Below are 72,089 nucleotides of genomic sequence, written 5' to 3'. Positions count from 1 at the left end.
CAATAGAGATACCAGTTTTATACCAAAAACATTGCTTCCTCCACTTGTGGGACTGAAGTTTGTCAAGCCAACTTTCATGGATAAAATTTTGCCTTAAGTGGAACTTTTAAAACTTCTTCTATCACCCCTTCTGCCATTTATATTGTTCTTTTGTTTAACTGTCTGAGATTTGTCTACTGTAAAAATAAATATGAGCCGATATCAGTGAATTAAACTACAAGAACATCATTGAGACAAGGAATAAGCTTGCAAAAAAACTTGAATCTCAATCCTCATATGCCATAAATAAATCAAAATAGTACAGACATCATATTCATGCTAACTATTTTCCACACCAGACATAGTCAAGGAAAGAACCATGATTGTTGACTGTTTATCAGATGACTTCACAACAATGATAATTGATAATTGCTATCTTGCAGCACAACACACCAAGCTTTAGAAAAAAAAGAAGAAAAGAAAAGAAAAAAAAAAAAAAGGAAAACAACACAGATGACTGCCTTAACCTACATCACCTCAAGAACCTTTTGAAGACATTATGTCTGAAAGTTGCAAATCATTTCTATTGCTTGCAATTGTCTTATCTCCAACCTAGCTGCATACGAATCATCTATATTTTACTCATTTCAACATTAGACCCCTTAAACTACCTATAAAAGATCACCCATTTCAACATTAGTGCTTCCTTGTGTTCTGTACACAGGCCTTAGACAGTTGTTTTTAAAACAATGGATTAAGCACATTTGCGCAATGCAAGTCATTAATCTGTTCAACGGGCCTTACAACTCATTTTTGCCAGCTCATGAGCAACCCGATTGCCATCACGTTTCACAAAAGAAAAGGAACAGACACGACACCTAGCAGCTAAATTCAGGATATTATTCACTACCAAACCAAACTAAGTAGGCTGCACATCTCTTTTATTCAAGGCATTGCACAGCTTCAAGCAGTCAGTATCTAAACACAGGCTGAAAAAACCCAGGTCCAAGGCAATCCCCAAGGCAAAAATCACCCAGAAATTCAACCCAAAAACCCCAGAAAATAAACACCAAAACCCCAAAAATTCTACCCAAAAACCCCCAGAAATTCGACCAAAAAAAATTTCCACAAATTCAACAACCAACCACAGGAATTCGAGCATTAATAAAACCCCCAATTCGAGCATTAATAATCCCCCAATTTCGAGCAAAACAACAAAATAAAACCCTAAGAAACCCCAGGAATTCGAGCATTAATTCGAGCAAATTCGATTATGGGAAAATTCAAGCAAATTCGAGCAAAAAATTGAGCAAATTCGATCATTAATTCGAGAAATTTCGAGCAGAAAAATTGAATCAAAACCCCAGGAATTCGTTAAGTAAATTCGACAAAATTAAGGGTAATTTGATTGAACTTACTGCAATAATTCGACTTAAATATTTACATACAAACAATCGATGAATTTATCCCAAAAACAAGAACTTTGAAGGTTTTCTCAATCACCTAAAATTCGAATTCAACGAATTTACTTCTATTTTCTCCATAATTCGAATGATTCATGCAATTATAGATTGACAATTATCAGAATCCAATTACTCTACCACAATAAAAATTCAAACCAAAAAAAAAAAAAATCGAGCCTACCTCAATTTACTGGTGGCTCAGCAGACATGTGCGGTATTGCAGACGTGGAACGGCGGTGGAGCGCCGGTGCAGTAAGCGGCTGATGAAAGATTTGCTATGGAGGTTTGATGAAGGTTTAATGAAGGTTTCACTTTTTTTTTACAGATGAATGAGAAAGAGAAAGTGATAATCGCTTCAATTTTCCCTTTAATATTTTGGGAAAAAAAATTTTACGGAAATTTGGTTTTTTTTTTTTTGAAAACATGAATAAATTATTATTGTGTATGTACGTATATAATTTCCTCCTAATTATAAATAATAATTAATTAATATAATACAAAACGGTTGTCAAGATGAACGTTCTATATCATCTATAATAAATAATTATTATTTTTAATTATTTGAGTAAATTGAAATACAGCACGGTTAACTATGCTAACCCTTCTATATGTAGTAACATATAGAACGCCTCATATATTAAAACGATCTATATTCTTCTGGAGAACGCCTACCTTTAATAACCGTTCTATATTTTGCGATCTCTAATCTAGTTTTTGGTGTAGTATACGTATACATTAACTAACATTCTTTCATGCATGTAGGAAGTCTATACTGTCTTATATACAAAATTACAACACAACGTACTTTGACATACATTACTGTGCAAAACTTGTGTCAGCTCTTTAATGAGAGCTTTAAAGAAACAACCTCGAATATGTTGTTGTACGCATGAAGTAGACATTATGATTTCACATTCTCTTACCCTCTGTAATACGGTATATTCCGGCAAAAATTATACACCCAAACATTATTTATTTATTTTTGGATAAAGGTTGTGTCTCACGTGATTTGCTTGAATGCTTTTATGTTCCAAATTGAAGGACCACTATATAAAATATAGTATGTGCATGATTTAATATAATGCACAATTAAATTGCTAGCTACCTCCCAGCAATTAATTATTAGCTTGTTTTATTTGATCAAATATAGTCAATTTGGCCTTTACGTGGAAAGAAACATTATGAGGTTAAATTTATTATTAATAGAATATTGTAGCACTAAAGTACAAAAGAGGTAAAGAGTGGAGTATGTCTTAAGCATGGTACCATTATCCTATCATTTTCAAATTTTTATTTGCGTTTGACAACAACATCAAAAAAAATTATAATAATTACAAAAAAAAAAATTTGATGTGGGATCTTATATACATCCAAAAAGAAAAAAAATATAAGATTAGTAACATCTATATTTTACAAATTTACAAGATAAAACTTCTTCTTCTTGAAAGATTCATTTGTTTATGGATGAAATTAATATCATATTCCAACAATGTCAATGTGAGTAATTACATGGAGTATTAGCCAATAAAATAAATCGTGCACATATGATACATATAAACTATAATAAAAGATTTTGATTTGGTAAGACGGATTGATCTTATGTGTTAATTTGTTTACAACCATCTTAATTAGCTAGGGTTATATGTATTTTTAAAGACTAATTTAATTTGTTATAAGTTGTATTGTTATGTATCTCACCTATCTATTTAAATAAAAAAATAAAAAAATAAAAAAAAATAAAAAAAAATAAAAAAGTTGATCATCACAATCAAAGTAATTAATATCAATTTTGGATAATTTTGTTTTAAAATTTGCAGGAAGATTTAATCAAATAAAACCTTGAAACTATATTCCATTTGGCCTTTATATGTTACATTTTAGGTCTAGTACACTCCCATCATTGCCAGCTAAAACATTACACTTAGAGTTCTTAAATAGATCAATAGATAAAAATAATGACCAAATCATAAAATACTAGTGCTGTCAAATTTTAAACCGAAACCGTTTAATTGCCCGAAACCGACCGACCCAAATGAGAACCGAACCGATTAAAAACCGATTTTTTTGAAACCGAAAACCGACCCGAACCGTATTTTAGTAAACCCGAAACCGAATCGACCCGAATAATGTTAAACTGTATAAGAACCGAACCCGTTTACAAACCGAACCGAATATAAACCGAACTGAAAGAAAACCGAACCGTATCTAACCCGAAACCGGTTCCAACCCGAAACCGTTTAAACTGGCAAAAAAACCGCTTACACCGAATCGTTAGCAAACTGCTACCCGTTTGCACCGAACCATTTAAAAACCGAACTGGTTATAAACCGAACCGTTTATGAACCAAATCGCTTCTAAATCGAACCGTTTACAAACTTTTTTATATAATTAAATGGATTTTTTTTTGACGGGGATATAATTAAATGGATTAAATATTAGAAATCTTAGAATATTTTTTTAAAAATAGCAAGGCAAATCATTCATTAAGGTCTTAAGGATAATCAGTGTTCACAAACAAGAGCAAAACAAGCAGGCTCAGGCCCTGCCTCAAACTATTAGCAACACTACTGCCTCTAGTCATGTATACATTTGAGGTGATGAAACCAAATGAACAAAAAGCTTGTAATATTAAGTACCAAGGCTTGGCTCAAGGCGTAATAAATAAAATTAATTCACAAAGACTATTAAGCATATGATTACATTGATTCTGTGAGTAATAATGAAATAAAGATGGGAGTATGCTAGTGACATGAATATACTATTAGGCTATGTTTTAATTCAGATTCAACTATAATTTAGTAAACTTGAAATGGAACCGATATGAATAACGTTAAAGTGGTTAAACAATCGAAGAACCGAACCAGTTATAAACTGAACCGAAAAAAAACCGAACAATATAAAACTGAACCGAAAAAACAACTGAACCAGTTATAAACTGAACCAAAAAATAACCGAACTGTTTCTAACCCGATCGTTTCCAACCCGAAACTGTTTGAACCGGGATAAAAACCGTTTACACCGCACCGTTAACAAACCGCAACCCGTCTGCACCGAACCGTTTACTACCCGGACTGTTTACAACTCGAACCGAATTAAAACCGCTTAAGAATAAACCGAAACCGAATCGAACCGATAACTATTTAAACCGAACCAAAACCGACCCGTGAAACAATTAAACCGATTCCAAACCGACCCGATTAAATACTGAACCGATTTCAAACCGAACCGAAACCGAACTCTCAAAGTGCTATAAAATACCCTTCAAAATTAAACAGTATTATTGTTAATAATCATGTAAACAACTCCAATAAGTATTTAAAAATTGCAAGTCACTTTAAACTTTAGCATAGATAGTAGGATACTTGTACAGTACAATATTAGGCTTCAAGTTACATAGTTGATGCATGGGGACGTTCGTCAATTAACATTAATTAGGTAATCAATACATAGAAAAATGATAATTTCATAATTTGTGCAATTATAATCATTGTTGACATTACTTCTCTATAATAACTTTGAGGAATAAGATACTCATACCTTGAAATTCTAATTTATAAACACAAGTTGTAGATACATACCAATATTAAAAACTTTGATTTCTTGTAGGTTGTGCTTCATAATTAAATGGTTTTTTCTTTGCTTCATAATTAGACATTGATGCATGTATGTATAGAGTATGTAATTATCATTTTGATTTTGATCTGGTTGGTAATCTAAATTCTAAAATCAACATACATTATGGAAATAAGTGATTAGCTTAGCTTTATCTATGGAAGGGAGAAATTGTACGAAGTATGTGAAAAGGATACAAGTCAAACTCTTGCATGCGTATAGAGATAGAGAAAATTGTTAAAAATATATTTAATGTTATTTTTTTGTATCTCTAAAGACTACATATAACATTACCCGTTGTTAGTTGAATAACCAATAAATAGTATTTGGGAAAGTAAATTTTTTATTTTTTTTCCTTTCAATCTACATCTCGCCAAATAAACAAACGAGTGCACATGCACATAATACATAAACCCTACATACGTAACTAACGTTACAATAAGACTTATTATCATTAATTTTGAGATTGTGGGATCAGATCAAATTCATTTAATATTTTTAGCTTCTTATTTTCAAGAGATTTAGGTTATCCTTTTCAGCTTCTGAGCACAGTATAGTAAAGTTGAGCAGATTTTATCATAGTAGGTGTTAACAGGTTATTAAAACTCAGCAGAGTGAGCATGCATGACATATTTTAATAGAGTAGAGCGAGTAGAGATCACAACAGCTCAAAAAGAACAGGGTCTTACCCCTAAGTAAGTTGAGTAAATTCTTGTATGATCTTATAACATACTCACTACTTCATATAGACTTCATATAGGACACTTTTATGTACCATACTAATTAAAAACTTTTTTTTTTTTAATATAATAATACTCTTTGTTCAATGATGATTGGATGGTGTGAAACCCAACACACATTGTTCAATGTTTCTATTAGTTAATGTGGTTTGTCGGATTAAAGAATAGAATTTGGTAAAATAGGTTGAAGGACAAGAAGCACCAAACTTAATAATAAGACAAGTTTTGGTTTTAGATGCCCAAGTCAGAAATAATACACCTAGACTTGGTAAGATTAAGGTAAATGGAACATATAGGTAATTGTAAAAAAGGGTTCATCAGTTTAGTTACCAACGACGTCAGAAATAAAACTTGAATAAGAAAATTAGTAATATTTGACGCCGTATATCAAACGTTGTTTTGTCTACTTATATGTGGGTTTTCATGAGAAGTCAATGTGTTGGAGATTCTAGGTGTACACACCACAGTCAATGGTAATGCATTTGGTCTTTTTCATTTTAATAAATTAACTCTCCTAATTTTATTTTTATTATTAGTTAACTAATACTCCGTATTATTAATGAAATTATGAAAGTATTTAACCCAAAGTTTAGATATGCATTGAAATCCATTATAGTACATTTATAAGTGTCCTACATCAGAGAAAGAGGAGATATTTCTATTTTATTATATAGAAGAGTTAGTTCTAATATCACCTACTAGTTTTAGCACAAAACACCTTTTGGCCTTATTTGTGGACCAAAACTGTCCTCTTCCTTGTTTGAATTGCCTAGATTCATTTCATATTATCTTAAAATTTAACAATACAAGTAGTTTGTTATAAGAAATCGTCGTAATAAGGTCTACCAAAGAAAGCATGACCTACACCATATACTTCGTATATGTTATTATGCTATAGTAAGTCACATACTAATATAACTAGATTAGGCTCGTGCGATGCACGATTTTTAACATTATTTTACAATTTTAATAATATTTTTTAGCTTATTTGTGTGTAATATGTATGTAGTACAAACAATTTAAGCAAATTAAATCTAATAAATTAAAAAATTAATAATAAATAGTGAAAACCCCAATCATATAATCTGTATAAAAAATATACGGAGTAGGAGAAAAAGATAATGTTTATAAAAAAATGAAATAGTTTGACCTTCCTTCAATTTCTCCAATAAAAATTACATAATTAATCAATTTTGTTATGATAATATCTAAATATGGATGACTATTATCCCATGTACAATCTAGAATATTCTAGAGTTGGGTATTTGGTCTTATCCACTGATGGAACCCTAGGAAATGTACATTATATATCTAGTACTACATGGTATATGAAATACAACGTAAAAATCTTCCCTCATCTCTCTTTATTTTCTCTTCCATATTTAACATGTTATCAGCACCATTGCTAGTCAACTGAGTAGGATTACCAAACATTTTTCTAGAATCCCATATTATTATTATTATTATGTAAGTATGATCATAGCCCATAACAATTATAATTTAACATTTATCTAATTTTGCATGCTTATTTATTGGAATATCAACATATATAACGAATACAGAGCATGATAAATAATTTAAGGTTCCATTCTTATTTTTCTCCATGCTAACGTTCTCATCTTCTATTTCGTTCTTATTTATGCATGACTTGTATCAGGAATATTTATGCATGATTATAACATTTAGTACATATTTTGGATACTATTTATATATACTTATCTTTTAATATTATTTTGTATAGTGAAAAATGTCGAACCTTGCCAAGCTCGAATTTGTGGCCCTTGATATTACCGGAAAGAATTATTTATCATGGGTGTTAGATGCTGAAATACACCTAGATGCTAAAGGGCTTGGTGAAACAATAAAAGAGGCTAATAAGGCAACACCTCAAGATAAGGCTAAAGCCATGATTTTTCTTCGCCATCACCTCCATGAAGGGCTCAAAAATGAATATTTAACTGTGAAAGACCCACAAATCCTTTGGAGTAATCTAAAGGATAGGTATGACCACCAAAAAACAGTGATACTCCCTAGAGCTCGTTATGAATGGTTGAATTTGAGATTGCAAGATTTTAAATCTGTTAGTAAATATAACTCAACTATGTTTAAAATAACTTCTCAATTGAAATTATGTGGAGAAAATATTACTGATGCAGAAATGCTTGAAAAGACATACTCCACTTTCCATGCTAATAATATTGTCCTGCAGACACAATATAGAGAAAAAGGTTTTAAAAAATATTCTGAATTAATATCTTGTCTTCTTGTGGTTGGGCAAAATAACGAGCTATTAATGAAAAATCATGAATCACGTCCTACTGGCTCTACTCCATTCCCTGAAGCGAATGTGACAACCCATAACGGGAAAGAAACTAAAAACAGAGACCATTCCAGCAGTAGTGGTAGAGGTAGAGGTCGTGGTCGTGGCCAATGGCGCGGCCGGGGTCGTGGACGTGGATATGGTAGAGGTCGTGGAGGTCATTTCACAAACTCACATTTCCACCAGAAGTGGGAACGTAGGGATGAAAAAGAGAAAAGTGATAACAATATATGTTACCGTTGTGGAGGAAAAGGTCATTGGTCTCGGGTTTGTAGAACTCCAAAGCATCTTATTGAACTTTACCAAGAATCATTGAAGAAAGGAAAGAAAGTTGAGGCAAACCTTGTTCTTGAAGATGGTGAAGGTGATTTTGATTTTGGCAATGCCAATCAATTTGATGTTGGTGATTTCCTTACTTCCCTGAAAGGGAATAATTTTGATTTTGGCAGTACAACTCATTTAGAAGTTGTCGATTTCTTCACTGCCCCAGAAGGGAATAATTAAAATTATATTGTTTTATGTTAGTTTTAAGTATTAGACTTATGTTTTCTTATTCTAGTGATTTTTTTAAGTTTATTTCTTTCGTTGTAATAAGGATTTTTGCTTTATAAATTTATGAACTATTTGAGTGTTTTTATTGATTTATTTGTTTTATCATCTTTATTTTTATGCTTAATATTTTGATATGTATTTTATTTCATGAAGAACATGGATATTACTCAAGTTCAATTTGCTATGAATGGTGAAGAATTATGTCTTGCTGACAGTGCAACTACACATACAATACTTAAAAATAAAAAATATTTCTCTCATTGGATGATGAAAAGGATTAATGTAAGTACCATATCGGGTAGTACAAATATCATTGAGGGCTCCGAAAGAGCCACTATAAAGTTGCCTTGGGGAATTGAAATTAAAATAATTGATGCTTTATACTCTCCATTGTCTCAAAGAAATTTATTAAGTTTTAAGGATATTCGCAACAATGGTTATCATACTGAGACAATCAATGAAGAAAATAACGAATTCCTTCAAATCACAAATATAACTCAAGGCTCAAAACATGTTTTGGAGAAACTACCTACATTCTCTAGTGGTTTGTACTACACAAAAATCAATGCTATTGAAGCTCATGCTATAGTAAACCAGAAGTTTACTGATGATTTTGTTGTTTGGCATGACCGGTTAGGCCATCCCGGTTCAATAATGATGCAAAAAATAATTACGAATTCATGTGGACATTCTTTGAAGAGCCAGCAGATTCTTCATAATAATTTTTCATGTGCTGCTTGCTCAGAAGGCAAGTTGATTATTCGCCCATCACCAGCTAAAATTAATTTTGAATCAATTAGTTTTCTGGAACGTATACAAGGAGATATTTGTGGGCCCATACATCCCTCATGTGGACCATTTAGATATTTTATGGTTTTAATTGATGCATCAACTAGATGGTCACATGTGTCTTTGTTATCAACTTGTAACCTGGCGTTTGCGAGATTACTTGCCCAATTGATTAAGTTACGAGCACATTTTCCAGATACTCCCATTAAGACTATTCGGCTTGACAATGCTGGTGAATTTACATCTCAAGCTTTTAATGATTATTGCATGTCCATTGGGATAAATGTTGAACATCCTGTAGCACATGTTCATACACAAAACGGTCTAGCAGAGTCATTAATAAAACGTATTCAGTTAATTGCTAGACCATTGCTTATGAAATCCAATCTCCCAATTTCTGCTTGGGGACATGCTATATTACATGCAACAACACTAATTCTCATTAGGCCAACAAGTTATCACAAGTTCTCCCCATTACAATTGGTTTATGGTCAGGAACCAAATATTTCCCATCTAAGAATTTTTGGATGTGCGGTTTATGTTCCAATAGCTCCACCACAACGCACTAAGATGGGTCCTCAAAGGAGGTTGGGGATATATGTTGGGTTTGAATCCCCGTCAATAATTAAATATATTGAGCCTACAACAGGGGATTTATTTACGGCTCGTTTTGCAGATTGTCATTTTAACGAGTCACTTTTCCCAACATTAGGGGGAGAAAAGAGAGAGATGGAAAATGAAATTAAATGGAATGAATTATCATTATCCTATCTTGATCCTCGAACTAAACAATGTGAACTAGAAGTTCAAAAGATAATTCATTTACAAAGTTTAGCAAATCAATTGCCAGACTCGTTTGCTGACCCAAAAAGAGTGACCAAGTCACATATTCCAGCTGTTAATGCTCCATTTAAAATAGATGTCCCTGAAGGACAAAATAAAATTGCTAATGAGTCTAAACCACGCCAGAAACGTGGAAGACCAATAGGTTCCAAAGATAAGAATCCTCGGAAAAGAAAAGGAGCATTGATTGATGATGGTCAAATTGAAGAAACAATTTCCAAAGGATCTCTAGAAGAGACTTTAGACATGATACAAGAAGAAATTCAGGTACCTGATAATGAAGAAATTTCAATAAATTATATCATGTCTGGAATTACATGGAACCGAAATCAAATCGACGTCGATGATGTTTTTGCATGCAATGTAGCATTAGATGTTATGGATAATAATGAGGATCATGAACCAAAATCCATTGAAGAATGTAGACAAAGAAATGATTGGCCAAAATGGAAAGAAGCAATTGAAGCAGAATTAAAATCTCTTGGAAAAAGAGAAGTATTTGGACCAGTAGTCCGTACACCTGAAGGTGTAAAGCCAGTGGGATATAAATGGGTCTTTGTGCGAAAGAGAAATGAAAAAGGTGAAGTTGTAAGATATAAGGCACGCTTAGTTGCACAAGGATTCTCACAAAGACCTAACATTGATTATGAGGAGACATATTCTCCTGTGGTGGATGCAACTACTTTTATATTTTTGATTAGTCTGGCAATAAGAGAAGGATTTGACTTACGTTTGATGGATGTTGTCACAGCTTATTTATATGGCCCACTGGATAATGACATTTACATGAATCTCCCAGAAGGATTCAAGCTGCCGGAAGCAGCAAAATCTAGTTCTCGAGAACATTTTTGTATTAAATTAAACAAATCTCTTTATGGATTGAAACAATCTGGGCGTATGTGGTATAACCATCTAAGTGAGTATTTGTTGAAAGAAGGTTATAAGAATGATCCTATCAGCCCATGTATTTTTATAAAGAAATTTGGATCAGGATTTGTTATAATTGCAGTGTATGTTGATGATTTAAATATCATTGGAACTCCTGAAGAGATTTCAGTGACTGTCAATTATTTAAAGAAAGAGTTTGAAATGAAATATCTAGGAAAGACAAAATTCTTCTTGGGGTTACAAATAGAGCACCTAGAGAATGGAATCCTTGTGCATCAATCAACATACATAGAAAAGGTTCTTAAAAGATTTTCTTTGGATACAGCACATCCATTGAGCAGCCCTATGGTTGTAAGATCACTTGAAGTAGAGAAAGATCAATTTCGACCTCGGGAAAATGATGAAGAAATTCTTGGTCCTGAAGTACCGTATCTTAGTGCAATTGGAGCACTAATGTACCTTGCAAGTCATACACGACCTGATATATCATTTTCAGTTAATTTATTAGCAAGGTTTAGTTCATGTCCAACCCGAAGGCATTGGAATGGGATTAAACATTTACTTCGTTACCTTCAAGGTACGAAGGATATGGGTTTATTTTTCCCAAAGTTGTCCAAAGAAAATTTGATTGGTTTTGTAATGTAGGTTATTTATCTGATCCTCATAATGGTCGGTCACAAACTGGATATGTGTTCACATATGGTGGTACTGCCATTTCTTGGCGTTCCATGAAACAAACCATTGCAGCTACTTCTTCCAATCATTCTGAGATTTTAGCAATTCACGAGGCTAGTCGTGAATGTGTATGGTTAAGGTCGGCAGTTCAACATATAAAAGAAGTTTGTGGTTTATCATCTGGGAAAGAGGCACCAACAACTTTATATGAGGATAACGCTGCTTGTATTGCTCAACTTAAGGAAGGATACATCAAAGGCGACAGAACAAAGCACATCTTACCCAAATTTTTCTTCACTCATGATCTTCAGAAGAATGGAGATATAAATGTATTGCAGATTCGTTCAAGTGAGAATTTAGCAGACTTATTTACTAAGGCTCTTCCGACAGCAACATTCAAAAAGTTAGCTTACAACATTGGATTGCGTCGTCTTAAAGATCTCAAGTGATGTAGTCATGAGGGGGAGTTAATGCGCGATGCACTCTTTTTTCCTTAACCATGGTTTTTTCCCACTAGGTTTTCTTGGTAAGGTTTTTAACGAGGCAGCATATTATGCGCATTATAGTGTATTATTTTGTACGGGTTTTGTAGTAAATGTTAGTTATTGTTTTATTCAATATATAGTCATCCAAGGGGGAGTGTTATGATAATATCTAAATATGGATGACTATTATCCCATGTACAATCTAGAATATTCTAGAGTTGGGTATTTGGTCTTATCCATTGATGGAACCCTAGGAAATGTAAATTATATATATCCAGTACTACATGGAATATGAAATACAACGTAAAAATCTTCCCTCATCTTTCTTTATTTTCTCTTCCATATTTAACAAATTTAAATATAAAATATTTTATATGTTATGAAAATTTATAATTAATTTACCATTTTCAAATTTTAATTTATGTTGAAAAAAAATAATGATGTCATTATTAGTTTTGGCGAAGAAATTGTTTATAAGTAGTCGACATGTGAAAAGTAATGACATCAGCGGTAATTACTTTAGTTATATTTATAGATTATGAAAGTATAAACTAATAGTATATACTTCCTTTAAAGATATTCTTCCTCTGTTTGTTTTACACTTTATCTGATAATTGGACTTTTATATTATTCATATATTCATTTTTTATCATTTAGTGTGATTTATACATAAGAAGAAAAAAAAACATATAGTCATGTGGGATCTTGTTTGAATTGTCTCAAAAATTGTCATAATATAGTATCAATTATTATATTTTTTACTTATTAAGAATTGAAATTATTGATGGTTAGATTATACTTGGCAAAGGTGATAAATGAAACAGATCAAATCAAAAGAATGAAGTTTGTTTGTTTGTTTGTTTGTTTGTTTGTTTTTGTGTAAGAGCAACTCCAATGGTTATAGCTAAGGACTTGCTTGCAATTACATTAATTCCCTAGCTATTAGCTTGACCATTGGAGCTAGAAAACTCAATTAGCTTGGCAAAAGCAAATTAGCTTTGCCAAGCTAATTTGCTTGGGAATTAAACTTTCCAAAATAAAAATGTTCATTGCACCAATTAAACTCTTTCTATATATTTTCTATCCACTACTACTACTAAGCTAATAGCTAGCCATTGGAGCAAAAAGTAGCTACAATGATAATTAGCCTAAAAGCTTATGTGGCATGACAAGCTAATTGCAAATTAGCTTGCCATTAAAGTTGCTCTAAAGAGAGTCACAAATAATGGTTATAGCTAGGGTCTTGCTTGAAATTTTTAAAAGTCTCTACCTACTAGCTTGACTATTGGAGCTAAAAAATTACAATTAGCTTGAACTAATTTGCTTGAGAAAAAAGTTTTCAAAATTTTTGGAGATTAATATATTAAAATACTTAAATTTATAAAGCTAATTGAGAGAGTCAAACTTTTTAATTAGCAAGCTACTAGCTAACCATTGAGGCACAAATTTATCAATTAACTTATCATTGACAATGCTCTAAAGATATATATTAGCGTCTATTAATTAATCACAATTTCTAAAAGTGTATAAGTTGAAGAATTTATGATAAAATAACTCTTCTGGTGTTATTATTGCTTAATAATTTTTAATCTTTTTAAATGTATCCTTAATGGCTACATACGTACATTAATTTTCATAAAATTAAGGATTTTATTTTTATTTTTACCACCGTAAAAAAACACGAATGTTTTTTATCACTAATGGGGCGTTTGCTTTATAGAGTAGTATGACTTTGGAATCAAGAATGAGATTAATGTGGTATTATGTGTTTGGTTCAATTCTAGAATAAAATATCTCACTATTCCCTCCTTTTATTTGATTACTAAGGGAATACGATGAGCCAAACCCATCTCCAATCCCCCCAAGGTTTCTAAACCCCATACCAAATGGGTTTGAGGTATTGTTAAAATTCATATTTTTGACTACCAAACATAGGTATGAGTTTTAGTCATTCTATACCTATACTTCATGCCTATATATCCTCGAACCAAATGCCCCATAAAATTTCTCAAAGTTTTATTTTACCACTAAAAAATTTCTAAAAATTACTTTTTTACCACATGTCATTAAGAACCGTTAAATATAACTATTTACAAAAATATCTTCGATTTCATGCCAAAAACATGCTCTTTAGAGGTTTTTGGGATCATTTTTAACCCTTTGGATATGATTTGAGGTCGAAATGGACAAAAAATATCGCAAGTGCCTCGTTTTGCGTATTTCATGCAAATCGAGGTATTTTTTAGAAGGAAAAATGAGACATTAGTCATGTGTTTTTGTCAGTTCTTACCTCAAATCGGACCCTAAAAACTAATATGACCCCCAAAACCAATAAAGAATATTTATTTTGTACAACAAAAATTGAAGAATTTTTAAAATTCTGACAGATTTAATGATTTTTTGACGTGCGGATTGTGAAAAATAATTTTTAGAATTTTTTTTGTGGTAATAAAAAATTTAAGAAGTTTTGATGGTAAAAAAAATTTAGTGTTTTTTTTTTTTTTTTTTTTTTTTTTTTTTTTTGAGATGTTAAAAGCCAAAAAAATCCTAAAGAAAATTAAACTTCAAATTTTCAAGATCTATTATTTTGTGTTAGAGCCTTTAGAAAATGTAGTTTAGTAGAATTTGGGTCTAACATAGAGTATTAGTAGCAAGGAAAGATACAAATACCCAAGCACTAGGCTTCCGAGGCACCTGACCGTTTTATGAGGAGGGAAAGGGTAGGGCTTTTCCGGGGAGGGGCAATGAGGAGTAGGGGAAGGGCGGTGGTGCGGTGATTAGGTTTTTAGGTGGTGTGGCCCTGTGGAATGGAAATACATAGGGGGTTCTGGGGTTTTGGGGAATCAACTTGGAAGGAATGGAGAGAGTAAAGTAAATGGGAAAAAGGTCTAATAAACAATAACAAAGGAAATTAGGGCAGTTGATTCCCATTTCCTTTGATGTATCCCCCCGTCAAATGGCCCCTTAATATATATTTCATGCACATACCTGAAATCTTAAAAGTTTATCGATTCATGACTCTTATTTTGTAAACCTACGAAGTATTCAATTCAGTTTAGATCAATCTATATACTAATTGTAAAACATAATGTAACTAGAGCTGTCAAAAGCTGACCCGACCCGAAATACCGACCCTAATCCGACCCTAACCCTAACCCGTCTGAACCCGAAAAAAATGGTAACCCGAACCCGACCTAACCCGACCTGAAACCAATCCTAGACCCGAGTTGACCCGAGTATTTGAGACCCGAACCCGACCATAACCCGGCCTAGAGAGGACCCGACCCGAATGTGACACATAAATTATTGACCTGAACGGAACCCGACTCGAACCCGAGAATGACCCAAACCCGATTTAACCCGTCAAAATCCGAATTCAACCCGACCTATTATTACTAACCCGACCCGAGGTCAACCCGACCCGTTCCTAACCCGACTCGAATTTAAACCCAACCTGTTACAAACCCGACCCGAAATCAACCCGAGTTGTTATTGATCCGACCCATATTCAACCCGACTTGTTATTGCCCCGACCCGAATTTAAACTCGACCTATTACTAACCTGAATTTAAACTCGACCTATTACTAACCCGAATTTAAACGTATTTGAGGCTATATGAGGTGAGTGAGGTGAATTGATGATAGTTATTTTGTCTAATTAAATCAGCCAAATGTTTTTTTTTTTTTTTTTTTTTTTTTTTTTTTTTTTTTTTTTTTTATCTTCAAAATAAACTTCCATATAACTACTTATAATCCTTTTATTGATCCGTTTTTTCAAATTTTAGTATTCACTTGTTTATTTTAATATTTTTAAAAATGTTTTAAATTATGCAATTTGATTTAGAGCTTTAAAAAAAATCAAAAAAAAAAATTTATTGACTTGAACCGAACCCGACTCGAACCCGAGAATGACCCGAGTAGGAAATGACCCGACGTGATTATAACCCGCAAATTATTGACTTGAACCGAACCCGATAATGACCCGACCTGATTATAACCCGCAAATAATTGACTTGAACCGAACCCGAACAGGACCCTAACTCGTTTAAACCCGTAAAAACTCGAATGTTACCCAACCTGTTTTTCACCCGACCCGAATGTAACCCGACCTTTTATTGACCCGATCTAAACCCGACCCAAACCCGATAAGATGTATGACCCATTGACCCGACGTGACCCGACTCAAGCATGACCCGACCCGACCCCGACCCGCATAGGTCCCGACATTAACCTGTACTGACCCGACCCGAGATGACCCGACCCACACTAACCCGACTCAAACCCGACCCATTTACCCGAATTGACAGCTCTAAATGTAACCCGAAATCCATAGGATAACTTTAATTTGTTTACTTCATTAAGCTATTCTACCATAGTGGAACCTCTTCTTTTTTTTTTTTTTTGAAAGGTAGTAGAACCTCTAATCTACTTACCACTAATTATGCTATGTTATACAAACTAATATTATAAAACCCATGTCTCATTTTTCACAAAGGAAAAAAAAAAGTGTATACTACTAATGAAAAAATAAAAAGTATTTTTTATTTAATAAAAAAAAAAGGTTAGCTATAACAATACTCCATATTACGTTAATTAAAAAGCTGAAATACTGGGTCAAAGCATAAAATCTAGCTCGGCATGCAAAAGAATAGCAACATAAATACTCCATTATCAACAATTAATCAAATCCAATTATACGTTACTTTTCCCAAAAAAAAAAAAAAAAAAAAAGCCAATTGTACGTTACTTACAATGTCTTTTTATACACTTTTTACTTATTTATTTAAGAAAATAAATTTCTAAAAATAAAATAAAATTCTACGACTAGTAGTATTCTACGGTGGGTAAGGGTAGGGTCGGGTTATCAGCACGAGAAAATCTCTTTCCCGCTCCTTCCTCCCTTCAAATCTCACTCATTCCTTCTCTCTCTCCTCCTTCACTTCACTTCTCCTTTACCATTTTTCACAACTATAATCCCCTCGCAATAACAATACAATTTATTTTTCGGGTTTTTCGTTTTTTGATACAAAAAATAATCCAAGTATACAAGAGGCTTTTGATTTTGGTTTTGATTTTATTTTTTGTATGTATGAGTTGCGAACATGGACACTCCTGAAAGGAATCAGATCGGAACACCCGTTTCTAAATTTGAGGTTATTTTTCTCAAATTTACTCCCTTTTTACCCTGTTTTGTTGTTAATTTTGTGATAAAGTTGGTTTTTTTGGGTTTGTAATGTCGTTGACTTGATTTTCGTTTCAATTTGCATGTCTCTGATTCAATTTTTTTAAGGGTTTGGTTTTTTTTTTTCCAATAGTTTTATGATTTTTTGAGGGTTTTCCTTGTTTTGATCGGTTTATTTTGTTGCAGTGTAAGGGTTTTTTTGGTTTTCCTCAAAACCCTGATTTCATATTGGGGTTTATGGTAAATCACATATTCCTGTTTTTTTGCTCTTATTTTGATACATTGTAGTCTTTGGATTATTTACATTTTTTTTTGGTTTGTTGAAATTATTATTTGGTTTATCGGAAAATTTTTGTAAAGTACTTTGAGTGTGTATGTTTAATTGAAACACAATTTTTTGTGGGTTGATTTTAGGTCCTAATTTTTTAACCATGTTTTGAGTATACAATTTATCATTTGTAATGATAGGATCGAAATGTCGTCTACATAATTGTCTTTTGCGACTCTCTTACATCAAAGAAGAAAAAAAAATATCGAGGTTTATGGGGTTTTTTCTAAAAATGAAAAATCTTTCTAATGCCTACTTGATTTTGTTATGATGGTTTTTGATCTTCAAGTTTCTTACTATATTGATGGTTTTTGTGCAAAGATTGTTAGTTCAGTAGTAATACTTTGCAGATTTCATACTATGTATGTGATACAAGACTATCTCTTTTGAATAATTGTTTGATGTAATTGTATGCATTTCCCTTTAATGCAGGAGTCTCCTTTTTCCAACTTTATCAACAGCTTGTCTCCTATCAACCCAACGAAGACGATTCACGTTTCTCAGACGTTTGGCTCGCTTAGTTTTACCTCACCTCCATCTGTATTTACTTCACCCCATGTGAGCTTTCAGAAGGATAATAAGTTCTTAAGAAGGTATGGTTAATGTACATTATAAGGTATTTGTTTCAGTAACATTATAATGTTTTAAATTTTCATCTGTTTTTGACATGTTATTTTATCTTTGTTTGTTGTCAAAGGCATCTGGTTTCAGATCTTGCGAGACATCAGCTGTCAATAGATGAAGGAAACAAAGACTCTATCACAGAAGAAGACGGCAGCACGGAGCATCACCCTGAAAGTCTGCCAAATGTACAAATTAGAGGTGACGGTGGTGAAGGTTCTGCCAAGCCACTCGAAGATGCATCAGACTGTGCAGCCGAGCTGCCAAGGGAACTTAAATATGACAGTGGAAGTCCTCGCCACTGTGAGGCAGTGAATTCCTCTGGCAATGAAACAAGAAGTGAGCCAGACACATCAGTAGCCCTTATTCAGTTTATCCAGGAGCCTTCTGATAGAGGTTCCTTTGAGACAGAATCGAATGCTAAGGAGACGAACCATGATAACGAAGAGGAAGGATGTGATTGGCAGAGCCTGATATCTGGTAGTAGTGACCTTTTTATATTTGATTCACCTAATGTTACAGAAACTTCAAAAGGGTCATTGCCAAAATCACAAGAAGAAGAAACAAATGTTTTTGCGTCTCTTTTGGCACGCTTTCCATCTGAGCAGGCATATGATCTGCAAACTTCGCTTCAAGTTGGTTCTGCTAGTTGTCATGAAGCACATGAAATTAGAGAACAATCAACTCAACCCACAGAGGCAACCGAGATGAATCAAATAGACCAGCCATCAGAGAATTTGGAAAGTGCCTCTGTCAATGAATTATTTTCTGGTGAAAAACCAGGAAAGCAGGTAATAAAGCCCCCCTTATCCTTATCTGCTTTAAACATCTGCTTTGTGTTTTTCTGGACTTTGTTTGCATGCACCTTTATAATGTTTTACATGCTCTCTATTCTGACATCTGGATCTGTTTACAATGCCTATTTGGATGCATAACTTTGTCTTTGATCTTGTATTTGGCTCAGATTGGGTGGATTATATTTGGTTTTATAGAATTTTCTAGCCTGAAATCGAATTTTAATAACAGTGATGTCCTTGCAACTTTGATTGTAGATTTGCTCATATAATCATACTACTTTTTTCTGTGTGATTGTCACTCTTTTATACTTGCATAGAGAGTTAAAGTGTTGTTTTTTAGTGCTTTCAAAACCTTTTTCTTTTTATTGGAGTATATGGAGAACTTCTATTGAGCATATTCCTGTTTTGAATTTGCAGCCTTTCAGTAGTATTCATAGGGGATTACGACGGCGATGCCTTACCTTTGAAATGCCTAGAACAAAAAGGAGTATAGATAGTGTTCTTTTCTCCACATCTATGGCTTCTTTACCGAATGAGGAAAATCCTCCCTCCAACAGGCAGCCCATCACGCCCAGGGTTGATCCTGCAAAGCGCATTATGCCAGGTATTGGCCTGCATTTAAATGCACTGGCTGGAGTTTCGAAGGGCAGCGGAATCTCCAACCAAGAGTTGCTTTCTACAAATACACAGGATCCTCTTACGAACTCCTTAACTTCTTTAAGAGAAGATGTTGGTCCTGCTGAAAATATAGTTGAAATGGCAGAAGATTCTTCTCAAGCATCAGTGTATGCAGCTACTGAGGACTTAAATTCAAATAGTCCAAAGAAAAAGAGGCAAGTATAGTTAACTTTTAATTTCTAGTAGCATAATTGCTTGACAGGCTTTCCATTAAAGCATGAGTTTTCTGACTCATGTTGTATGTATTGTTACAGGCGCAAATTTGAGACTATTGGGGAAGGGGAGTCGTCGTGTAAACGTTGCAATTGTAAAAAATCAAAGTGCTTGAAGCTGTAAGTTTATTTCTTGTGTTGGTTAAAATTAAGAAATTGGAAAAGTATGTGTTGATGGAAGTTTGTATTATGCATGACACTGCATTACTTATAAGACATATTTGGCTTCTACAAAGCCTTATATTGTATTAAGAAGTCTTAGAAATTTTGTATGGTAATATGCTTTAAGAGAAAGAATTTGAATTAAATTGTTGAAACAACCCAATAATGCTTGGATCATCTTCCTTTAGCAAGCAACTCACATGATATTTTGGTTTGACTTCTCTTTATGAATGCAGCTATTGTGAATGCTTTGCGGCTGGTGTTTATTGTGTTGAGCCATGTTCCTGTCAAGACTGCTTCAACAAGCCCATTCATGAAGAAACAGTTCTTGCAACTCGTAAGCAGATTGAATCTCGTAACCCACTAGCATTTGCTCCCAAAGTGATCAGGACCGCAGATTCAGCTCAAGAGGTCGGGGTAAGGAAATATTTTAAAAGAAGAAAACCTAGCTCCACTTTTTTACCTAGCCTCTTTTTGACTCAATTAAAACTACTTAACAGGAAGATACAACCCGAACTCCAGCATCAGCCCGTCACAAGCGAGGATGCAACTGCAAGAAGTCAAATTGTCTGAAAAAATATTGTGAATGTTATCAGGTTTGCCCCTTCAGTCCTTCACCTCTTTAGATGTCTGTTCAGTCCTCAAATGCAATAATGCAAATCATATTAAACCATTCCTTTTACTAAATAGGGCGGTGTTGGATGCTCCATCAATTGCAGATGTGAAGGGTGTAAAAATGCATTTGGTAGAAAAGATGGTGAGTTGGTTCATTATATGCCTACAAGTTTTCTCACCATATATTAGACTTTCACCATTTGCTAATGTAATTGATTGACCATGTCGGATGTTAACTCATTGCAGGGTCCAATCTGATTGGCACAGAAGCAGAAATGGAAAAGATACAAGCCTCTGAGAAATCCGTGCAGGATAAAACTTCAGATATACATGCATTCCACAATGATGAAGGCCAACATTCTGAATTCGCCATCCCAATGACACCATCAAGGCTTTTCAGGTATGATATTCTTAATCCCGACACTGCAACAATGAACTGTAAAACTCTACCTGAAGGCTTATTTGGCGATTTTCCATGTGACAGGCAATCAATTCCAGTGGCAACTTCCTCAAAGGGAAAGCCGCCAAGATCTTCCTTAGGAATGATTACTTCATCCTCAGGTCTGCACCAAGTTGATGGACCAGGAAGATCAACATTTCTTAGAACATTATCTAGGCCTGAGAAGCATTTTAAAAGTGTAGCAGATGAAATCCCTACAGTTCTTCAAAACTGTAGTCCTCCCAGCAGTGGTTTAAAGACTTTGTCTCCAAACAGTAAGAGGATCTCTCCTCCTCACCATGCCAATAGACAGACCTTCGGACATAGGAGCAGCCAGAGCAGCCGTAAGCTGATCCTGCAGTCTATCCCAGCGTTCCCTTCACTCAGTCCAAGACGCTGAATTTGCAAATTACCATCAAAATTTGTAATAACACACCTATCATCTCCACTTCTCTAGGTGGAGTTATAAGTGTGCTAATTAGTGTTATAGTCCTTATAACACACCTATCAATCCTCTAATTAGTGTTATAGCTGTATAATATTGCTATAATTTTTTTCCCTTCTCATTTCAATTTTTTTTGTTAGGTGAAATTCTTTTCACTATTTCATAATGCTTAAATTCCAAACTAGGATGTGAATGTATTAGACTATTTTAGGATGTTAGGATATTTGTAAGAATGTAACGGCCCAATGGTAGTCTAGCTCTATTCTAAGGGTTGTTCAGTGAACTATAATACTTTCCATATTGCTCGTATCTTTCTATTTCGCGTCTTTAAGATTGTAGAACACCACGAAAGCTTGGGTGTCTAAATCCCAGCTATATATGTTGTAAATAAATTTTGACAGTAGTAGATAATCATAACTACCATAAAATGTAAATGTGTTATTTCCTCTTTTTATTGTTTCCTTTGCTTTTTTGATATATTTCTGCATTATACATCAGCTTAAGGTTTGGTTTTTTTCATACTTGGTTCAAAAAAGTCCTCAATTGTAATGGTAACACCTAAAACAGGTTGGCTTTTAAAGGCAGCCTAAAATCTCCAAGTATTGTATTGCCCAATATAAGTAAATAGGAATTTTTCTGGTGGCCGTATCACATGTTATGAGGATCAATTTTCCGATTTCCACTAAACAATGTATGGGACTAATGTAAGGAATACCAACTATATTCCTCAAATTTCTATTGTAACAAATTGTGAAGTTCTAGAAACTATAAATGGGAGAGGTATGTGATTGAGTGACTTTACCTTTGTTTGATGCAAATTTCCTTCATCTGGATCTGATTTTACATTTTTGCCTTTATTTTGATGTAAATAGTATTGGCCAGTTTGAATCCAAAATGAATTACTTTCATTTAAAACTTGCATTACCATCAATTACCATTTATGCCGTGGGGTGATATATATTATTGTACCGGGAGGTAATGGACATATTTATAGAGAAAGATACAAGTTTAGGGACGAGATTGTTTTATTGTAGACAATATTAGTAGATATGTATAATAATCAGCTTTGATACCTCAAGATAAAAAGTTGACATATCAATTTGGATAGTGAGAATTATATAAGTCTAAAAAAAAAAGACCCATATTCGATTATCCAACCAAAACACCCAAACTCTACTTAAAATTACTTTAACTTTATTTTTAGGGACGAGATTGTTTTATTGTAGACAATATTAGTAGATATGTATAATAATCAGCTTTGATACCTCAAGATAAAAAGTTGACATATCAATTTGGATAGTGAGAATTATATAAGTCTAAAAAAAAAAAACACTACAAAAACGACCCATATTCGATTATCCAACCAAAACACCCAACCTCTACTTAAAATTACTTTAACTTTATTTTGACTCAATTTGATCCGAACCAAGTACCAATGTGTCTAATACTTCACTAATTAACTTATTAATAAGCATATAGACAAATATAAACGAAAATGATATTTAACCCTGGCAATTTTAGTTCAAACATGACCCCAACTGAATTGATCATATATAAACCCAATCCGAACGATCTGATTATCCCCTTTGTATTTTCCTACAAAAAGAGAGAAGGCCAATAGTGTTTGCACATGACTTTACTAGCTATCAACACTTGCCCATCACTTGGCTATCCTTGGAGGAGGACCTCAAGAATCAAGATCCATATTTCAAATCCTTATTCCATTAATATGGCCTACGACAATGACAAGGCTGTTTTTTGTGGCTAACTAATGGTTCTAGTCTTATTACCTTTGTTTTTTTCACAGTGTTGATTTAATTCTTTGCTAACTGTTGGGCTGATTGGAGGTTTTCTGTTCATTCTTTTATTGTTGTTGCTACCTTGTTGTACTTTCCATTTGCAAGTCACTTTTTTTTAGGTGAATGACAATCAAGAATAGTTTCTATGAGTAATTACCAATCATAATAGTAATTTAAAATCCCAAAATTGTGTGATAAGTTGTTCGAGGTGAAAGTTCGGTTTGTGGTTTGGATTATAACCAAAACTGAATCCAATCCGAATTAATTCGGTTTCGGAAATCTCAATCCGAATCCAAACCGAATTAAGGTTCAATCCAATCCAATCCAAACCGAATTAATTCGGTTTTTCAAATTAGAATCTAATCCTAAACCGAAATTTGTTCCCTTCTTTTGCAACATTCAAATCCAAAACTCGAACTTCACCCTGAAAATTCCTACATATTCTTTGTAAGAGAGTAAGCTATTGAGAAAGGAGAATTGAGAATTAGGTTCTTTTTTAAAGTTTATATATGAAAGGGGAAAGTGGTTGGATACTTTGAAAAGAAAATGGGCTTAAAGTATTGGGTCGGAATTCGGTTTGTCATTCGGTTTTTGGTTTTTTTAAACCCCAAACCGAATCCAATCCGTAATCCATATTTTTCAATTTTTTCAATCCGATCCAATCCGAATTCTTAAAAAATCCAAACCGAATTAGTAATTCGGTTTGGTTTTCGGTTCGGTTCGATTTTAATCCGAATTACTTTCAGCCCTAGTTCGTGCACAAGGATGAACTAGTAAGTGCATCAACACGTCTCCAATGATTTTTTATATACTACCTCCGTTACAGATTATGTGCAACGATTAGACATTTTCTCTCTTTGTTTTATGTCAAATCGTTGCGCATAACCTGTAGCAGAGGTAGTATCTCACTTTCCTCTATTTGTTACATCTGCCCATTGTGGGTGTGGACCCATGTTTTTCCTTACTCACGATACTCATCTTAATAGCCCATTTTTTTGTCAGTTTGTGGAGATAATTGATGGATTAAGGATTTAAATCCCTTTTCAATAACTAGGGAGGCAGACATAAGAATCGAGGATAAAAAATGAGAAGCAAAAGATAATTTTACCCTAAGTAAAAGTAGAGGTGATCATTTGATCAACATTGGCCTAGCTTGCTAGCTCCGCCCGATCCGGTCTAAAAATATTGGTGGGTTTGGACAAGCTTAAAACCACTTTTTTTAGTTAAAAATCCGAACTTGCCCATAAAAGCTCAAAAAGCTCGCTACTTTTTTTCAATTGGTCTTAGGTGCATCCTAAGATAGGTGCAACAAGGGAAGACCCAAAACGCGCGGCCCAAATTAATAACCCAGACAACATATCTGCGATCCGCCAAAATCAACACTACGCTCTAGAAAATGAACATTAGTAAAAGTATATGAACATGAAAAAAATGAACATTTAATAATAAAAAATGAACATTTAATAATAAACAATGAACATTTAATACTTATAATGCATATGTTTCACAATCATATTATTTTTTATTTCTTCAAATTTTTATGTTCATAATTAAATGATTTATATTCATAATAATATTTATATGTTCATATATAATTTCAAATATTCATAATGTAAATATGTGGTGTTCATGAAATATTAATTAAATCTGTTTATGCATATGTTGTCTTTCTTAAATGTTTATGTTAATATTTTTTTTAAGTATATGTTCACCTTTTAAATGCTTATATCCACTTTAAGAAACCAATGCTTACGTTCATATTTTGAAATGTTATGTTCACTTTCTGAAATGCATAAGTTCATATTTTTTTATGCCTATGTTCACTTTTTACAAAGCTAATGTTCACATTTAAGGGAACCTATGCATATGTTCATATTTTTCCTGATTATGTTCATTGATAAAAAAAAATGCAGTAAATCAGATAAAATTCAATTCATTAGAATTAAGAAAATCATATACTACTTCCGTTAATATTTAGTTGTAACTTTGGAATATTTTATGTCTCTCAAATAATACCCCAAAGTTGCAACTAAATGTTAACGGAGGTAGTATAACCTAATTAATCGAAGTTAATCACAAAGTCACCACATAAGAAATCGAAAATCATACATTTTTATGCCTATGTTCACTTTCTGAAAAGATAATGTTCATATTTTTTATGCCTATGTTCACTTTTTGAAAAGCTAATGCTCACATTGTGCTATTGTTACACCTATTTCTAGGTGCATGAGTGTGCACCTAAGAATATGCTGCTTTTTTTACAGGTAAGGGCATGAGAAATTATATTAAGACCCGACCCGATAAGAAAAAGGAAAATAAGTCATCAGTCCCACCACCACAAAAACACCTATTTCCTTCACTTTCCACATTTTTAAGCCACCACCCAGCCAACTCACCATTCATCACACCTCCCCCCCCCCCCACCACCACTCTATGCACCTCCCCCACCCTCTCCTCCCCCAAAAATCTTTCCCCCAACCCTAAAAATTAAACCCCAATAACCCCTTCCCCTCCTCATAAGATTGTCGATTAGTAGCACCACCTATGAATAGTAGTTAAAACCACACCAACTTTTGGAATATGTGCAATGCGTCATACATTTCTATTTCTCAAATCCAAATTAACACCAAGTATACATATTTATAAGGTAATCAATGCATTTAAATATGACAGGTGTTGCTCACTGCACCGAACTCAAAACCAATATAACATAATGTTTCTCATTTTTCTTACGAACCACATTTCAAATTCCACGTCATTACCATCATATATTATTGCCAACCAAACGGATAATAACTTCTCAAGCCTATGCTCATGTGAGTAATAAGAAACATCATCACATGGATGGGGTCATATAAGGGCCATATGCTTTTACCCCTTCCACTTATAGGTTCCTAACATGATAAACGATAGGCAAGATGTTCACACAATCTCTTGACTTTATAGCAAAAAGAAACAATTAAAACCTAAATAATCAATAAAACCAACAACTCCTCATAATTCCATATCTTCCTTGAACGATCATTCCACCTTTTGGAATGATGTAGTCATGTCCTATAAAAGCTGGCTAATTATAACTTTGACATTTAAAATTGCAAACAAAACTTAGATCCGATCATCACTAACAAATGTACACATTTTTTTTTTTTCTCATATTTTTGAAGATCCATTTGAAAGTGTTCACCTTTTTACTCTACTTTATTCTATTAACACTTTAAAAGATTTCATTCACAAAGGTTGTCTTTAAGAGTTGGTGGGTGGTCTAATTTATATGATCATAATATATGATAGTATATATGATTCTTGAGTTGTCTTTCAAATATTTTATCAAAGGTGTACGTGTTGTTTGATGATGACATCAAGCGGAAGACAGAAATATTGTCGATGGTGTGTGGCCGTGGTGAGTGTGCTTAAAGCATATGGCAACTCACTATGGTGAAGAGTAACATCAAATAGTGTATTTGCTTTTGTCCATTAAAGGTTGTCTCATTTGACTTTTAACAATCTCCAAGATGTAATTAAGGACATAAATATTTTTATTTCAAAATTTCGTGAACTTATATATGTGATAATTTATAGTCAACTTTTTAAAAATTTGATCCATTAAACTGTAATTGGCTATGGGAGTACTTTACTAGTAGTAGCATTAGATTAATTAGTAATATAATGAGAATACTTTCATTCATTTTAGTCTCAGCGTGTTTTGTGTGCGGTAGGCCACACCATGTAATTGCTTGTAAAAGAATAAAGAAACCCCTGTAACACTGACTAAGTAACCACTACAACACTGAATGAGTAATCCTTGTAATATTGATCGAATAACCCCTGAACACTAACCGAGTAACACTAATCGGGTAACCCCTATAACACTTACCGAGTAATCCTTGTAACACTGATCGAGTAACTCTTATAACACTAACAAAGTAACCCCATGATATATAGTTGGCCACACGGTTAAGCTTTGGAAGCTGTAATTTTTAATTGAAAGGAGTTGATAATCTTCTTTTTTAGTTTCAAATTTATAGTTAATTACTTATATAAATGTTGAGAAAATATATTTCAGTCATTGAATACAATTGGCAATTTGGCTTAAGGTTTAATGATCTTTGATCAGAGTAAAAATTTGAGTCATCAAGTTTTGTGTACATTTTGAGTTTGGGTCAAATGAATTCGACCTTTGGGGCTATCCAATTTTGTGACATCTTGTTATACCATTATAATACGGAGTACTAAGGATGTTAGGACTAAGGAGTATGTATATAACTATATACGTAGTATGTTTTTAATTTATATACTCCTTACTTCATATTTACCAAATTGACAACATATAAATATATAATGTCTTCTAGTTAATTATTAGCTAGCAACCTCATCATTATCAGCTTTGTAACACTTGCAAAGTGTTGCAATTAGTAACAAAAGAAAAGATTTGAAGTCTTGCTAGAAACATCAATCTAGTTGGTAGAAGCTAAGAGAGATCAATAATGACTAACCAACTAATCAACTAACACACAATATTCAATTAATTACAAACCAATCAACCATAATACGAATTATTGCTCAACTATACATATTTATCTTTCAAAGGGCTAATCTTTTCATCAAGATTTACAACTAGTATTTCCGAATTAATCATATTATTAGTCGTATTTAGTTTAGCTCTTTGGCAAGCTAAAACTTGATTTAATATTTACACAAAGCATATTTAAAAGGGGTAATCGGATTATTGGACAAAATTTTGGTTTAATAATGTGCATTTTCTCAAGGGATTGTAAATATGCATACACATTTACTATTATTATGTATTTATGTGTATGCATATTTTCAATCAAGGCCTGTGAATATTTTGGATCAGGTCATCAGTCTTGTGCTGAATGGTGTATTGTAATAATAGAGCTGTTATTAGTAAATCATTTTTGTTACCAATTTAGTTGTGTGCGGATGTCAATTATTTTAATTGGTTAAAGTTTTTTGGAATAATATTCAACACCTGAGATCAAATCATGTCTGTATCATTGTCACTTGTAGCTATTTCTCTATTCGTACGTCAAAAATCAATCTTACACATGTATTTACTTTTATTTCATGACATATTCAATTGAATATTCCTCATAAACCTTTCTCTCAATTACCACATTAATTAACATTAATGTCTCAAACAAAAATTAAGGTCTTAAGGATATACGCACCATGTAATTAGTCCATTAGCATCCAAAACAATTAACCTTACCTTGGGAGCAACACAAATCACAAATGGAGTGTGGTGAAATTTAGGTTAAGGTCAATTCAAGATGCAGATTTAATGGTATAAAGCAATAATAATCCATGATATAATCCAGAATTCATTTTTACTTTATGGATATGCTAACTCCATTAAACAAGGAGCAAGAAATGGTAAATAACTAAATTATAGTATGCTTTTGCCTTAACATAAAGTATTTGCATTTGCCAAACCCAAAGAGAAACATCTTCAAGAAAGCAAGGTTAGATTAGGCATTCTAGCTATGATTAACTAATGTTTTGTAGCTCACTGAATCATCACATCAAGCGGTGTACCGTACTGTTTTGGAAAGGACAAAAGAGACATCAAAATAAAAAACTACTTATCCTGTTCTTTTCATAGGAGCAAGGTTACATACACGACAAATATACTAGCTTGCTAACGATTGATGAGATAATTATGATAATTTACCATAAATTCTTACGGAATATTTCTCATGTTTTGAAATAGTTGACACATTTTTATACTCGTTAGTTATTATCTCAAATGAAATTGATTATTTTTCACATTTATTTCCTAATTATTAATGTTTCAAATTTATGTTAAGGTGAATTGTGACAATTAAATTGAAAAGGATTAAATATTGTGTCATATATGATTATAATTTGAGGGGTTCGAGCAAAAACAAGATCTAGATGTAAAAGTATTCCGAGAAGAATAGATTAGTTTGGTGTCATTTTACACGTTATTATACTCCGCATGTGTTTATAATTAATTAAGTTGACCTATAATATGTTACAAAATTGTCTATTTTTTTTTTCATGTTTCAAATAACAATGATATGTTTATATATTTAACAAGTATGTAGTAAATAAAGATGGATTAATGTAGGTCTATTTAAATTTGGTTGGTGGATGAGAATTCAAGCAACAATAACAATTTGAAGAAATATCTTACTAACAATTATTTCTGTTGTCACTTATGACAATAACAAAACCAATTGGCTATTGATACAATGGTGATTGAGGCTGTACTTGGTAGGAAGAATCGTCTGTTCGATTCCATACAATAACAATTGAAGGCTTGTTCTGATTTACTGAACTAAGATGAACTGAACCGAACTGATTGGAGCTGAACTAAAACGAATTGTTTATGAGAGAATAAAATTAGGTACTGAACTGAACTGAACTGATTGGAGCTGAACTGAACAGAAATTAAGCTAAAGAGAACATGTCTTGAGAGGGAATTGAAATAAACTTCATAATCACTCTTAACTGAGCCACAAATCTGAATTAACCCATAGGGTGAACCGGGTGAAATACCAAAAAAAATCATAACAAGACTAATGTTACTTTTAGATATTATGTTAGTACAACGCCTATACAACTATGAGGTCTAAAGGTAATACTGAACACTAGTTATTATCATCAATGATTAAATTAAGGAAAATGATAAGCATAGTCCTAAGAGCTATATATAAGAAACTAAATAAGGAAATATTTAGGACTAATTAACATTAATTACACCGAATTGTTCGTGATTTTGTCACGAATTATAAACTTAATTTCATTTTAAGAAGTATAATTAATGCTTATACTACATCCGCTACATATTAATTATTTGCAACAATTTGACATAAAGTATAGAGGATCGTTGCAAATAATATGTAACGGAGGTAGTAATATAGCTAAGGGATACATACGTAGAATATCATTACCCTAAAATTAATTATTCGTAGATACTTCATCCTAAAATATTAACACCTATTACTGTCATTAATGACAAAAACAATTATAATTAGAGATTTTTTTATAATTAATAACAAAATCAATTATTGATAGAGATTTTTTCATAATTTGGATCAAGTAGTATCAAGTACTTTAAAAACAAGTCGAATACACTTTTAGTGCACCTTATTTTTACTTATTTGACTAATCTTAACTTATTTTTATTTCAATTTGATTCAATTGAAACTTATTTAATCCACATACGACCATACAAGATAGGTAAATAAATTAGGATTACTCAAATAGTCCTAGTCAACCGACCCAATAGTGACCTCTACCTATACGGCTTTATTAATTTTAAACATTTAGCCATTGTCTTAAAATGGTACAGTAGGACATACACGATTTGGTATATGTTTATACACCTATATACAGTAAATTCCGATTTCTGACTTAATCACATGTGCAATAATTTCTCCTACCCTTCAACTTTTTTTTTTTTTTTTTTTTAAAATGCCGACAATTAATTTAACTTTTTTAAGTTATAATGTACGTTACCTTCTCTTTCTCTCTCCTCCATCTCTGACACTTACCAGTGCATCATTGGACTTAAAACTTCAACTCACTCTCATTGGAGAGAGAGAGAAACAAACCTAGACTTAGAGAGAGAAACTAGAGAGAGAAAAAGTTATGTAAATGGGATGAATGGTTTTGAAATGCAGCTGGGTTTTAGTACCCTTTCTTTGCTGCTAATCCACAAGTTTTAGCAGTTGGTTGTGTTTAATTAATGTTTGGTAAGTTTTTATTTTTATGCTCATTCAAAAACTTTATTGTAAACCTTCATTATTTCATTTTTTTTTGGGTGTTTTTTGTGGTTGATTCATGATGATTTCATTAATGTATCTTTGTCATGATTTAGATTAATGGGTTGGTTATAGTTTTGCAAATTTTTTGGATTTTTTTTTGGGTTGATTTTTGAAGATCCTAATTGGATATCAATTTTATGGGTTGATATTGATTCAAATTGAAATTAATCAAAAATTGAAATCTACGTTGCTTGGACTCGACCACCATGTGGTACGTGTTCAAGTGTCAAACTGGGCTATTTTGTCAAGGTTATCAATGGATTTGGTAAAAAATGAAGGGTTAAGTAATTTGGCTATGTACGAGTGTTGAGTATCTGATGCGGGTACGTGAGATAAAATGAACATTCCGAGTAACAGAGGAAGAAATTTCTTAATGTGTGAATTGGATTTATAGCAAGTTAATTAGTTTACTTTTCGCATTGTAGGTTGAAAAGTATGGTTTGGAAGTTGGAAGTGGTGTAATTTACTTTGGGAGTGTAAGGGTTAATTGTTTCCTGGTATTCTGGCCTGGGAAAACCTTCATTACTGGTGTGGAGACCAGCCTCTAGCAAGGTCGAAACCCGCTGCTTGGCTGCTTCTGGCAGCAGTCATGGGGACTCTATTGCATTCAGAGTCGAGGCGGTTGTATTCGTGGTGGTGGGATAGCCATGTTAGCCCCAAGAACTCTAAATGGCTTCAGGAAAATCTTAAAGGTAACTATTCTCTTAAAAAATGCTCAAATATGATTTTTTTTTGACATTGTTTTTGTTTTCTGCATTTGATTGTTTTTTCATTTTTCTAGCTTGAAGTTAATCAAAAGTAAAATATGTTGTATTAACTTTTGACATGCTTGTTGATTCATCGAGTCTGTTATTGTGTTTCTTTTGTTTTGGTCCGGTTGTGATGCCTTCTATCATGTTTGGTTTGAAAAGCATTGAGATTTTTAATTTTAAAACTGTATTTGAACCTCAATTCAAAATCATGTGGTTCACTGGTAATTTCAAAATCTTCAAGGCTCGTGGTTCGTGAAATGTGAAATCTTACTATTTTAGTTGTGAAAATCTCCTGGTTTTGTAGAACTGGCATTTCAGAAGCTATGGTAACTAATTTTACATCATCTCTAAATGATTTAAGTGTGTGAGCATATGTTGTTATCAATATTGGTAATTCTGATGAAAAGTACTTCCTTTATTTTGAAATAATAGCTGCACTTTTAGTTTTGCAATATATATATATATATATATATATATATATATATATATATATATCCGGACCTTAAGGTCCTTAACCACATACTTTAGTACGGAGTAATTGTTATCTACTGTAGTCAAATGTATTTAGTCATGATACCATGGGCAAAGTTGTGCGTTGTCAATCATGCTAGTCAAATAAAATAATTATTTTGAATCAAAGGAAATACTGCGTATCCTCCATATCTCTTAGATGTTACAAGTAACATATACTAGTTTGTGCAAATATTAACATAATAGGAGAGACAGTGTTGATGTGGTGAAAAAGAGGTGGTAAAGTAAGAGAGAGTGTAAAAAAGTTGGTATATGGAAAAGATAGATAAATTAAGAGAAATTGAAAAGGTGTAGATATTGTGGGGTAGGGGGGGGGGGTGGTAAGAGGGTAAAATGTATTTGCCAAAAGTAACAAACTGCTAATGTTAAGAGCTTTTAGATACAGACCGAAAAGAGAAGTGTTAAAATCATTCAGAAACAGAGGTAGTTAGTATTGTGAGATATGCAGCTATCTTATATTCTTGTAGAAAATGAAGCAAGCAATATCTTGTAAACTCATGTAGACTTGCATAATATCTACTTAATTTTGATTTAAAATGTGTCGTCCATGAATATTCTTGTTTCTATGCTGATTTGTTGCATTAACGGATGGATCATAAAGGTTTGGTAGTTACTTTTATCACCAATCATTTGTCTAAGTCACGTTCCTTTTTTTTTGGGCAGATATGGATTCCAAAGTAAAAGCAATGATTAAGCTCATAGAAGAGGATGCTGATTCATTTGCTAGGAGGGCTGAGATGTACTATAAAAAGCGACCTGAGCTTATGAAACTGGTTGAAGAATTCTACAGAGCTTATCGTGCATTGGCTGAAAGATATAACCATGCCACTGGAGAGCTCCGCCATGCCCATAGAACAATGGCACAAGCTTTTCCTGACCAATTACCATTTGCACTAGCTGATGATGCAGCCTCGAGTTCTGAGTCAGAGACTTCTGAAACACATCCAATTCGGACTACATTTGATTCCGATAATTTTAAGGGGCACTCAGCTTCCAGTTCACAAGGCAGTGGAACCAGCAGGAAGGGTCTGAAACAGCTTAATGATATGTTCCGTTCAGCTGAAGTTGGGCCAGAAGAGTCAAGTACTGCTGATAGTAGGCCTGAAGGTGGCCAAAATTGGCAAGAAAGTGGAACGAAAGAGAGGAGTTCAGGTGGCATTTTATCTCAGTTAACTAAGGAGAATCAGAAGTTGAAGAGCCAGGTTCTTAATGAATCTGAGCGAGCAAGTAGAGCTGAAAGTGAACTGGAAAACTTGAGGCAGACCATTGCTGAGCTTGAAGCTGAAAGAGATTCTATATTCCTTCAGTACCAGCAGATTCTGGATAACATATCTAGTTTGGAAAAAGATCTTAATCATGCCCAAAAAAGTTCTGGAGATATTGATGGGATAGTGTCTGAAGCTAATGTCGAGATTCAAGCATTGAGAGAAGCCCTAACAAAAATGGAAGCTGAACGAGATTCAAGTCTTGTGCAATACAGACAAGTTTCAGAAAATCTAGCTGCTGTTGAAAGTTCACTTTCTCAAGCTTGGGACGATTCAAAGGGTTTGACTGAGCGGGCTGCTGAAGCAGAACATGAATGTCAAAATTTAAAGCAAGAGCTTGCAACATTACAAGCTGAGAAAGAAGCTGCTGAGCTTCAGTACAAAGAGTGTCTAGAAAAAATAGCTGCTCTAGAGAAAAGACTTGCTGAAGCATTGGAGAGCTTGAAACTACTCAGTGTGCAGTCAGAAAAGGCTGAGAGTGAAGTAAAGTCCTTGAAGGAGGAAGTTGGCAGAGTGATTGGAGAGAGAGATGAAGTTGCTCTTCGTTACAAACAGAGCTTGGAAACTATCTCTAAGCTACAGCTTGAGTTGAGGGAAGCTCAGGCAGATAATATTCGGCTTAATTCCCAGATGTTGCTGAATACTGCTAAACTGAGGGGTGCTGAGGATAAGTGTGATCTGTTGGACAAAATGAATGAAACTTTACAGTCAGAAGCACAAAAGTTAGTGATGAAAATAGCAGCAGCAGACCATATACTTTCAGAAAAGGAGACTGAATTGGAAAAATTGAAGACCAACTTACAAGAGGAACACTCTCGATTTGTTCAAGTAGAAGCTACTCTACATAGTCTTCAGGATCTACACGCTCAATCCCAAGACAAGCAGAATGCTCTTACATCGGAACTCAAAAATGGGCTCCAAATGATGAATGACCTTGAGATATGCAAACAGGATCTCGAAGAAGAGGTTCGACGACTGAAGGATGAAAACCAAACCCTGAATGATTTGAATTCTTCCTCCTCTATATCACAAAACAGTCTCCATGACGAGATGTTGAGACTAAAAGAAGTCAAAGAAAAACTTGAAGCCGAGGTTAAACATCAAGCTGATCAAAGTGATGCTCTTCAGTTTCAGGTTCACAATTTAAAAGAAGAAATCGAGGGCTTGTATAAGAGATATCAAACTCTCATGTTACAAGTGCAGTCTGTTGGTCTAGATCCAGAATGCTTTGCTTCATCAGTCAAGGACTTGCAAGATGAGAATTCGAGGCTTAAGGATTTGTCTATAAAGGATATGAATGATAGAGAAGCTCTTGTAAAAAAGTTGCAAGACATGGAAGAGCTTCTTAAAAAAAATGCAGATTTGGAATCCTTATTGTTGGAGGTAAATGCCGAGCTGCAAAGATCCAAGGAGAAGGCGCAGGCTCTGAAGGAATCTTGCCATGACCTTAATGAAGACAAGTCATCCATGGTTGCTGAAAAATCTTCCCTTCTTTCCCAGTTACAATCAATCACTACAACTATGCAGAGTCTCTTGGAGAAAAACACCTTGTTGCATAATTCCTTCTCAAGTGCGAATGCTGAGCTGGAAGGTTTACGAGCTAAATCAAAGGGCTTGGAGGATTTTTGCCAGCTACTCTCTAGTGAAAAATCTAATCTTCTGGATGAGAGAAGTGGCCTGGTTTCTCGGCTGGAGATTGTGGAGCAGAAGCTGGAGAAGTTGGAAATAAGATTCACAAACTTAGAAGACAAATACATGGATCTTGAAAAGAAGAAAAAATCGACGCTTAGTCAAGTAGATGAATTAAGGATTTCACTTGATTTTGAAAAGCAAGAACGTGCAAGTCTTGTGCTGACAAGTGAATCAAGGTTATCAGGACTGGAGGGCCGCATCCATGATCTGCAAGAAGAAAACAAGTATAGGAAGAAGGAATTTGAGGAGGAGCTAGAGAAAGCTGTCAATGCTCAGGTTGAGATTTTCATTTTGCAGAAATTTATTCAAGATATGGAAGACAAAAACTACTCGCTTCTGATTGAGTGCCAGAGACATATTGAAGCTAATAAAGCTTCCGAGAAGCTGATTACAGAACTAGAGAGTGAGAACATGATTCAAGAAGTGGAAGCTGAGTTCTTGTTGGACAAAATCGGAGCGCTGAGGACAGGAATCAATCAAGTTCTGAAGGCACTTGAGATCAAATATGGCAGTGAAATTGAAGCCGAGCAAAGTTTTGTTCCATGTATACTTGCCAGTATTCGAAACATCAAACACTCCTTGTCAGAAAGCAAGGATGAGAATCAGAAGATATTGTTTGAGAAATCCATTCTGACAACAATACTCGGGCAGCTGAATATTGAATGTGCAGAACTTTCATCCAGGAAGATCGTTCTTGAGCAGGAGTCTCAAACATTGGCTCAAAAACTTGTGGTGGTTGAAGACGAGAAACGTCAACTTCTGGAGAGGAGCAGGCAGCTGAGTATGGAATTAGATGAGAGAGAGAAACGGGAAGAAGCCTTGAACGCTAAGGTGGAGGACTTACATGTGAAGCAAACACAACTACAAGGTGCATATGTTTCACTCGAGGAGGAAAATCTGTCTGTTTTCGACGAAAACAGGTGTTTGCAGGAGGAGTTATCGCACATTAAGATGGAAAAGAACATCTTAGAAGAGGAAAGTAGTTACATCATTGTTGAGGCCCTAGCTTTCAATTATCAGTCTATGATCTTGAAGAGCTATGGTATTGAGAAATCTTGGAAGTTGGAGGAAGTTTTCGAAGAGATGAATTCCCTGGGAAAAGCTTTCAAGGATCTTGAAAGTAAATCCATAAAATTGGAGGAAAATCTGTTAGTTAAGGAAATGGAGAATGTGGCCCTGAAAGCATCGATGAAGGAGTTGGAGGATATGCAACTTGAACTCAGTGCTCGTAATGATCAGTTGAGACATGAAATTTCTGATGAGAGGGAGTTGGTAAACCAAAAAGATAGAGAACTTTCAGAATTTGAGTTAAAGCTTCAAGCAGCAGATGATGTAAATGCAGAATTGTGCTGTACTGTTCAGTATCTTGAAAAGGATTGTGAAAATTTAGAAGTTACAAGGACAGTTTTACAGCAACAGATGGATGAACTCTCCAAAGATAACAAATATCAGGAGAAGGAAATTGTTTCTCTTCGTGATGCTAATGGAAACTTGGAGTCTGAAGTAGGCAAGCTACATGAAGAGATAGAAGAATATAAGATAAGAGAAGTGATCTTGGCCTCAGAGCTGCATGAAAGAAGTAATGAATTTGAACTCTGGGAGGCTGAGGCAGATTCCTTCTATTTTGATCTCCAGATTTCTTCTGTACGCGAAGTTCTGTTTGAGAACAAGGTTCATGATCTGAGCAGCTTATGTGTGTGCCTTGAAGATGTAAGCAATCAAAGAAGTTTGGAGGTCGAGACTATGAAACAAAGAGTTACCTCACTTGAAAGTGAAGCCGAGGCTCTCAGATCCCAGCTTACTACATGCCTACCACTTATAGCCTCTCTTAAGGATAGCGTTGCGTTGCTCGAGAAAAATCCACTCATGCAGTCTAAGCTACATACTGCTTCCACTACAGAAACACAAGTAATGATCTTATTCCCTCCCTTATTTTTTATGTTTTGTTATACTTATATTAACCATGTCTTAATAATCCTAAATTTGTTATAACATTTTTTAATCAAGTTTTGTTGCTTAACTGCTTAATGGGGTCTCTTGTAGCTTATGATTGGCGTTTTTTTGTTAAGTAATATAAATAAAATTAAGGTTTATCAAATAGGTAACTGGTATTGTAGCGAGGTTATAAAATTAAGATTTATCAAATTGCAATATATTCATTTTTTTTTGTTTAATTTTTAATTGTTTATGTTGGCTGTCTAGGAATAGAATGCATGTTGCAAATTGCTGGATTGATGTACAAGTACACTGATACTGATGTAATATCTGCCTAATATTCCAACATTGATTGTACTGACAGTAGACACAAGCTAACTACGAATAGGCCTCTATTGTTCAAAAACTATTATAGTTTTCAATTCTGCTATTATTCTTTTTTGACCAAAATCTTTGGCCTTTGACTTAAAAACATCTATATTTATCATCTCATTGTTGGAAACTCTTTTTCAAACAATTCCTGTCATATTTTGTTTACAAACTATCAAACTTTCATGAAATTTATTATTTGATACTACAAATTATTTTTGTCTATGTAACCTGTCTAGTTTATTTATGGGACAATTGATAGGTAATAGAGTGAAGTCAATAGAAAAGACACAAATAAAAATATACTACCTCAGTTTCATAGTGTTTTGAATATGTTTCATTTTTGTCCATTTCATGATGTTTTTAACATATCTACTTTATTACATTATGACAAATTTCTATTACTACATTTCCCCTCTTACCTCATAATATTTACACCTTTTCACTCACTCTCTTACACCCACTCACCATTTCCATTCTCTGACTTTATCCAATATTTTTTTTTTCCTCTACACTACTCAATTTTTTATTCTCTCTCCTTTGCCTTAATTAGCAAACAGTGAATGTTAGAAACATTAGAAAACGGAAGTAGTGCATTAAATGCTTTGAAGTGCATGGCCTATTCATTTGGGATGTGCAGTTATCTGTAATTGGTTGTTATTCAAGACGATGAGCGTACAATACTATGAATGATATTCATACATTAGTGTCATGTAATCAAGCAATTCCTTGTTGTACATTAAAATATGCATGTCGAAATTGCATTAATTTGTATTCTTGTATGCAGGGAATTTTGGACCAGACAGAGGAAAGTTCAGCATCTTCAAGTAGCTATTTTGAGCTGCGGAAACTGCAGGACAGAATCAAGGTGATAGAAGACATATTGCAAAAAGAAAAGGAATTGGTTGCCATGCAGGAAAAATCAAATAACAATGTCAGACTTGAAGCTGCATTTAAAGAGATTAAAGAACTAAAATCAAGAATTAACTCTCACTACCAGGAGGAGCATCGGCGCAGTGGCCGGGTATCCATATCGGAAACTTGTGAAATCAGAAGTGGGGAAGAGATGAAGGATATACCTCTTGACCAAGCATCAGGCCGTTCATTCCAGAGCGTCAGTAAGAGAGGCAGTGCTGTATCTGATGATCAGATGCTTGGGCTATGGGAAGCTGCAGAAGAAGATAGCTGCCATGATCAAGTGATCGGTGAAGTGCTCGAACAAGGAACTGATACCATCGACGATGAAATTGTGAACCAATCTAGTTTGAATCCGACTCCGGAATCACAATTTGAGAAAGAATTAGGAGTTGATAGGCTAGAACTGTCAAATAGAGGTGCTCAGTTGACTAGAAAAGGAACGAAGAAAAAGGTTTTGGAGAGACTTTCTTCTGATGCACAGAAGTTGACAGGCTTACAGGTTTCGGTCCAAGAATTAAAGAAAACAATGGAGCCAAAGAAGAGAAGGAAGAAAGGTGAAGATGCTGATTACGACACTTTCAGGGGGCAATTACAGGATGTGGAGAATTCTGTCGTCCACTTAATGGATGTCAATGCTGAGTTGATTAGGTGCATCGAGGAACGCTCAGTCACTACAGAGGTGAGGGGTGAGAGAATATCAGAAGAGGCTGAGAGTACCTGGCAAAAGAGAGTCTCGGAGCAAGTACGGAAGGAGGCAGAAAATATTGGGAAATTGGAGGTAGAGATGCAGAGAATGCAGTACGTGCTGCAGAGGCTGAAGGACGAAAAGAAGAGCAAAGGCAAAGAGAATGGTTCCAGAAGCAGTGCATCAGTTGTGTTGAGGGAGTTTTTTTACAGTCGCGTGCGCAAGAATAAAAAGCAAAAGAAACCCCGTTTCTGTGGCTGCTTGAGACCTACAGCTACGAAAAACTGAGGCAGTCTTGTGAAATATATCTTGTTCAGCTTGGTTGAGCATTTTACTCGAGCTCCTAGAGTCGCTGCTCACTCTACGTTGCAGGATCAGTCCTTTTTTGTTGGGATCCCCTGCAATTTTTAGGATTAGAGTCAGGAAACATTCTGATCTAATTGTATTAGATTCTGAACAACTTTTAATTCCTAGTTTATGATTGAGTGTTGTAGCAATTGAAACTCCCCTAATGTATGACTTTTGTATTTCTACCCCTGATTTTACATACTAATATCATTGTTCAGTATATGAATAAAGGGGATAATGAACAGCCTAATTTATGTGTGTTGTGCTGCAAAAAGCCTGTATCAGGGCCTGTTCACATTTACTTAATTTCAGTTCAGTTCAGTTCAGTTCAATTCAGCTCCAATTAGTTTAGTTCAGTTCAGCTCTTAATTTTGCTGCAAAAAGCCTGTATTAGGGCCTGTTTAAATTTACTTAATTTCAGTTTAGTTCAGTTCAGTTTAGTTCAGCTCCAATCAGTTCAGTTCAGCTCCAATCAGTTCAGTTCAGTTAATGTGAACAGGCCCTTAGACGGACTTAATTACGTGATAATTATACGAAGTATTAAATTTAGACTGTAAGGGTGTATGATTGGGCCTGTACTATGGAGTTTTAATGGAGTAATACATTTACAAAGATAAATTCCTAGTCGTGTTTGATATGTATTTAGTAGAAGCAAAGTAACATAATTTGGATCAAATAGCAAGACACATTCGATTTACTTTTATCAAAATGCTCTCATCAAATGATAAAAATATATACTAAGGCACTTATCATAGTTTCATTAATAACAACAAAAATCCAATCATAGAATAACAACATTATTAACCTATAAATAATCTTGTTGGACATCCATATATATATATTAATGCATGCATCAAATTAAATATGATAAGGAGTTCTAATTATATATAGATGAAATGATCTAAAACTCAGATTCTAAATAATTAAATAAGCAAGAAATTAAATATTCCTCAGAAGATCCAAAATGGTGTTCTATAAAATAACATTTGAGGTTATATAGTCCAATTTATTAAATATAACAACACATGAAAATAATACAATTACATGGCCCAAAGAAGTATTGCTAATAAATAACATTAATATTGGCACATTGACTTTCATTTTATTACATATGCTCACTAATATTCTATTTGGTCAAGGTCAATTTAATTCAACACATTTCTCTTCCATAACAAAACAATACAAATTTGAAAACAAATGATAATAATAAAAATTTTAAACCGAATTTTTCGCATCTACCATGCTGAAGCTAGGTTGCAGGACCAGTAGTAATTACACATGCACAAAATTTAGTGGTTACACATGTGGAGGAGTATATTTAGGCGCAGGTGGTGGTGGTGGTGGTCGTCGAGGAGGTACGGGTACATATGGAGCATAATTTTTTGACGGAGGTGGGGGCGCTCGACGTGGAGGCACCGGCACTTTTGGAGCATTGTATTTTGTAGGAGGTGGTGATGGTCGCGGCAGAGGTGGTGGCCGCGGTGGGGGACTTCCTACACATTTGCAACTTGGAGGGTGGGATAAGAAGGCCTTACACTCTGTAGAAGATTTTTGTGACAACCAAAAATCTAGACAATTATTCTCATCATTTTTATCCATAATCATTAAGCACTGAATCGGTTCTTTAGTAATGTAATTATTAGCATAAGTGAAGTTTTCCAACTTAGGCAAATCACAAATGCTGTTTGGAATTTCCCCATAAAATTTATTATTTGCAACATTAAGCTGCTCTAAGCTCTGCATCCTTCCCATACTTTCAGGTAATGTGCCTGTTAGATCGTTAGAGCTTACGTCGAAAACGGTTGCTTGGTTCAACCCCCCAATACTTGTAGGTAAACAACCTTTTAGCCCTATGTTCATGAGAATAACTTCGTCGAGGGTTCTTCCCATTTTGGAAATTTCTGATGGGAAACACCCTTTAAGGTTGTTGTTAGCCACAACGAGCACGGAAACAGGGGAGTTTCCAATGGTGCTAGGAAGGGGTGAGGAGAATTGGTTGTTGTTCAAAAAAAGAGCATCAAGTTTTAAGTTGAAGAGTTGAGGAGGGATTACACCCTCGAACTGATTGTAACGAATGTCGAGGAATTTGAGAGATGGAAGATTTAGGAAAACAGAAGGAAAAGGGCCACGGAACAAGTTGTTACTTAAATCAAGCTCAAAGAGAAGCTTGCACCGCGAAAGGAAGGAAGGGATATTACCGGAAAATTTGTTTGAGCTGAGGTGAAGGAGCGCGAGGTCAGGTAAAAGGTCGAGTCTATCAGGTAATGAACCTGAGATTGTGGCGTGGTTAAGATCGATTCCTGCAACAGTGATAACATTACCATTGTCGGGTGCTGGTGCACAGAATACACCTTGGTAGCTGCACACATTGTTGCCTACCCAATTCGAGGTAAACCCGAAAGGGTCAGAGGTGAAAGTTTTCTTCCATGCTTGCAGAGCAGTGAATGCATTCTGAAGCCTTACACCTCCTGGTGATGATTTTTGAAACGTTGTAGTTTGATTGAATGATGAAGAACTACTTCGATTGGACGACCATTGTTCAAATGATGAGCCATTTTGATCAAATGATGAAGATGAACTTGTTCGATTTGATGAAGATTGTTCAAATGAAGAAGATTGTTGTTGTAGTGAGGGAGTTGGAAGAGAAAGTATGACAAAAGTAGTAGCCCAAAGGGCTAAAATTAATGTTGGTTTAAGGTAATAATTCATAATTATAGTGATATTAATGTTTGGGATGAAGAATTTCTATGTTTGTGCAGATATATATATAGAGGGAGTTTGTGTAACAAGTTTGACTTGAAATGTGAAGTACAACGAAAGCTCGCATGTAACAGAAATACAGAATAAAGCAAAATAATTATGCATATGATATAATATGTTATACCTATATCTTAGGTTTATTTTATAAAAGTAAAACAACTGTAATTTATTTTTTAATACGTGAGTTTTCATTGTCAACTTTTCTAGTAAATATGTAGTATAATATTTGCTAAATTAATTAAAAAAAAAATGTATATTTACTTTGTATTACCAATTATTGATTTGTGCACCCAATGAATATAAAGACTAAATTTTAAAAATAAATAAATTTAATTAAGACTAAAACAAAAGAACACAAATTCTTAATAAACATATGAGTCAAAACGAATGAACATGAATCCAAAAAGCAACAAAAAAACATAAACAAAAAACATGTTTTTAAATTTTTAAGTACAAAGAACATATATCATCTTTGCATCAAAATTATATCTAAAACAAATATAATTCATAACCAAAACACACAATTTTTTTTTATTATTCAAAAATGAAAAGAACATGAGTTGTATTTAAAAAATAATAATTATAACAACATATAGTCCAAATTAAAGAGTAAAGAGTATATCTACAACCTTTAAAAGTGAGAAGTTGAAAAAGATTAGGAGTTTTGACAAAAATTAGTGAAAATTAGTGAAAGGAATAGTGCATTGACCATATTTTTCTCATACTTTGTTGGTAATTGCAAAAATGCCATCAAATCCTTGAATTTTGTTGACTTTCATCTCTTTTTGATGACTTTTTTGACCTTTTTGTCAAAAATAAGTTGTGAAATGTCCAAAATTAACTTTTTCTTTGTTGGTTATTGCAAATTTGCCATCAAGTTTTGTTGATTTTTTTTGACTTTTTAAAACTTTATTGACTTTCATTAGTATAATTGTGGTTTATGTGTTTTAATTAATATTAAGTGATGAGGTGTACATAGCTTTGTTTGTTTAATTAGTTTAATGTAATAACATAAAGTATTTAGCTTTTAGCTTGTTTTAAGGCATGTGTTTTTTGAGTGGGTTAGGTTTACATATATATATATACATATATATATGTACATATATATAACTTCATTGTGAGATAACTTAAACACAATTACTGGAGTTTTTTCAATTGCAAAATTTCATGTAATAGAAGTTATTTCAATTATCAAGTTATTTAACGAAAAAAACAGGTAGTTTTGCATGCATCCATTAATTTAGAAGTTGATTAGTGCATGATTCTTGCATTTTGTATGGTAATTAATCGGTGAAATTTAGTGTGATTAATAATTCTATATGATTTTAGTGTGTAAGTTCACTTGCACGTATTATTTTTTTGTTTTATTTTGATTTTGATGATAATGTTTAATTGATTTTTTTCATGTAAGGAAATTTATGAGTTTAAAATTTAAGAATTATGTTATGTGTTCGATTTTGATGTGTGAGTTTACTTGCATATATTGTTTGTCTATTTGATTTTGATGTTTTTAATATGGTTTTATTTAATATGAGATGCTAATTAATTTACTGATTTATTGCATGCATTTTAGATTGATGACATATATGTGTATGTTATTATTTGGTTGTATTTATTTTGTGTGGTTTGGTTAGAATTTATTTGTGACACTAAGTTTATTCTTAATTTGTGCATGCATTTAGATTGGATGATCAGTTATTGAGATAGAGGAACAGAAGAACAATATGCAGGTAATTTTGCAAGCATCCATTAATTTAGAAGTTGATTAGTGCATGATTCTTGCATTTTGTATGGCAATGAATCGGTGAAATTTAGTGTGATTAATAATTCTATATGATTTTAGTGTGTAAGTTCACTTGTACGTATTATTTTCTTGTTTGATTTTGATTTTGATGATAGTGTGTAATTGATTTTTTTGCATGCAAGGAAATTTTTGAGCTTAAAATTTAAGAATTATGTTATGTGTTCGATTTTTATGTGTGAGTTTAGTTGCATATATTGTTTGTCTATTTGATTTTGATGTTTTAATATGGTTTTATTTAATTTAAGATGCTAAATAATTTTATGATTTATTGCATGCATTTTAGATTGATGACATATATGTGTATGTTATTATTTGTTTGCATTTATTTGTAGAATCTATTTGTGACACTAAGTTTATTCTTAATTTGTGCATGCATTTAAATTGGTTGATCAATTATTAAGATAGAGGAACAAAAGAACAATGTGCATGCATTTTTGGTTGTTTTTGTTTTTATTCTGAATATAATTTCTGAGGTTTAAAAGTTTGCATGCATGTATGTGGTTAAAAGTTTTAGTTTAATTTCTTTTTGAGATTGTAGTGTGATAGTGTTTTGAGTATGAGTTCTGCGTTCAGAGAGAAATATTAGTGAGAGTGACACGATTTTTTGTTTTTTTTTGTACTGGTTTATATTGACAAAGGCTTGAAATGGTTTACAAGTCTATAATTGTTGCATGCAGTTTGTGTGAAGATCGTGGGATATTATTGGGATTAACATTGTGTATTAGAAAGTTAAGGTTAACATTGTTTATTGGTCTATTGGTAGTAGGTTTATATGGTTTGAGTGTCAAGTGTTTGATTTTTGGTGTCTGTAGTTGTATTTGTTTTGGGCGAAATTTAGTCTGAAGTGGTTGATTGTACGTGAATTATAGGTTATGGATGCTTCGCTCACACAAGTAGTGTTATCATTTCGTCCTTTGTTGAAGCAAATTACCGATGCTTGGATTTCCCTGATCCAGAATACCAATATCTCAATCTCCGAAAAAGCATTGCTTGTGTGGCTGTTAGGAGCGAGAGTAGTGCTATTCCTACTGTTTATCTTGGTGGAGATACGGTCAATGTAGATGAATCTTGTGAAATTGCGGCTAAAGAGGTTGTGTATGATCTTATAAAAAGATATGACATAGTTGTTGAAGATGTAACTGCTTTACATAAGCAAATGTAAGAACGTTGTGGTCGATTGTATGGATACAAGAAAGAGGAGTTGGAGGCAATTGAGAAAGGCAAATCAAAGGTTTATTTTCATGGAGATATTTCTACTGGAATTGGACACAATCAGAGGAAAGTTGTTATTGATTTTCTTGAGGTGTTGAGGTCTATTTTGAGTTGTGTTGATGTAAAGTGCACTCCAATTGAAATTATTGAACAATTTCCGAATCAATATGTTTCTTGGTTTACCATCATTCACCATAGGAACAATTCAGGATTTAGGTGTTTGTTTAGTGATTACTGTTTGAGTCAAGCTGCAGCTAAGCAAGTTCTAGCTAGGAAAGCGGTTGATTATCTCATTGATGTGTGTAATCTTGAAATAGTGGATGCTAATTATAGGGCAACGACATGTAGGTTTGATGCTTTGCTATGTGTTTTGGAGAGGGAAAGTTATTTAAGTGTGAAGGAACGTGTGTTGGGAGTTAAAGAACAATTGGAACCTTCTTCAGGTCTTGTAGAACAAGACTGTGTAGTTCCTGTTGGTGGGGAATTTCAGGTTCCAATATCTAATCTACCTGTTATAGCTTTCAGGAAGATTGAACTAAAATCTCAAGTTCCAGAATCATTTGCTATTTCTGATTCTAGCATTGAAGAAATCCCAAAGGGGGAAGACTCAGAACATTTACATGGACATTTTAAGCATGTAAGGCTTTTAAAGGATTAGATGACTTGGGTTTAAGTTGGTATTGAAGAAGTTTTAACTGCTTGATGTGCGGTCTTTTGTTGCTTGTTGCTTCAACTGGGTTAGTTTTTTGTTGGATCATGTATTTGAAGTTGCTTGGCTTATGTATGTTGCACAAGATAGTTTTTTGTGATGCTTGTGCATTGAACTCTTTTAAGTAAATACATATATTAGAGTTCGAAGTAGATATTTTGGTTATGTAATGGTTGTAATGGATTATATGTAATTAATGATAATGAACACTTTTTGGTTGTTGCTATACTTTTCTTTTTTGAACTTTCTTGGAGTTTGCTATCTAATTTTGTGGATTTTTAAAGCTTATGGTATGTCTTGTTATGAAAATTCAGATTACTTAGAACACAAGTTACGTGTAGAATAAAAAAGGTTGCTTGATACAACGACACTTGCAAGGGAGACGTATTGTGGAATTTGCAAAGAAAAATAGAAAATGGGTGAGTTTTTTCATGTATCTAACAATGAAGATCTAGGGAATGTTTTTTTTTTTTTTTTTTTTTTTTTTTTTTTTTTTTTTTTACAGTGAAGTGATTTTAGGACAATAGTTTGTAAAATCAATGTTAATCACTGATTATGTAGATCGATTATTACGAGCACCAACGACATCATATAAATACAGGACTAAACGTCAAAGAGGGTTGGAAAGTGAAAGTAATGAAATAGAGGCTGTCAATGGGTCTAAAAAGAAAGCAAGAAAAGGAATTCAAGTGCTGAGTAATTTCAAAACTCTCATTTGTAGTAAACATATTTTATATTGAATTGAATTGAGATAGAGATAATTGCTTATGAATTTGTTATTTATGTTTAATAAGCACCTTCATCAACAAGGACAAACACTAATAGCCACCTTGTAGATTTGGAGAGAAGATGTACTGAACAAATTCAAAGGTACTCAAAGGTTGAAAACTTCGGTATTAGAGAAAAATTTATTATACTTTGTTGTGTTACTGTTATTAATTTTTGTTTTAAAATTTAAACTGAATTTGTGTTTTTGTAATTTTGTAAAAAGGTTATAGGAGCAGCTTAATGAAAATTAAGGAAAAGAAAAAGGCAGCGCAATTGAAGTTTCAAGTAATTTTAGTGTCTTCTTAGAGAATTCCTACATGTGTTTAAGAATAATAAAAATTATTAATGTCAACAAATCAGAATTAAAAATTTCATTGATCACATTTTTCATAGGGGTTCTTGATGCAGTAACTGGTGAAAGAGTTATTGTTCAGGTTTTTGCGCTACCTGCAATTCAAGTGACAAGTATAAGTGACATTAATACTAATTATACCTGCAATTCAATTTGTGTTCTTGACAAGTATAAGTATAAGTTAGCAAGAATCAGCTAATGGTTTAAAGTGTTTTTCTACGTTAAGAGAAAATATTTTGGCTATGTTGATGGAGATTACAAATCTAAATCCGTATGCTAGATTTTTTCGAAGTTTGAGCACAAATTTTATTGAATAAGACTACAGTTCCAGATCAGCATGTTTATAATGCTCCAACTACAGATGAGGTTGCTGTTATTTGGCCAGAGAATACTTCTTCCAGTGAGTCTGAAAGTCCACACATATTGGTTACTGGTGTAGATGATTCTTCTCATATGTTCCAACACTATTATGGTTGCTATGATCCTTTACAGTATCCTTTGCTATTTCCATATGGTGTTTGTGGGTGGACTCAAGGACTAAAGAAGATGTCTATGGGTGGAATACAACAGTTACAGTCTCAGATAGATCTAGTTTCTTCATGTAGTGTACATAATACTGAAGAGTTGTTAGATGAAGAAGCTAGGCGTATGAGTTCATATCTTTTATTTCTAATTAATAGAGTATATTTGATTTTATATATGTCATATACATGCTTTTATTGCTAATTTTATCCTTCTTTTTCCAAATATTGATTTGTAGGTGCAAATGGAGGTTCATCTAAGGCAGATAAACATATTTGAGCTCGAGAATATTATGCATATAGGCTTCAGTGTCGTCCGGGAAATTACTTGCTCAGAGCTGGAAGATTTTTTCAACAATATATCGCTAACATGTATGTCAAGGTAGAGAATACACGCTTGGATTTCTTTCGAAGGAACCAACAGACAATAAGGGCTGATCTTTATCAGGGACTTCTTGATACTATAGATTGTGGAGAAGAATGCGCAGAAAATGTTGGAAGACGAGTTATATTGCCTGAAACGTTTATGGGTGGCCCTCGAGATTTGAAGAAGAGATATCTGAATGCGATGTCATTAGTTCAAAGGTTTGGCAAGCTTGATTTATTTATAACAATGACATGCAATCCTAATTGGTCTGAAATAAAACAAGAACTTGCTGGTGGAGAAGAAGCACAAAATAGGCCAGATGTCGTTTCAAGAGTTTTTAGGGCAAAGGTATTTGCTTTAAAACATTTAATTAGGAAGAAGAAAATATTTGGAGAAGTGGCTACAATGATTTATGTTATTGAATTCCAAAAAAGAGGTTGACCTCATGCTCATTTTCTCATTATTTTGAAATCAGAATTCAAAATAAAGACTCCTGATGACTTTGATAAGTTTGTTTGTGCTGAAATTCCATCTTCTGAAAATGGATATTTAAGAGAGATTGTGATCAAGCATATGATGCATGGTCCATGTGGTTATCTTAATCCAGAATGCCCTTGTATGAAACATAAAGAACAACGTGGACATTGTAAGTATGGTTATCCAGACAAAAAATTGTGAAGAGACAAAAAGTAACAGTGATGGATATCCTTTGTATCGAAGGAGAGCTACGTGTGATACTGTCAAAGTTCGGGGTGTTGAAATGGATAATTCATGGGTGATTCCGTATAATCCATATCTTTTAGCTTATTTCAATTGTCACTTAAATGTTGAAGTTTGTTCAACTATTAAAACAGTGAAGTATCTGTATAAGTATGTTTATAAAGGCCATGACAAGATATCTTTCAATATTGTCCAAACAAAAGATGGAGTTCCCATGCAAGATGAAATTGAACAATATCAGTCAGGTCGATAGGTTTCACCCTGTGAGGCTGCGTGACATCTTTTTGGTTTTGATTTATATGAAATGTATCCTTCTGTTTTACCTCTTCCTGTCCACTTGCCTAATTCCCAGCTGATACAGATGAGACCTAACGAACAACTGACATCAATTATTTCAGATGCTAAGCGTACTAGAACCTGTTTAACAGAGTTTTTCGAAATGAATTGTAAATTAGCTTTGTGAACAAGATGGCTATATAGTGAATTTTCAGAGCACTATTGGTGGAATGCATCAGATAAACTGTGGAAGAAAAGAAAGAATAAAAAAAATCCAGATTGGAAGGTTAGCATTTGTTAGACCTTCTGAAGGTGAAAGATACTATTTGCGGTTGCTGCTTCACAATGTCAGAAGTCCGAAGTCGTTTAAAGATCTATGTACAGTCAATGGACACATTTATGCCACTTTTTAGCAGGCAGCACTGAAGTTAGGATTAATGGAAGAAGATGATGTAATTGAATTGTGCTTGACTGAAGGATGTGCCATCCAAATGCCTCATGTTATTCGAAGATTGTTTTCCACGGTACTTATCTTCTGTTAGCCTAGAGATCCTCTGTCTTTGTGGACAAAATATTATGATTCTTTTTCAGAGGATTACCGATATAATATCCTAAAGATGCTGCAAGAGTGAAACATTTAACCGTAAGATCGATTGAGCAATTAGTTGAGTCAATGGGAAGTTCGTTGAAGGCTTTTGGGTTTCATAATTTAGTAGAAGATGATGGTGATGCTATACATGTTACGAAAGATATAGAAGATGCATTGAATGCTCCGATACCAGAAGAGTGTTTAGAATGTAAAGAAAAGTTAAATCAGGCTTAATGAGTTGCATTCGATGTGATAATGGATCATGTTACAAAGGGGAAGCCTGGTGCCTTTTATATAGATGGTCCTGGTGGAACGGGGAAAACTTTTTTATATAATGCTCTTTATGCAGAAATCAGATTAATGAATAAGATTGTTTTACCAACAGCAACTTCGGGTGTTGCTGCAGCCAATATTCCTTTTGGTAGAACTTCGCATTCTCGGTTTAAAATCCCTTTAGACCCTTCAGGATCACTTGCTTGTAATGTTCCTAAGCAGAGAAGTTTAGCTGCGCTTTTAAGAGAAACAACGTTGATTATTTGGGATAAAGCTTCTATGGCTAAGAAGGAAAATATTGAATCCCTCAATTCACTACTTAGAGATATTTGCAATTCAAGTGTATTATTTGGAGGCAAATTAGTAGTTTTTGGTGGGGATTTTAGACAAGTTCTTCCAATTGTTCCACGTAAATCACAGAGAGAAGCAGTTGCTGCAAGTTTAGTTAGTTCTGCTCTGTGGCCACAATTTCTGAAGATCAGGCTTACTGAAAACTTAAGGGCTAAAGATGATCCTGCATATGCAGCTTTTCTGTTGGCACTAGGAAATGGTGAATTGCAAAAAATGGAGGATGCGTTTGTTGAGCTGCCATCAGATATTGTTAAGCCTTGTTGTACTGGAATAGCTGATGATGTACATCTAACAGCTGTAGCATTTCCAGAAATGGATATGTTTCCATTTAGTTCAGACATTTTTACTACAAGAGCTATATTGACACCGATGAATGAGGATGTTGATGCCATAAATTCAAGTTTGATTTGCAAATTCCCGGGTGAATCAGTAGTGTATAAAAGTTATGACACTATGATTGATGAATATTGCGCCGTATATACTACTGAATTTCGAAACAAACTTTTCCCTGGTGGTATGAGTCCTCATATATGAGCTTGAGCTGAAAGTTAATAGTCCTGTTATTCTGTTAAGAAACCTTCTGCCAGCATCTGGTTTGTGTAATGGAACAAGAATCATATGCAAGCAGTTTTTCCGTAATCTCATTAAGTGTGTTATTGCTGTTGGACATAATAAAGGTCAGCACGTGTTGATTCCAAGTATTTTATTACGTCCATCAGATTCAGAAGGCTATCCTTTTCAGTTTCAGAGAAAACAATTTCCTTTGAAACTTAGTTTTGCAATGACAATCAATAAAGCTCAAGGACAAACACTTAGTCAAGTTGTGGTTTTTTTTTTTTACCGCGATCCTGTCTTTCACATGGACAATTATATGTCGCACTTTCTTGAGCTCGTAAATCAGCTAATGTCAGTGTAATAACTGAAGCTAGCACTAAGCAACGGAAGGCGACAGAAGTGAAGAATAAAGTATCTTATGATATTCTTCGTTTGGAAGGAATCATTTAGAGTGGCAAAAGATATAAGTGATCATCATTCTTTTTCGTTCATATTGGTTTTGAGACTGTGTATATTTTCTTAAAACCAATAATTTCTACACCATTACAATGAGTAAGCTTATTTTTATTTTTTAATAACTTTTATCTGTTTTCCTATGTGTTTGCAGTGATGGAACAACTAGGAATTTAATCTAAATAATTCATTTGTAAGTTATTTTTCATTTTAAGTCATGTACATGAACATATTTGTAGTTCAAAATATAGATTTTAAAATCAGGAGAAATGCCACAAAAATGTAAATGTAAATAGTGGAAAATTAGATATATTAATCTTATTTTCATTATCAGAGGAAAAAAAAGGAAAAAAAGGAGAAAAAGGAGGAGACAAGAACACTATTACATGTTGAGATAGTTCATGCATGCAATCTCTTTTGGAAGGGGGGTGGAAATTTCTGCAATCAACTTTTGCATGCATTCTTTTCCCATCTATTTTTCACTATATAAGCAATGTTTAGCATCATTTGTATTCTCTAAAACACCAACTAATTATAAACTTATGCTATACATAAAAAAAATTTCAAATACATAAACGATTGGTTAAGCTGTACTAGGTTCAACACACAGCAATCAACCATCAACTACTTCATAGGTATGATCAATCAAAATTTCGTGTTAACATAAATTTTGTTATCACTTCATAGATTTAGATAGATATGCATGTGTTATTATTTCTTAGTTTATGGCTTTTAAATTGTCTCTGTTATATAAATTGTGCATGCTAAAAATTACTAATTTAAGTCTGAGAATCATCTGTTTTAAACATGCAGTATGAAGCTTTCAACTTTAAAATCATAACAAGCTTAGATAGTTTTAGGGAATTTACATAATAAAAAGTGTATTTTAAGTATCTACAAATGCATGCACAATTGTCTTTCATTTATGTGTTTTGAACATCAATTTAAGGCATGAAAACTGATTTATAAATCATACACATTAGATATTGTACAGTAGGAGCAAAAGACTGATGTTATTTTTCATTTCTAACATTCTGTATGCATAGTCTGAGAATCATATGTTTTAAGTATGAAGTATGAAACTTTTTACTTTAAAATCATAACAAGCATAAATAATTTTAGGGAATTTGCATAATAAAAAGTGTATTTTAAGTATTTACAGATGCATGCACAATCATCTTCATTTATGTATTTTGAACATCGATTTAAGGCATGCAAACTGATTTATGAATCTTACATATTAGATGTTGTACAGTAGGAGCATAAGACTGATGTTATTTTTCATTTCTAACATTCTGCATGCATAGCAATTGCTAATTAAAATTTGCAAAACATCCATTTCATACATGCAATGTGTTACTTATACATTTAAAAAAAAAAAAAACCTTACAGGATTAGAAGTGTATTCTGAATTTGTACATGATGCATGCATAATTATCTCTGGTTTTTTTTTTTAAAAAAATTCAGGTAAAAGCATGCAAAATGATTTTAAAATCATATAGATTAGATATTTTGTACAATTAAAACAACAGACTGGTACTATTTATATTCCAACATTTTGCATGCATAAACTTGAACAAAAACTCTTTTACTTAAGGCATGCAGTATGAGACAGGTTTGTAGCATTTAAACATGTTTTCTTTGATCATAATATTTAGTTATTTCAAAATTATCAAACAGAGAACATCTTCATGGCGCCACAATGGAAATTCCTAGATGAAATCGATACAACTACAAAAAATTTCAAGGTCAAAGTAAGGGTTGCAGAGAAGGGTCGTCCACAAACATCAGAAAAAAATACACGATATCAGTGTATGTTTTTCGAAGATGACAAGGTATATAGATTTAATGCTACATACATTTTGAAACTTAACATTCAATTTGCACAAATTGATGAAAGCACTTAAAAAATTAACAAATTCTTGCTTGCGGATGAAGATGACACTTTTTGGTGACCAGATTCTGCCATACTGGGATGTTATTAGTTTTAGAGGAAACTAAGAGATTGCTGATGCTGTAGTAAGGAACTTGGATGCACAATGGAGGGCTAAAGAAGATGACATTCCATTTCATTTGTCAATAGGAAGCAATACTGTCATCCGATCTTTGGATCCTAAAGGAGAATCAATTTACCCCAAATATCAAACACTTGCTTCTATTCTAAGCATCCCTATTGATGATGATAGACATGGTAAACATATTATATGAATTACATATACAACCATATAATTTGTCAAATACATCAAAGTGGCATAATACAAAATGTTAGTATTTAGTGTATTTTTTTTGGTGTTTCGATATACTTGTGTTAGTTATTTATGTATCAGAAGAACCAAGGAGAATAGTGACATCATCTAACAAAGAGACATCAGTTCTAGATCTTATGGTGATAGATCACAGGTAATTGTTGTTATAGACTGACTAATATCTTTGCATTCATTTCATTTCATATTATACTAACACAAAGTGAATATTAAAAAACCTCTAATTTCAGTACTGATCAGCCAATTGAAAGTATGCACTTGGAATGACCTTGTTGGAGAACAGTCTGAACCAATTGTCTCAAACAGTGATTCTTTCAAAGTAATTGGTATTACAACTCTACGACCTATTACTCGACAAGGTAAGATAACAACTTAGATCATATTAAAATTTTCAAATAATAAACATATGTAAAATATCTGAATCACAGTATGAGTATTGACATTTTCCAAATAACAAGATTTTCGCTTGAATCAACCATGTCAACTTTCATTCTGAAGGACCCCCAAGGCGACAAAGCAGAAGCTTTAGCCGAATGGTATAGTTTTGAAGAATTTTCTTTCCTAAATATTGAAAATGTCACCATAGTAATGTTTTGAACACAGATTCAGAATTCTGAGAGAAACCCAAATTGTAATTTCCTGTGATGTGAGTAAAGCATAAATTGATATTCCCTTTGTTTGTTTGATCTACTAATAATAGTTTGAATGTTGAAGTTTTTCACAATATTGTATATATAGTAATTTACGAAACCATAAATTTATGACAATTATTTGGTCTTGATAAAAAAGGGCAAAGAGACATCGATGTATGCTAATCAATGAATAACAAAGAATCAGGGAAGCCTTCAATCCAACAGCAGAAAGAATTGTAACAACTATTGGCTGCCTGAAAGCTAGGAAGGTATATTTTTGCAGCATATATTTTAAATAATTAACAGAATCAATATGCATAGCAAGCACTATTTCAAAATATGTTAATATCTAACATTATAATAACCTTGGTTTATATATTTACAATGCAGTCAGCAAGTACACTTCCACAAGAAGTGTTTTGGTTAAATGTTGTAATTGCCGATATAGAGTTTGAAAGATTAAGAGCATATATAGGATGCTCCCACTGTGGAAAGCGAACAGATCTTTCTCTTGGAACTGTTTACAGTTGCAAAGCATGCTCAAGGAAAGACATACATGCTGCTTACAGGTATAAAATTCATCAACATAGTAAATTCATTATACTTTTCAACGATAATGTTGTTATACATCAAATCACACTAACACTATTGCTTATAATGAGCAGGACAACCGTAACTTTCAATGTCTCTGATGGAACTGGATCATTGGAACTCACTGCATTCACTGGTGTTTGTGATAAGCATTTTTGAATGCTAATTCTGGAAATCTATGAAATGAAAACAATGGTATACAACATATTTTTCCAATAATTATCATCTCATTATATAACACTGACCTCACTACATACTACAAATGTGAAACTCTATTTATTTTTCATTTCTATGCGATTAAGAACAACTTGACAAGTTCTAGGAGACAGTTTTCAAGTTAGCGACAAAGCATTTCTTAATCAAAGTTGGACCCACAGCTGCACTTTCAAAGAACAAGGTCTTGCAATAGGGACTTAAGGGTGTATATATGGTGGTGAAACAACAACAGCTACTACTGAACAAGACAGCTCACCAAATGCTGTTTCTGGTTCTGAAAGCAAGAAAGTAGTTACAGACACCAACACAAAAACTACAGAGGGTGAAGTGATTTAGAAGACACTACTCAAGTCAGCAAAACATACAAACTCAGCTGACACGAAAGAAACACCACACAAGGATGATCTTATAGACTCCAGTCAAGAGGAAGAAGATGCTTGTGTTTTCGCTGAAAGTTTGATTGCAGCAAGTGACAACAATCAAGACAGTGTTGAAGATTTTAGCCAGAAGCGAAATAGATCTGGAAATGAAGCAGAATTGGATTTCCACACACCAACAAAAGAAGTAATTGACATGGCGGCTCAAGACACATCTTCCTAAATAGTCACTGACAGTTCAATGGAATCAGATCAGGCTTCTTTAGGTGCAAAGGAAGGCAAGGATATCGGGTCTGAGGAGCAGGTAAATTCTGAATTCAAGTTACGCAAAGTCAAGCAGGAGAGGGTTACCAGGCGCCGAACACTCATATTGCAAGATGATGATGAGGAAGATTCTTGGAATCATGCCACCACTCTCACAAAAGATCAAGTCAGCAGTAGCTTCAACAAGTATTAACAATCTTAAAAATATATTTTATAAATATTTTGTAATGTGTGGCATTAACTAGGAACAAGTACACTAAAATTACTTGTTCCTAAATAACACCACTTATTAAGGGATTAGCCTAAACTAGGCACTTAAATATTTTTCATTCGGCTATCAACTATAATGATTTTGGGTGTTTAAATTACTGTAAATGCTATATAGTAAGACATATATGTAAATACGTAGCATTTTGCAGTATTAAGAAGTAGTTATATAAAAAACAGCAGCTATGTATGTACTATGCTTGAAGATGTATACCATGTTTTCACTTATATAAAAATATATACTCGGATTATAGTATATCATTTTCTACTTGAATATATATATATATATATATATATATATATATATATATATATATTATAACTATTCAAATTTGTGTTAGAGTGAAAAGTCTGATCCACTAAAAAAAATACATAACCATTATTATACCAAAAAAAAAAAAAAAAAAACATCCTAACAACAACAAGGCCATAATCAAGATGGTCATTCCATGGGTTTACATTGAAACTAAATCAACATCAAACACAATAGGGACTCCTTTACTATATTTAGAAATTGAGAAATTTGACACATTTGGTGTTAAGACCAATGTAATAACTATATAGTATGCTATATATGTAAATAGGTAGCAATCTACAATATCAAGTATTAGTTATATGAAAAATCAGCAGCAGTGTATAAATTATGCTTGAAAATGTAACCCATGTTTTCAGTTATATAAATATATATAATCGGATTAAAGTATATAATTTTCCACTTGAAATAGATATATGTATCATGTAGTTATTCAGATGTGTGGAACAGAAAAGAAAAGTAAGATCCACCAAAAACAATTTATAACCATTATTATATATATATATATATATATATATATATATATATATATATATATATATATATATATATATATATATATATATATATATATATATATATATATATATATATATATATATATATAAAAGGGAAACCTAACAACAACAAAGCCTTAATTAAGATGGTCATTCCATAGGTTTACATTGAAACTAGATCAATGTCAAACACAATAGGGACTCCTTTTCTATATTTAACCAAGGCACCTACATCTACTTGAACATTATAGAAATCAATGAACTGACTAACACCATTTCTAATGGAACATTTACTGATAGCTCTCTGTTTTTTCAAGACTTTCAGCTGCACATTGAAATGTGTATCAGCAAGCTGAAGAATGACATCGATAGTCTCATGGAAATCAATGCAATTCCGTTTAGCAAACTCGAATGGAACATTCTGTCATTGAAAATAAAACACAAAATCAAATAATTATGCCAAGAGAAAGAAGAATAGAATGAAAAAAAAACAAAACAAACATGAAGATAGCTAACAAAAATCATACTATAATTCCGTGATCAACATAGGGTTTGGTAAAAATGAATGAGAAATAATGTTCACGACAGGCAGCTGCAAGCTTGGCAAGGCAAGCATTGGTTTCGATCATTTTAGATGAGAGCTTTTCAATAGCAGGTTTCCTCCCACGCCTTTTACCTGAAGTACCTGAACTTCCACCATATCCATTTTCCTCAGATCTCTTACTTCCCCTGGATCTGCGGATTTCAACATCAAATGAGCTATCCCTAAATAAGTAAATATCAAAGTAGCACTAGCATCTACACCATTATCCTCTACAAAATCAGACCACCCAACATTAAGATATGTTCCCCATCCACTATCACACTCTTCATGCACTAAAGTAACGAACCATGACTTGTCACTACCATCCACTGACAACTCTACGTTAAAGAAACCATCATTCAGTACATATCTGAAGCCATCTGGAATACGCTATTTAGAGGCACACAAGAAACACACACCACAGTACAGGTACAAAATCAAAATCCAAAATCAAAATTCCAAAAACTAATCATCAACAAAAATGAATTAAATAGTACACTAAAACAGAAACAAGAATGCATACCAATTTTTCATGTAGCTGAATATCATTTTCATACAGAATGGTAAACGAAAGAGAGATTCTGTCCATGGAAATTTCTAATGTCAGAATACTTAGAACTCAAAACAATTGAATTAAAATGGAAGTCTATGTAATAGCTTAACTCAAAATACTCCATACCCTTCACAAAATTATTCAATATATAAGCTAAGTCAAAACTTTGAAACTACAACACCATTACTTAAATTCAATTCTGAACTAAAACTAACACTTCTACAAGTAACCTTCACAATACAAATGAAACTTCAGATTCCATTTCACTAATAATAACAACAATAAAAACATAAAGTCAAATAAATGCCATAATAGTCAACTGCATTTTCATTTAACTTACAATAATTAATATATGTTTTCTTCAAAATAATCTGTATTCATGGACAAATTGTGATGTGAGATAGAATCAAATAGCAATTACAACATTCATACAGAGAAGAGCAAAAAGACTCCTTGTCAGCACATTCACACAAAACAATCTAAACCAATATTATCTTCTAAAACTAAGAGTTCTGCACCAAAATTAGAAATAAATGCTACCGAAATCAGCTCCTTTAAATTATCTACACACTCAACAAACTACTGATGTGTAAAGAAAATTGACTTTACAAATTTGGATCCTTTTTCAAACAGTCTTTTGGTTAGGCCTCACACTCCAATTATCAAGCATTCATTTTAAGCATTACCTATCAACAAACTTTTCATTAAGCTTAACACTCTAACCTCCTTGTCTAACTTATAGCTTCTGACTACTGCAATCAGACAACGAAAAAAGGAGCCTAACTTGAAGATATTGACACCTTTGACAAGTAATTTTAAAGACAACTAAACAGTTTTGTTTTTAATGTCATTAAAACGACCTAAATGTTTGAAATGCTTTTAATATTTCACTAAGTTTTTTTTCCTAATTTGTGCATGCATTTAGATTACTGTCCTATATGTGATTTTACTCATACTTTCTAGCCTTAAACTCTGAAAACTAGCAAACTAACAAGGCGCGCGATAGTAAAAAATGGTTAATATCGGGTGTTGATATTGTTGAACGTTTTGCTTAAATTAAATTTTTGTATATACTTCGAGAATTTAGTGATTTATTTTAAATGTAGGAATAATTTGTATTGTACCATTCAGACATTAATTTCCTGATATTATACTCTCTGATCACCTTTATATATATTTAGCATTTACGAGTTATGTGTCAGCACTAGCTAACTCTGCCTTCTTCTCCTAGCTATCTTAATGCAGTGAGTAATAGAAAATCCTCAATATCTTGATGTTTCATTCTGAATTATCACTACAAACTTCCCTCTATCTATCTCAAAACCTCTTTTTTCTCCTAAATCATCACTACATCCATCCCTTTCTTTATCTCAAGACCTTTTTTTTTTCTTCCTTTATAAATTTCTTTCTCCCTATATATCTAAATTATACATTTCTTTTTATGTGAATCTCAAAATAACTCCTGATTATGGACAGAATGATAAATATAACAATATAGGTAGTGAGAATTTGGTACAAGATATATTTGATTAACGATATAGAAGCAAAAATCTATTACTAATATTGAACTCATACTGATATAGAAAATCTCAAACAAAACTATTTAATTAATGGTACTGAAGTCATGTAAAACTTAAGCTCTACAAAACTATATAAACAAAAAAAATACCAAAATCATCAAAAATATAAAATTTATTAAATCATCAAATATGACAAGTTCAACACTTCTGCCTCCGATATTAATACATCAGGAATCAACACTCAGTTGTAAATGTATATATAAAACAATAGGATTTCGCTTCAAAAGCTCAATTACAACACCTTCATCAACCTGAACTTGGTATTCATCGATCACTGCATCAACTCCATCCTTAATAAAACATTGCACAATTTTTCCATTATATGTCTCTATTTTCAATTTGGCTTTGAACGCTGTATCATAAAGCTGCAGCACAACATCATTCGTTTCCCCAAATCTACGAAAATGCTTTCTAGCAAAATCTAAGGGAACATTCTGCATCGCAAAAATAACGTGTTAATCCAAACTCAAAATACGATTGACTACAAAATAAGCAAACTACATTTTAAATATATTTGTGTTTAAACAACTCTTACAATAATTCCATTTAAATGGTAGCAGTCAGAAAATACAAAATGAAAATTTGCTTTTACACAGCTAGCTGACATTCTATTCGCCCAAGCATTCGCCTCGATCATCGAAGATGACGAACCTTGAATCAGAGGCTTTCGCCCACGCTTTTTTTACCATCCTTACAAAAAAATAACACGACACCAAAAAAAAAATAGAAGTATTCAATTTGTAACCAGGATTTCAACTAACAATCAAAGAGTTTAGACATCAGTCAAACATGCAATTAATTATAATAACATCTCCAACATAAATATTTGACTAAGGGGATTCATGCAACCTGATCACACTCATCTAAAGACATAAATGTAGGAGTTTTTGTTTCAAACTTTGTAAATTAACAAAAAAATTAATCAAAAGAACTTAAATTTAGGAAGAACCAATATTTTTCAAAGGCAGACATTCTATACCAAGCATCAAGTTCCATGGAACCAGCATAAAAAGTCAAACAATAACATGCTACAAATATTAACCTTTCAAAGTCGTTATAACTTAGTTTCACTAAAAGCATGCATAACATTAGACAAACTTTGAATTGTGTCACTACCAACATTTCTGATCCAATAATTAACAGTGCTCAAATAGTCTAAAATTATTAAACCTTCTACCACTCCGCCGCAATAGTTAATTTAGACGACCTTTGAATTTTGTCACCACTAAAATTCCTGATCCAATACTTAAGAGTGCTCAAATAGTCTAAAATTATTAAAGTTTCTACCACTCCGACACAATAGTTAAGTTAGACCTCATTTTTGATTCCCTCGACACTCTCATCAGTATTTTTAAGATAGCTAATCACAACATAAACTTACTTGAAATGCAAAACGATCCTAATAAGCCATACAAGTTCGAAACAACGAATCTTTTGAAAGAAAAACAATAGCATTCCATGTCAAAACCAATAACACATCTCAAAATACTATCACAACACATAATGTTACAAAAGATACATATATTATTTTTAAAACAAAGAAACAGAACAAAACAGAACTCCAAAAACAATAATCTGAATATTAACCATATTTCATTTACTTAGAATTTTCAATTACAACCTACTACCTAATAAAGCTATATAGATTTACATCTAATAAACTAAAAAGATACTACTAACTTCAAACTAATACCAAAAACTATAATCTAAACTTTAAAAGCGTGCCCCAAAAAAAAAACCTAAACAAACTACTAAGGGGAGGGAAACTTGTATGCTTCCGAATCTACATCAGAATCCCCGGGAGAGTAGTGATATATGTTACCACCAATTTCATCCTCAGAGTTGATATCCCACTCCCCAGGATCCACTTGTTGTCCCTCATCATCATCATCCCCTGCCTTTTCTTCAAATACTTCACCCTGCACCTGCTCCTCTTGAGGTTCACCCTCCTCATTCACCTCATCTTCTTCTTCCTCATCACCTTCTTCATCTTCCTCATCTTCTTCATCATCTACCTCCTCATCTTCTTCCTGCTCCTGTTCTACTTCAGGCTGAACTTGCTCGTGAACCATCGGTGGTTCTTGATGAACCACAACAACAGCCTGATCAGCACCTTCCACTTGCACTTCCTCAGCGACTCGACGAGGGACCTCTGCAATAAACTGAACATTCTCATCATCTGAGGAAATCTCCATATCAACAACTCCACCCTCGACGTTAGCCACCACACCCAACGTTTCTCCTACAACACCCACAGACCTAGACGCCTTTAACTTCAAATCGACTTTAGCCTCACCATCGCTACCACTATCAAATTCTATAACACCAACTCAATCACTATCAACCCTAACCCTTTTATGCCCTGTTATTTTTTTTCAAGACCCTTAAATTGAGACATTTCAGCCTCCAACACATCCAACTCCCGCCGTAAAACTTTACATTTCCGATCAGCCTCTATACAGACATGCAAATTCACGGCTAAAGAATCTTCAAGTTCATACTTTCTCCTAGACAACGACAGAAAATATGATTTCTGATGTTCACTCGAAACAGGAGGGAACTTTGACGAAGAACCGCCATTAAAATCAGCCATTTTGAGCAGCAAATGAAATTTCAGAGGAACTCAAAGTTTTTTTCTTTAAAATCGCTTTTGGGAAGTAGAATTTCACAAAGAAAACCACTTATGAAAATAAATAACTAGCAAATTGAAACCATTATGTCAATTTCGTGTCTCTTCATCTGCAATTTGCTACAGTGAAATAGTGCAATTGAAATTCCTAATTGTAGACACCCATTTGTGTCTCCCTAAAACCAAACCCGGTGATGAGTACCTTTCACGTCAAATCATAATCGAATGAAACAAAAGTGTGGAAAGGTCTGGTGTTGCGGAAAGTTTTAATTCTTTTCTCTTCTCTCAGTTTTTGAAAATTTTATTTTAAGAAAACAGCCAATCCAGTTCGGTTGGTCCATGATATGGGTCCAATAGTGGTGTAGTTGGATGGGGTTTGCAAAGACCTTTCCAACGATATATTATAAGCCCAATTCCGATGAATATTGAGGAAGTTATGACCAATTTACTAAACTGGGCCCGGTTTGAGTTTTAAGTACGGCCCAATGATCTAGGGGAGGGCCTAATATGATTTATCATTCCTAATGCAATTAGGAATGGTTTTGGTCTTCTAGAACATTTTAGAAGGTTTTATCATTCTTAATTCAATTAGGATTCTTCAGAGTTTTAATTAGATCAAATAGCATTTTCGACTGAAATTATATTGTTTTATCTTCTAGTACGGGAAATTTATCAGATTTTCGAAAACGCGTTGAAATCCAATTTGGCGTCCAACCCTAGGCCTTGGCGCCTAGAATCAGGATTGGCGCCGGACGCCAGCCATTGGCGTCTGGCGCTAGCCACTGGCCCTGGAGCCAATGAGCCAGGGCTGGCGCCAAGTTAGTTTTGTGGTCTTCAGACTCTGTTTTGATAAATTATCTTTTTTGGATGATTTTCTCTATAAATATCCTATCAAAAACTCCGTTTTTAATCATCATCTAAATCTATCGTTCACCAATTCTCTTTATTCTTAAGTTTTCATCAACTATCTTCATCAAAACCATTCATTAACTCTCTCCATTCATCATCTACATCATTCATTCATCAATTTTCAATAACATTAATTCATTTATTCTTTTCTTACTTTGATTTTTCACACAAAATTCCGTATTCACAAGATCTAGAAACACCTAGCCATATTCGAAGTTGCCTTCGTCCTAGACGTGAAAGGTTTTAATTTCTGAGGGTTTGATCCCAAATCTCTATTTCAATTATTTAATTTAATTGTTTTGTTTATTATTTTCCTTGAAGTTACTAACGTGTGTATTTTGTAATTAGAAAGAGGTACGAGGCATCCAAGTAAGTACTTTAATGGTTTAATTGATTTATGATGTAGATATCATGCTTAGATTGTTATTTTGATTCCTAGCATCATGTCTAGGGTATCTTTAATATTAAGTATGATTAAAAGTATGATGCTTCCTATACTCTCCCTAATATTTATGATTATTATGATTATGATTAATTGTTATTATTTATTATGTTGCTTGATATATATTATATATTGTTATTGCTTGATCACCTTTTATTGCATGTTTAAAGGGAATTGATATTTGCAATCACGCTTAATAAGATAATTAATAATCTTGTTAGGGTTAATTGTGATTATAAATTCAAGTGATCGCCAATAATAATTTATTTGTGCATTATATTCAACCAACATAGATTAAACAGGTTTAGGGTTAATCCTATTGATTGTATGTTAATCAGAAAGCGCACATGAATACGAGCAGAATAAAGTAGAGGCCTATTATTAGGGCAGGTTCAATTTCTTTTAGGTTGGATTTGTACCATCATCCTCTAACCCTTATTTGGTTCATGACCTTATGGAGTTGACGATCTCTTGGATCGTTAAGGTGTGTAACCTTCACCTCGTGAACGGTTTACATGTTCCTTAAAAACTTGTTGGCGACTCTTTTGCTCTATCTTCTTCCCTTTTGGACGCCACCGTACTTTAGTGTATGATCATAGTGGGGTTCAAGCTAGTGGGGTTTTTAAAGGCTTGAAATTATTCCCTACAATTTTTGGAGACTCCACTAGGGAGGATTTCTATTTTAATTCCTTAATTTGTTTCGGCAATTATTTAGAATGAGTGGATGAGACTCGAAAAGTTCTAAGTATTTCATGTGCGTAATTTTGATTAACATTATTGTCATATGCATAAAAAGGTTCTCATTGGAAAGACCATCCGTAATGAGTCAAAAACATAGGATTTTACACGTAGGAAATTTGAGAAATGTCTTTCACAACTAGGACTGAAATAACACCGCGTGAAACTGGATGATTTTATTGAGCACAGAAAGCTGCTGAGGCATGTGGGAAGTAGCGTCAGGGGCCAGAGCTTGGCGCCACACTTTTTGCCGTAGCGCCAGACGCCAGTATTGGCGCCAGGCGCTACAGTTAAAAGTTGGCGCCAGTCTCTGTTTGCTAGCGCCAATTTCCCCCAATACCGAGCCAGAAATATGCGTTCTAATTTCGACCGGTTTTTCGTATTGTTTGCTCGATCCTACTTCCTGATTGAATTTTTTCTCACTTTTCTGAAACCCATATGTGTTCTACATATGGACATAACCCTCTGGGAATTATGCTCTATCTACCCGATTGAACGCTCCTGGAAACAAAGGGTACATCTGAGAGGTTGAATTCACCAAACCATGGAAGTGAGTTTTTTTTTTTCTAAAAACTCGCGGTGTTCTATCCACACGCGTTAACCCTTCACGGTTAGGCTTCTACGCGGTGCATCTGGACAATTAAACATGGAACCTATTTGACTAAACCATTTAGAGAACTAGAGCCATGGTTAGGTTGCGAACTCATTGCATCATATTGTGCCTACTTGCCTAATTGTGCATTATTTGTTGTGCATATATATCCTATGCTCTTCCTAACCGTTTGTTGATTTGTGTTGAGATTATAATTAATGACTTAAAGAACTTCGCCTAATTAATTAATTAATTAATTAATTCGAGTCAATAAAGTTTTTTCTTCCTTTAATCGGAATTGACCTAGTACGACTTTAGGCATACCCCAGTTGACTAATAATATCGAAAACAGTCCCAGACCGAGGCTCCAATATTGGTGCCAAAATCTGGGCTGTAGCGCCACTGTATGGTGTGTAGCGCCAGACATTTACTAAAAAGTCTGGCGCCAACCACCATATTGTGACGCCAGTCCTGTCGCTTGGCCGACAGTTCGGATTATTTGTCGAGTCATCACCTAATGTCTAATTAATCAGTTTCCTGTTTAATTCGGTTAATTTTGCTGGCAATAATGCTTAATTGAATTAATATTCGAGTTTAGGCACTAAGTCCCATGGTCTTACACAAGAGTCCAAGCATGTCACTTACACTCAATACACACACCAAAACACATGTCTTGACCATGATTAAGGGAGTCTTGTGTGCGCGCGTTATTTTTCGTCATTTTTTTAGGGGGGGTAAGTCGGATATTAATCCTCCAATAAATAATAATACTTAAGTTCCCTAAACACATGTACATTATTGCTCCCTAAAAATATGCATACTTTTTTTTTAAAATAAAAGCCATAAAGTCAAACTGATTCGAGTCAAGTAATTAAAACGCAAACTGGCTTAATTTACAGCGCGTGGTCAAGAAAGGAAGGACAATTAATCAAAGATAACCTCTTCGTACAAGTCCAACTTTTCGACAAACCTATAGCTCGCAAGAGGAAAGCAAGAGTCATAATGGCAACTCAGGAAGAAGTTAACGATCTCAAGAACCAACTGGCTACTGTAACTGAGACACTGAAACTTCTCGCACTTAAGATCGAGGATCCCGCGAAGCAACAACAAATGGACCTCATGAAAGAAAGCCTAAGCAAGTTGTCCAGCGACTACAAGTTTCAAGAACTCACATCCCAAGAGGTCTCAGTGGATAAGGATCTTCTTCCGCAGAAGTTCAACGCCAACGACATCCCAAAGTTTAGGGAAATCGACAACCCCTACTTCCATCTAAGGGCATTTGAAACAATAATGAGTATCAAGGGTATCGATAAGAAAGTTTTCCCTTCTCTGTTCTCGCTATCTCTCGAGACCGTTTGCCAACAATGGTTCTTTTCTCTTGAAAAATAAAAGACCTCTACCTGGGAATCCATAGCAAACGCTTTCGTCGATAGGTACAAGTGCAACGTTCAAGTCGAAACTAACCATAGAGAACTTGAAATTCTCAAACAGAAGGAGAATGAAGGCTTCACATCTTTCTTTAACAAGTAGAGAGAAACCTCAGCTAAAATGATTGAGGTACCAAGTGAAAAGGAGTCCGTGAGATTGTTCATTAAAAACCTCCAAGAAAAATATTCAAAACATCTTAAATATCAAAATAACCTTCATACCTTTAAGGTTGTTTATGATATTGGGATTAATATTGAAGATGACTTAGCTAAATCTAAAGCTGCCAACAATAACTCCAACAGTGGCATGAAAGGAAAGAAGAACGAAAATCCTTCTTCTTCCAAAACCGCCCACTCAAATAATGTTAGCACCTTTAATCTAGGATAAGTCCTCGCCATGAACAATCAAGGACAAAAGAAACCCTTTAGGAGAAACTTCACTCCTATTGGCATGAGTTATGACACCGCGTTTGATCGACTAAATGCAAAAGGTCTTATAACTCCCATTGGACCATTTGGAGATCCACCAGTCGAGAAGAGGTCGCCTAATTGGAACCCCAACACACATTGCAAATATCATCAAGGTAGGGGCCAATCTACTAAAAGCTGTTGGAAGCTTAAGGAAGCTATTCAAGACTTAATTGACAGTAACAAGCTGCCGTTGCCCCCTGCCAGTAAGAAACCGAGTATTGACAATGCACCTCTAGCTCACACATTTGCTATCTCCGATGAAGAAAGAGAAGTTGACCCCTCATCTCTCATTAAGCCTGTCAAAGAAACCAATGTCGAAGATGAAGAAGAAGAGATCTTTTTCGATGTCAAAGATAATCTTCCAGAACCAGCAAATGAGGTAGAGATACGAATACTCACACTGTATCTGAGGGAGACATCGCAACTGTTACATGAAACTCTCAAAATTTTGAATGAACTTCGCAAGGAATATGATGAAGAACCTAAGAGAGAATTCACTCCAGTAAAAACGACTTATGAGGCAAAATACTTTCCCTTACTAGTCACTGAAAGACCCAAGAAGAGCAGTAAAGTTTATACTCCAATTGGGATCCCGTATGCACAAATGTTTAAAATGCTCTCCGAGAGTGGCAAGGTCAAACCTCTCGAACCGAGACCATTTGAATCATTAAAAAGGACAGATAGATATTACTGTCAATACCATCAGTCAGGAGGACACACCCTAGAAAACTGCTTCAAGTTCAAGGATTTGGTGCAGAAAATGATTGATAGAAAGGAATTAGTCCAAGTTCAACAAGAAGAGGATATAAATGTTAATGGAGTATGGGACAGTGATGAAGAAGATGTCTATCTAAAAGACATAGTAGGACCTTCACCTTCTGTATCATACACCACGGACGACATTTGGGTTGAAGAAGATTCATCAATAGACGTCCTCACAAGATCCGGGAGAATACAACCTCCCGTGCCTACTGTACAACAAGTTCCCACACCTATCATCGAAGACAATGACATCGGTAAACAATTTAAGAAGACAAAAGTGGAGATGAATGTATGGAAGCTTCTGGCAACATCTCGAGAACATAGGTTAGCTGTGATGAATGCCTTGGACAAAATCGGGATAGATTCTAACACCACTCCTGAGGGACTAGCTAACTTCCTCACGAGTGACCTCCCTAGTCCGATTAATCTAATCACCTTCTCTGATAAAGACTTACCCCCGGAAGGTGACAAACACTACAAGGCGTTAAACCTCACGGTAGTCTGCAAAAGAATGAATGTTCCCATGACTCTTGTAGACAATGGATCGACTATTAATATCTGTCCACTTAGGACTGCAAGGATGCTTGGCATAAAGGATGAGGATTTAACTCCGTCCACACAAGGAATAAGAGCTTACGATAATACTCGACGTCAAGCTCTCGGCAAAATAACCCTAAATGTGACGGCAGGAGCAATAGAACATGCTACTACTTTTCAAGTGGTAGACATCAAAGCCCCATTCAATCTGTTGTTAGGACGCCCTTGGCTCCATGACCTAAAGGTCGTCCCTTCATCTCTCCACCAACAAGTGAAAGCCATAGTTGGAGGAATCCCCATCACTATTGATGCTTTGCCAATGAGGATCAAATCAATAGAGAATCCAATCATCAACGTAGAGCACGACGAAGATGATGAAGACCTATGGGGCTTTAACGAATAAGTCTCCTTAATCCAAGAGGATGAAAGGACATCTCTTTGCCACGACCCCCATTCGAACATGATTATCAACACTATGCTAAAGAAACAAGGACACTTCCCTGGGATGACCTTAGGAAAGAAGAAGGGGATAGAAAAATCGATAGAGTCACCTGGCCTCCCTAAACTAGATACTTTCGGACTTGGTTTTGAACAGACTCCGAAAGATCTCAAGCGAGCCCAGGACAAATTGAAAGCACGTGGGGACGCTCGCATTCAAAAGAAAGTAATTCCAATGGATCAGTATCCTCTACGCTTAATGGTCAGTTTATAAAAGAAGGAGAGGACTATCCATGCCACGAATTTCCCGAACCATTTGTTGTAAATGGCATACGACAACCAGGATTCGAGATTTTCTTGGATTACTATTTCACTGATGAAATCCCAACTCCCGTCCATAAGGAGAAAGCACCCCCATGCTTTGACTTTAACGTCATGGAATTACTGTTTGGGCGAGAAAAGAATGAGCCAGTTTATGAGAAAGATAACTCCTCACTCATTCAAACGGTCCTACAAAGCAAAAAAATTTCGACCCCTCAAAGCTAATTACTCCAGCTGAAGGATCACTGCAAGGGTGGCGCAAGACTATCAAGGTGACCACTCCGAGTGGGAGGAAGATATCAATCACGACAGGATAAGGGCCAATGTTTGAAGAATCGTCAGATTCAGAGTCAGAGTCTGAGTCTTTCCCTGTAGAATCTTCTAGGTCTTTAGCTAAAACGCCTCCCCTTCCTATTTCTTCTCCTAGGATAGTTAATGATCCAGTCCCTGAGGACATATCACTCTTTGATGTAATGATCTCAGAGTATAATAATATCGCTGATTCTCCTTACTTCTCGTGTTCTTCCCTAACCCAAGATGACGAACATTGTTTAGCTAACGATGAAAAAGATAAAGAAATTATTAAAGCAATGGAAACACTTGAAATGAAAACGCCAGTAATTGAAGAGGCTGAAACAGTTGACATCTCAAATGATTCAACTCATAAAAGAGAAGTTAAAATCGGACTAACATTGAATAAACAAGAAAGAACCGATTTAATTGATTTGCTTAAAGAATTTATCGATGTATTTGCTTGGTCATATGAAGATATGACAGGCATTAACAGAGAAATAGCTCAACACACTATACCATTAATCCCAGGAATGAAACCTGTAAAACAAAAGTTACGTCGAATGAAACCCGACGTATCACTTGAGATAAAAGAAGAAGTTCAGAAACAAATAACTACAGGTTTCATCAAGGTATCCAAATACCCCGAATGGGTCGCCAACGTCGTCCCAGTTCCAAAGAAAGACGGAAGGGTAAGTATGTGTGTCGACTATCGAGATCTAAATAAGGCAAGTCCAAAGGACGACTTCCCTTTACCACACATTGATATTCTGGTAGACAACACAGCAAATCACGCACTTCTCTCATTTATGGACAGATACGCAGGGTACAATCAGATTCTCATGGCGGAAGAAGACATGGAGAAGACAACTTTTATCACGCCATGGGGCACTTACTGTTACACGGTAATGCCATTTGGGTTGCAAAACGCTGGTGCTACTTACCAACGTGCAGCAACTGTCTTGCTTCATGGCATGATGCACAAAGAAGTTGAAGTATATGTCGACGACATGATTGTGAAATCAAAGGACCGTCCAGGCCATCAAGTAGCCTTAAGGAAATTTTTCGAAAGGTTAAGAAAATACAATATGAGGTTGAATACATCAAAATGTGCTTTTGGGGTCACCTCAGGCAAGCTCTTGGGGTACGTCATAAGCTCTAGAGGAATAGAGATAGACCCAACCAAGATTAAAGCAATCATGTCGATGCCACCGCCCAAGACCGAGAAACAGATTCGAGGATTCAGCCGGTTGCAATACATAAGCATGTTCATATCAAAACTAACAACGATATGCGAACCAATCTTCAAAAAGCTCAAGAAGAATGTACCAGTAATATGGGATGACGAGTGTCAAAAAACCTTTGACCGGATCAAATCCTATCTCGCAAATCCTCCCGTATTAGCGCCAGCACTTCCCGGAATACCTCTTAGGTTATATCTGACGGTTAGCAAAGAGACAATGGGAGCCCTGCTAGCACAAGAGGTAGAAAACAAAGAGAATGCAATCTATTACTTAAGTAAGAAGATGCTCGAATACGAAACACGCTATACACCACTCGAGAAATTGTGCCTCGCTTTGGTGTGGGCTACAACTAAGTTGAGACGTTACATGTTGGTGCATACCGTTTTCGTGGTATCTCGATTAGACCCACTCAAATACTTGTTCGAGAAATCAACACACAATGGACATATTTCAAGATGGATAGTCAACTTAGCCCAGTTTGATGTGCGGTTTATGCCACAAACAGCTATTAAAGGATCCGTGGTGTCAGACTTTCTGGCAGATTTTCCAATAGAAGACTCGACACCAATATAGGACAATGAATTTCCAGATGAAGATTTGATGGTCACCAAAGATGATACTTGGACCTTGTATTTCGACGGAGCCTCAAACCAAAAGGGATGTGGTGTCGGAGTGCTACTAGTATCACCTAAGGAAGAACATGTCCCAATCTCAATAAAGCTTGATTTCGACGTTACCAACAATGCTGCTGGATATGAAGCATGCGTGGTAGGCCTTGAAACAGCCCTGGCATTGGGAGTAAAGAAGTTAAGGATATTCGGAGATTCCTCTCTAATCATCAATCAAATATCTAAAAGGTGGAAAGTAAGGAGCGAAAGCCTAGCCCCTTACCAAACTTATCTGGAAACTCTTACCGATCAGTTAGAGAAGGTAGAATACACATATCTACCTAGAGAAGAAAACCAATTTGCTGATGCCTTGGCAAGATTAGCCTCAACGGTTAGGATTCCCACGGATATCGAGCAAATGCCTCTAACTATTGAAAAAAGGCACAAACCAGCATATATACATGCTATAGAAGACGACGACCCAGTCCAAGACGAAGATGAAGAACAAGAAGAAGAACCATGGTACACAGACATTCTCAACTACGTCACCAATGGAGAATACCCTCCTCATGCTGACAAAAGAGAAAAACGAGCCTTGAGACTTTTGGCTTCTCAATATGTACTCATAGACAACGAGCTACATAAAAGGGTACCCAAAGGTCGAGCTCTCCTATGTGTAGGGAAGGTGGATGCACAAAGAATAATGAGAATGGTCCACGAAGGAATTTGTGGAACTCATATAAATGGCAAAATGTTAGTCCAGAAAATAATACGAGAAGGGTATTATTGGACTACCATGAGTAGGGACTGTCATCAATACGTGAAAAGATGTCCTAAGTGTCAAATTTATGCCAATTTACACCTACACGTCACCTTGGCCATTATCTACATGGGGAATTG

At 34.2% G+C, this 72,089-nt stretch overlaps 4 protein-coding genes and 1 long non-coding RNA gene across 6 annotated transcripts in view; 3 read left to right on the top strand and 2 right to left on the bottom strand.

Moving 5' to 3' along the window:
* LOC110713431 overlaps positions 1 to 1,892 on the bottom strand; it is a 2,427-nt gene extending 535 nt beyond the window's left edge. The window contains exons 1-2 of the long non-coding RNA XR_002509916.1: positions 1,624 to 1,892; positions 24 to 176 (exon numbers count right to left, since the gene is read on the bottom strand). This is a non-coding gene — a long non-coding RNA (uncharacterized LOC110713431). The remainder of the gene's footprint in view (positions 1 to 23; positions 177 to 1,623) is intronic.
* A 15,225-nt stretch (positions 1,893 to 17,117) lies between these two features.
* On the top strand, positions 17,118 to 22,265 carry LOC110713395 (protein tesmin/TSO1-like CXC 2). 2 transcript variants are annotated; one of them, XM_021891850.1, is made up of 10 exons: positions 17,118 to 17,499; positions 18,289 to 18,449; positions 18,554 to 19,268; positions 19,692 to 20,107; positions 20,207 to 20,284; positions 20,563 to 20,737; positions 20,827 to 20,922; positions 21,017 to 21,083; positions 21,188 to 21,341; positions 21,426 to 22,265. In XM_021891850.1, the coding sequence occupies exons 1-10, from the start codon at positions 17,449 to 17,451 to the stop codon at positions 21,778 to 21,780; spliced, it is 2,268 nt and encodes a 755-aa protein (XP_021747542.1). In that variant the 5' UTR covers positions 17,118 to 17,448; the 3' UTR covers positions 21,781 to 22,265. The 2 variants fall into 2 exon arrangements, with proteins under 2 accessions (XP_021747542.1, XP_021747541.1); XM_021891849.1 differs by having other exon boundaries at positions 20,563 to 20,743.
* An 8,840-nt stretch (positions 22,266 to 31,105) lies between these two features.
* LOC110713493 (protein NETWORKED 1A-like) lies at positions 31,106 to 40,234 on the top strand. Its single transcript, XM_021891937.1, has 4 exons — positions 31,106 to 31,366; positions 31,864 to 32,130; positions 33,385 to 37,586; positions 38,770 to 40,234. The coding sequence occupies exons 2-4, from the start codon at positions 32,028 to 32,030 to the stop codon at positions 39,871 to 39,873; spliced, it is 5,409 nt and encodes a 1,802-aa protein (XP_021747629.1). The 5' UTR covers positions 31,106 to 31,366; positions 31,864 to 32,027; the 3' UTR covers positions 39,874 to 40,234.
* A 706-nt stretch (positions 40,235 to 40,940) lies between these two features.
* On the bottom strand, positions 40,941 to 42,652 carry LOC110713421 (leucine-rich repeat extensin-like protein 6). The gene has a single exon (XM_021891873.1). It carries the CDS (start codon positions 42,640 to 42,642, stop codon positions 41,230 to 41,232), a length of 1,413 nt encoding a protein of 470 aa, XP_021747565.1. The 5' UTR covers positions 42,643 to 42,652; the 3' UTR covers positions 40,941 to 41,229.
* Positions 42,653 to 48,429: 5,777 nt separating this feature from the next.
* LOC110713417 lies at positions 48,430 to 49,399 on the top strand. The gene is made up of 2 exons (XM_021891868.1): positions 48,430 to 48,774; positions 49,091 to 49,399. Exons 1-2 carry the CDS (start codon positions 48,430 to 48,432, stop codon positions 49,397 to 49,399), a joined length of 654 nt encoding a protein of 217 aa, XP_021747560.1.
* Positions 49,400 to 72,089: the final 22,690 nt, after the last annotated feature.

The sequence above is a fragment of the Chenopodium quinoa genome, unplaced genomic scaffold, assembly GCF_001683475.1.
Source record: "Chenopodium quinoa cultivar QQ74 unplaced genomic scaffold, ASM168347v1, whole genome shotgun sequence".
NCBI lineage: Eukaryota > Viridiplantae > Streptophyta > Magnoliopsida > Caryophyllales > Amaranthaceae > Chenopodium > Chenopodium quinoa.
The sequence above is the reverse complement of the archived record's forward strand: the minus strand, read 5'-3'. Positions and strand labels throughout refer to the sequence as shown.

Bases quoted from the DNA above. Each gene is read 5' to 3' on its own strand.
- LOC110713395 (XM_021891849.1), top strand. From the start codon at position 17,449: ATGGACACTCCTGAAAGGAATCAGATCGGAACACCCGTTTCTAAATTT. The intron at 18,450-18,553 runs GTATGGTTAATG...TTGTTGTCAAAG, and splicing joins GATAATAAGTTCTTAAGAAG to GCATCTGGTTTCAGATCTTG. The intron at 21,342-21,425 runs GTATGATATTCT...TCCATGTGACAG, and splicing joins ACACCATCAAGGCTTTTCAG to GCAATCAATTCCAGTGGCAA.
- LOC110713493 (XM_021891937.1), top strand. From the start codon at position 32,028: ATGGGGACTCTATTGCATTCAGAGTCGAGGCGGTTGTATTCGTGGTGG. The intron at 32,131-33,384 runs GTAACTATTCTC...TTTTTTGGGCAG, and splicing joins GCTTCAGGAAAATCTTAAAG to ATATGGATTCCAAAGTAAAA. The intron at 37,587-38,769 runs GTAATGATCTTA...TCTTGTATGCAG, and splicing joins CTTCCACTACAGAAACACAA to GGAATTTTGGACCAGACAGA.
- LOC110713421 (XM_021891873.1), bottom strand. From the start codon at position 42,642: ATGAATTATTACCTTAAACCAACATTAATTTTAGCCCTTTGGGCTACT.
- LOC110713417 (XM_021891868.1), top strand. From the start codon at position 48,430: ATGTATGTCAAGGTAGAGAATACACGCTTGGATTTCTTTCGAAGGAAC. The intron at 48,775-49,090 runs GTATTTGCTTTA...ATGGTTATCCAG, and splicing joins CAAGAGTTTTTAGGGCAAAG to ACAAAAAATTGTGAAGAGAC.